General features: G+C 38.2%; 1 protein-coding gene across 2 annotated transcripts; it reads right to left on the reverse strand.

Annotated features, from left to right (window-relative positions):
- Positions 1-2,346: 2,346 nt before the first annotated feature.
- On the reverse strand, positions 2,347-27,895 carry LOC149840615 (eukaryotic translation initiation factor 3 subunit H-like). Of its 2 annotated transcripts, XM_090003229.1 has the most exons (13): positions 27,691-27,895; positions 27,429-27,508; positions 24,764-24,880; positions 24,543-24,646; positions 20,357-20,423; positions 9,329-9,462; positions 7,477-7,525; positions 7,224-7,295; positions 7,034-7,135; positions 6,882-6,949; positions 5,654-5,806; positions 2,845-2,913; positions 2,347-2,549 (listed from the first exon to the last, which is right to left on the reverse strand). In XM_090003229.1, exons 1-12 carry the CDS (start codon positions 27,698-27,700, stop codon positions 2,856-2,858), a joined length of 1,014 nt encoding a protein of 337 aa, XP_089859355.1. In that variant the 5' UTR covers positions 27,701-27,895; the 3' UTR covers positions 2,347-2,549; positions 2,845-2,855. The 2 variants fall into 2 exon arrangements, with proteins under 2 accessions (XP_089859355.1, XP_089859354.1); XM_090003228.1 differs by having other exon boundaries at positions 2,347-2,913.
- Between the last annotated feature and the right edge of the window lie 44,194 nt (positions 27,896-72,089).

A 72,089-nucleotide genomic window follows, 5' to 3' on the forward strand; every position in this document is an offset into this window, starting at 1 on the left:
AGTCAAATCTGGTATTGGCCGCATCCGAATTGAATCCAAACTGTTTACACTAGCTGTGTTTGAGATGGGTATGAACCAGGCCTCCACTGCTAGAACCCCTAAGGTCCACCATGCCCCTCAGCAATACTCCCAGCTTTGGCCTTGCAGCAAAAGGTCGCACATGCAGCAAAAAGATAGAATCGAACTTTTGATTGATCCAGGCACTTGGGATCCTATGGATGAAAACATGGTCTATAGACCCTATTGAATTTCATACTACTTTTTAACACTAGTTTCCTCGTTTCTGCTTCATGTATCCACTTTGTTTCTAGATAACTATGGCTCCACCACCTTCTCAAAAACCACCCTAACCACTTGGGCAACCCAGGACGGGCTGTACTCTGTGTAGTTGATAGCTCATTGAGTTCATTGACCCAACCCACGACTTGGTCTTATAAGTTTTACAGAATCCAACATAAGGTGCCTTATTTGGTTGGGTGAGGCAGGACATGTAGTCCACAAATGCTAGGACTTGATTGCCAAGTTTCACCTGGGTTTAGAGGGTAGACATGCGTACCCGGCCTGGGATGGACCAGGCTTGGCAGCCCCATCGTACTCAAGCTCGACCTAGCCCAACTAGTAAACATGCTGGGTCCAAGCAGGGAGGCCCAACCTGACCCACCGGAAACCCAATCTGATAAAATTGAGTCTAGCCAGAACCCAATAAGAGTCAGATCGGGCTTTTAGTGGGAAGTGCCTAATTGTACAATTAGGGGTGTCACCAAGCCCATTTCGGGTTGGGTCTTAACAGATCCTATTCTGAATCATGTCTAAAATTAAGTCCCAAACCCGACCCAATCTAATTGGAGTTCGGATTCGACTTTGGGTACAACTAAAAATTGTGGACCCATATGGGTTAATGAGTTCAGATACATATCAGGTCGGGTCTTTAATACTCTTTTTTATTTGGGTCAGGCTTGAGTCTGGGTATGGTTGAAAAAAAGTAGACCCATACAGATTAAAGGTATTGGGTATGATCGACTTGGGGCTTTACATATTCGGGTTTTAGCTCAGGTCTTGACATGATTGGTGTTCTAGACCTCAGACATATACATCCAGACCAGGATAGCCCAATATCTAACCCTAGTTCAGATATAGAGCGAATCTGAACCATCTGAATGTATATTATATAAAATAACATGCAGTTTAAACCAAGAACTAGATCCAGACCTCGGACATATAGCGTTCTATCAGATCTGGTTTAGATTAAAGAGCTGTGTGGATTATCAAAAAACACAAAAGATTAAAGAGCTGTATGGTTGACTCTGGACATGGATAAGAACAGATCCAACCCAATTATAGGCCATCAATTCATTAAATTGCCACAAACTAAGACATAAGCTAACACCCTGGTTGAAGCTGTTAAGGTTTGTCTTGTCTAGATTGAGACGGAGCTCCACTCAAGCTCATATTCATGGTAAGCCAAGTGAGAATAGGGTTGGTAAACGAACCGAGCAGCTTGTGATTTGATTCAGTTTAGCTCATCATAAAGTCATTCCTGATTCATATAGCTGGAGAGAAGCCATGAGCAGCTCATTTAGCTTAAACAAGTTGAACCCGAACACAGCATGTTTGGCTCAACTCAGCTTGACTAAAGCCAAACACAAGCTGAGTCACGAGCTTAATCCACTGATAAATGAGCTGACTGAACACACCCTGTTCGGTTTGTTCGGCTCGTTTACCAGCCCTAAGTAGGAATCAAACCCAAAACCTCACTTAGAATCACACGACCAACTGCCCAATATCACCATCGCTGATATAAAAGGGGCATACTTGTTCTCACGAGCCGAGCCAAGCCAAGTTGAGCACCTTTTGCACATGCTTAGCGAGCTCTTATTAGCTTGCTAACAGGTCTACTTTATGAGACCTAACAAGCTTCATGCAAGCCAAGCTGAACCAAGCCACGAGCAGCTCAGTTCCATTTCTCATGCCTGTGTCATAGAGGATGTTTTTGGCAACTCCATCCACAAACACCACATTTTTGGCAAAACCATATTTTGGCAATACATGGAAATGGTGTTCCCATCTCAATGCAAGGCTACCAAACAGAGAATAAATGAAAAAAAAACAAGGGACAGCATTCGTCCCAATAAGTATTCTTCCAAACATGATACACACTATTTTACCAATCAAACAGCAATTCGGATCAAATGTGAAGCAAGGTGAGAAAGTCCCAGTGCCTTTGGGGGATAACACAGCTTGCAAGAAGAAAATAAAATCTAGCAAAGAGATTTACTCTCATGCCTGAACATCCTACAAGCCTTTAACTAAGAGTACTACAAAGCATAGCATTATCGAGATCAACAATGGATTTCAACTGCCAGATGTTCAATTAATTTGGAAGAGAATCTAAAAAAACTACAATAAAACAGAATGTAATAGTATTATCATCAAAATTGTATGTCATATAGAGAAATCTTCCAGGCAATTAACTCTTGATTTCAACATAACCCAAGCACAAAAATGGTCATCTAAATCTGCCATTGTGCCATACAAAAAAGTGGTTGCACCTGCAAACCAAGCCAAGCTGCAGATTGAATTTCATGAAAGCTCGACCAATGAAAGTGAAAAAATCCACAATGTTGATTGCTTGCATCACATCATATGTGATTTGGGTTTTGGAGTTAAATATGGTAAAATTGATACCCCAAAACATTTTTTTTACAAATTAATGAAATTATATTATAACTGTGACCTACATCGTGAATTCAGTCTTATACTCTTATGGTTCTGTCCGGTCCCAAGAAGCCCAAGCACCAACAATTGAAAATGGTGTAAAATCATGGAGCAAAGACCAAGAGGTACCAGAATCCAGATCACTTCTCATGCAATGAGTCCATCAAATAGAGTCTGTTGAAACTTTGTCCAGCAACCCTGCAGATATAAATTGCACAGTTTATTATCAACTCCACATAAAAATAGACCAAACCACTAATGCAGATTGCGACCACAGTTTCAAGAAAAGTTCTGATGAAATTACAAACAGATGCAGCTCAGCCACTGCAACCTTCAGTGAAGCATCATTGTCAAATCGTCTTAACTTGAAATTTCAACGGAGTAAACTCCCCTAACATGCCAGAGCAACATAACTCAAATGGTCCTGTTTCTGATAGTATTGCACAGTGGTGCATGAATATCAGACAGAATCCAAGGGCTATTCAAGAGGAGATAAAGGAATTTTTTCTCCTTCAAGAGGAGATGAAGGTTTAGACCACGTTTTTATTTCATTTAGGTGTCAATAATAGATTTGTTAGTTTCTGTCAGTTTCGCCCATGGTTAGATAATACATCAATAACTTGTGGTAAAACTGCTAATTGTTATCATCTAATCAGGGCAATTGATAATGGCAGATGAACATATAAATACAAGAAATTCCTGCTAGCCACCAGAAGGTAGCAATATGACAAAAGTATTTCCACTAAATCATATAACTTCCAAGTAACAAATACATTTTTTAGGTTATCAATGTCCAGAGACCAAACAACAAAACTTCACCAACAGCAACATCTAAAGCAGATTTACCTTCATTTCACCAACTATTAGTGCCTGTTATTTCAATTCAGTAAACACAACCAAATTAGAACTAAAATTTTCAAATCACCATTCCTCACTGATAAAGCTGATATCTTAAGTCACATGAGCTTAAAATAAATTAGTAAGCAAAATTACAAATCCCAGCTTATCAGCTTTTTACAGAAAACCATCCAACGTTCTGGTTATTACATTTAACTGTCAACTTTTTAATTTTGTTTCAAAGACAGTCCTGAAATCATTTGACAATTTTTTATTCAAACAAAATATCTAAAAAGCCCTCAATGTTTTTTATTTAACAGAAAAAGGTGAGTTATGGACAAAAAAGAAATAGCATACCTCAGGCAGGTATTTCAAATGCATTAAAAGGCAGGTAATGGAATTTAATGACATAAAGGTAGGACAGTTTTTTGTAAATAGCTGATAACTTGGGAGGCATTTTGCAATTTTACTCTAAAACAATTATTTACCTGAACCATAAACAACTGTATGAACACTACAGAGAAGGAATGAAAAAAAGGATATGGTGAACAGTCTTATCATTCCCTGTAAACAATAAAACAATGCCCCTCACAACATAGGCGGAGCTGGGGGGGGGGGGGGGGGGGGGGAGGACGGGCAGAACTGGGCTGTAGCCCAGTCCTGCCTTCCGGCCCAGTTAAAAAATAAATAAATAAAATTTAAAAGCCCAGTCCTAGCCCAGCCCTGACTGCAGCAAATAGTTTGATTTGTCCATATGAAATAGATTTTTATTAATAATTGTAGCCATTTTTCATTTTATCTGAAAAAAAAAAATTTCGGAGGCGCTGCCCCCGAACCCCAGACTATCACGCCAAATTTTTTTTTTTTTGCTACACCCCTGTTTGCCCCCCCCCCCCCCCCCCTCACATGAATCCTAGCTACGCCCCTGCCTCACAATATGAGAGATACAAAAATGATATTTACCCAGTGAATGATCTTATAGAGTATAACCTATAGGGTAATGTGATTGCAAAATCCACATGTTTCCCAGGCTGATCTTAAAATTGGTCTTCATCTCCAATCTCTTTAAGGACTTAAAATTCCTTTTCTACTTAACATGCAGGCTCTGAAAAAAACTGCATTCAGGATATCTGAGACAAATTTTTCATCGTATCTATAGGTACCTGAAAAGGGAGAAGAGAAACAAGAAAAGAACTAACCTCCTGACATGCATCATGGCCTTCGATTGATCTCCATAACTTAGCTGAGTAGATTAACTTAAAAAGCACAAACTACAAAGACAGACATAACCAGTGTTGTAGGTGTCTGGAGTTCTGGAACCACTCAAGATCCATGACCTGATCCAAAAAACATTTTGGAGACTGTATAATGGGAATTTTCAATGAGATTTGTGGTGGTAGTGGAGGGGGTATGGACCTGCCCTACTTTCGTGATCTTCCCATATTTTAGAGATAGGGTTTCTTTCTTTTATGAAGAACCACCTCTCTTTGAGACAGTTTTTGGGTGTATTGGGGATTGGGCCTTTGAGATTTCTTCTATTCCGCTATGGTATTCCTCACATTGCTAGTAGTTTTTTCGCTCCTCCGCCCATGGACTTAGGCCTGAGTGCTGAACCATGTAAATCTCATATCTTCTTCTCTTTCTTCTCCTCTATTTTCTTTGTTGTTTGCTTCATTTTTGGTTCATGGTTTGCATAACATCCAAAAATGTCATTTATCTAGATAAATGACAAGCTTCAAATGATTTCAGGCTTCCGATATTCCTTTTTTTTCGACAAATAACCATGAGGAAACAAAATATGAGTGGCAAGTTAAAATTACCCATTCAGCAGAAAAGAGGCTTCAACTAGCCAAATGAAAATGACAATAAATTAAAAAAAAAAAACAGGAGTTTAACACCAAATTACCACCGTACTTATTTATACACACACACCATAGTCTGTTGCTTTATATCGTCCTTCTAATATTATAAATGTCACATTATATAATTAAAAAAAAGAATATAAATACCATAAAAGAAGCAAATCAAGAGATGAAGGAATGAAAACATTAAGGGAGCAAAACATAATCCAGAATAAACAGGCACATTGTCTTAAACATACCCATTAATTTGATTACAGTAGTTGGAAATTTGATTCGTTATGAGAAAACTGTCAAGCCGTGAAGGTTCAGGAAGGGGCTTAAAGATGGGGTTTGAGGGGTCTTCCTCTGGCAATGGTTCCTCTCCAGCTGCTTTGCGTGCCATGTTCTCAGCCCTGTATAAGTGAAGCACAACCGTACCAAAACAAAAATAGGATAAGAGATTATCCATAATAAGATCATGCTATTCAGATACAAAATGTGCTAATACTGACAAACAGGTTTTGCTACTCCACTCAATATATGTACATATTCTGTCGGACATCCACGTGGTGGTCCTGGTGGACATGTGGATACACCAAGTAGCATGCCTTTGAGTGTGTGATGCACATGTGCATAAAGTGGTGGTAGGGGGGCAGGTTTGTTGTTGTTGATTAACACTTGCGGAACACAGTTATTAAACTATGATATGTTTGTCCTTTTTGTTCATAGCACAATAAAAGCATAATAAAATGCACCTTTTATGCTTCTTACCCTTAAGGAGTGACACATTAACATGCCCTTTAAAAACCACAGTCTGTGATCTTTTGCATATAGGAAGCTAGGCAAGATGCCACCAAGTTGTGACTATGCTTGCATATCCTCAAGCAGGCTAGCACGTTGAAGGATCTTTTGCCTGAGTCCAGGCTCAATAGGTGAACACCATGCTTTTCACACACACACACACACACACACACACACACACACACACACACACACACACACACACACACACACACACACATGGATGTGTGCATGAACGCATACATGTACACATGCTTGCATACAGACACATGTATATATTCCAAACACTTACTTTCAGCCAATGTTCAAGACAAACATAATTACTCAACCAGATCATAAGCATGTGCAGATAACACATTCATTAAAAAAGAGCAGATGATGAACTACTTTCAACTTGAGGCAAGCCAACTCAACTTTAAGACCAAGATCTCCTTCAACCAAGAAAAGACAGCTCAGTCCCTGATTGGAAGAACAAGCATTATGGAAGCAACAGGAACATACAGACAGTGTATGCCATTAGTATTTCACCACTACCTTCCTAAATGATTGAGTTTTAAACTGTGCAGAGTTAACACATAAGAACAAAGTAGAGTATAGCACATTAGTAACAAAGAATGAAGAGCAAGCACACAGTCTTTATATTAACTGATACAATAAAACCACCTCATGAACAGACTCTGGGTTTACCTTCTTTTCTGTAGCCATGACTGCTGCTGGGTTTGCTGGCGTGAAAGGTTGCGATAATAAAATTGGAACTAAAGCAAAAGGAATGGAATTATGCACATTTCCATTTTTTCAGCCAACTGAAAAGAAAGTAAACAAAAATCCTAACTTCTTACTTTCTGCTGTTCCATGGACAGATCATCCATACATTCAATTAAAAATTCCAAGTTCCTCTCCATAAATGGCCTTGTAGACAAAGAAAGACGATCATAATCGCACTGCCAACAAACAGTAACGATCAAGTTCAATCAACACAGGAGCAGGAAAAGGAAAGAAGACATGCCAGAAACAGAACAAGTTTAAGACCTGAGTGACAGGTGCATCAGGTTCTAGCTCTGACATGAAAGCGCTTATGAGTGCCGAATTTGAAACTTTGATCTGTATAGCAGTACAAAATTGATATGTATGCGTAAGAAGGTAAAAGAGCTTCCAGGCTTACATCATGTTCTGAGAAACCAAATGACATTGTTTTCTAAGAATGACCATACGGGATGCACAGACATTACAGCCACTGTCAACAGTATTACAAAAGATAATCTGTGAAGGATTGCACACATACAGGTATTTCTTCAAATATATCCACCCAGGTCAAGTTCTTCACCCTTAGCCTATAAAATGGAAATGACACCCATGAGAAAGCAACAAACCAAATAGGCAAATAAACAAAGAATCAAATGGCAAAGTTTTAGGCTATGTCACCTGGGTACAGGTGCGGGTGTGGGTACGGGTACGGGTACGGGTACGGGTACGGAGGGCACAACACGGCAATTTTAAAAAATGAGGGTACGGGGACACGGTTATATATATATATATATATATATATATATATATATATATATATATATATATAAAGTCAGTTTTGAGTTTGACACATGTCTGACTCAGACCTAGATCAAAACAGATCCAGGTCTAGTCCAAATATGGGTTGCTTTGACCCAAGTCTGAATAAATCCTGGGTCTAAACAGATCCAGGTCATTTATACCTAGGCCTGATCTAGACCTGTGTTAGTCTCAGGTCGGAACCAGACCTGGATCAAACCCAGGCCTGATTCATACCTGGGTCAGATGATTTAGACCTGGATCAGAACCAGGTTTGGAACAGAGTCAGGTCTGAATCTGACTTGGATCAGACTCAGGTAACACCTGTCTGCTTCTTGAGCCCGGTATTTTAAAAGTTGGAAAGGAGAAAATGAGAGAGAGAGAGAGACCCAACCCGAGGAAAAGGAGAAAGAGGGGGTTAGGACAGGTTTTCTCATCCCCACCTCCTCCCTGCTCTCCTCCTTCCACCCTGCTCTCCTCCTCCTTCACTCACTGGGCAGCAACACCACAAGGCACACGACCCCTCCGGCAAGGTACCTCTCTCTCTCTCTCTCTCTCTCTCTCTCTCTCTCTCTCTCTCTCTCTCTCTCTCTCTCTCTCTCTCTCTCCACACTGCGTCCGGTACCCGGACCCATGTCGACGCATGTCGACACAGGTACGCCGACCATTTTGGCGTGTCCCGATTACATAGGTTTTAGGTGTTCCTAAACAGTCTTTTCTCATAAACTGTCCTAAATGGCTTCAAAGGGCAGAGTTTTGTGTTTGCTTGATCCAAACTTAAAGATGCATTCTCTATTAGCTTGCTTAACAGAAAACATGCATTTTTCATGTCTAGATATGCTTTTAGAGATGTGGATGGCACATATTTCACTAAAACTTGTTGAAATAAATTCAAATTTTCTTGCTAAATTGATTCAAACCAAAGCATGATCTAAACAATGTTTGGATTAGGTAAAAAAACATTAAATAAGCAATTGAGTGGTGATTCGAACAAAAGGAACATTAAATAAGCAATGAAAAAGACATCTAGAAGTTTGGATTAGGCAAAAAAAAACAACTGCAACTATGTTTTCTTCAGAAGTGTTTAGGAATTAGGACATAAAACTGCTTAAGTGCTTTATATATATATATATATATATATATATATATATATATATATATATATATATATATATATATATATAAAGGCACAGAATTATTGACATGGAAATCATAGGTTCAGGCTTTATCTATTCAATCTAACCACATAGATGTGCTCAGCATGGTCTGTTTGCTAAGGATCAAACCTTGGATCATGACTTTTCAATTTAAAAAATATGATTATTGAGTTGTGAAATTTTAGTGCATTGTGGGCCATTGATTTTTGAAGCCCATAAAAACCTGCTTATATGTCACAAGCACATGATTCAAACCTCATCAAGAATAGATCATGTTTGTTGGGCTTGTTCCACAGAAAAAAAAAGGGTTGATAACAAGTGGTTTCTACTAAAGGTATGCTAGCAACAAATGTAACCAATATTTGTTCATATGTACATGTGTCTATGTGTGTGCTCAGAGAAAAGAGAAGAAAAAAGAAAAAGAAATGAACATACTTCTCGCCAGTAAAATTATTATTGCGGTATAGATCCATGAAAGAGTCCTTAAGCTTCAAGGCCTTAAGGGCCAGCACACCTTGGCTAGATCTTGACGGGTCATAAATAATGCAGACACATCTTCTTATGTTCTCCTGTAAATAAAAAGATGAAAAACCATGCTATTCAGAGAATTGATAATAGCTTGAACATGAGTAGATTATCATTTGAACATGCCACCTACACGTTGATGTAATAATATATTTGTCTCGTAGGTTTCAAGGTATTCATGACGAAATGAGGCTTCTGTATATTGTATCAGGACAAGAAATTAAACACATTGTGTCTCATTGAAACAGCAGGTCGATTTGATCTGCTTGTCTTGCACCTAAACTCATAGCCTTAAAGTGTAATGAAATGAGGGATCACAAGTGGTATCCTAAACCACGCAATAGCAATAACAAGACACTAATGGGCAAGATACATAAAGTCACAAGGTGTTGAGGCATAACAGCACAAAAGAACATAAAAAATAATGTATTTTATTGATACAATGATCTAAAGAGCCATGCAAATAAGAGGGGACAAAGGTCCCTTATTTATACAACAAAGGGGAGCTCAATAGAGCTGTTGGGAGCTCCCCAACTATCACATTTGTGACCGTTGGAGAGAATCCCAACAGTCCTATAAAGTGGACAACTTAGTCCATGGTCAAAAAAGTAAAACATGAAAAAGTAAAAAATAAAAAAAGAGAAAAGTCCCTATGCTAATATAGATAAGAAAGACAAAAATACCCCCGAAGTTATGTTAATATCTATGTCACATGGATTCGGCTAGCAGGGTGCCGCACCCGCGTCGACGCGACTCGACGCGGGTGCGGGTGCGGCACCGGGTGCGGTCAACCCGATCCTGGGTGCCTTGACCGCACCCAGGATCATTTAGGTTCATTTTTTTTTGGATTTTTTTTTTAAAAAAAAAATTGCCCTATGAAATGGGCTGCGAAATTTATAAAAAAAAAAAACTGTTGACGGCTGCTGCTGCTGCTGCTGCTGCTCCTGCCTTTTCAATCCTGATCCTTCTTTTTCGTAAAGGATTTTTTCTCTCCATAATAAATGATAATGATGGTGGTAGCCTTGTTGATCCTTCTTTTTCGTAAAGGCCTTTCTCTCTCCATAATAAATGATGGTGGTAGCCTTGCTGATCCGTCTTTTTCGTAAAGGATTTTCTCTCTCCATAATAAATGATAATGATGGTGGTAGCCTTGTTGGCTATTAGTATTCACTGTTCTCCTGACGAGATGGGTGCGCTATCGTGCAGCTGTATATAAAATGAAATTTGAAAAAAACTGCGTCGGGGGAACCCCCGGACCCCCTTATATATGTATATATATGTATATATATATATATATATATATATATATATATATTTTTTTTTTTTTTACATTTTTTCCCCTGCCGCACCCCCGCACCCGGGTTTTTTGGAAGTGTCGAATCCCCGCACCCGCGCCCGCACCCATGTGACATAGGTTAATATACAACTATATATATAATAGCATACACGAATACGTAAATGCATACATTTTAACACCCCCCCCCATCAAACTAATAGTGAGATCACTGAAAATTTGTTAAGTAGAAAAATAAAACGAGTGAGAAGGGCTTTGGTGAAGAAATCCGCAAGTTAGTACTCCGATGTGACATAGCCAACTCAATAGTTCTTTTTAAATATTTATCACGAACATAGTGGCAGTCCATCTCAATGTGTTTGGTTCTTTCATGGAAGGTGTGATTGTTTTCTATATAGATTGCACTTTTGTTGTCACAACACATCTTCGAGGATTTGGAGATGGAAACTCCCATGTCTTGAAGAAGAAACCGAAGTCAAACAAGCTCCATTGTTGTTGTCATTGCGTGATATTCTGCATCAGTTGAAGATAACGAGACCTTTTGTTGTTTCTTACCTCTCAAAGAGATCAACGAATCCCTTAAAAAATACAAAAACCAGTAGTTGAGATTATATCATTTGGGTTACTATCCCAGTCAGCATCAGTATAAGCAATTAGATATAAAAATGCTGAAGAGGATAAGAAAAACCATTTTGAAATGGTGTTTTTAATGTATCGCACAATCCTCATAACTACCGCCATGTGCACTATAATAGGGGCATGCTAAAATCGACTTGTTGCATAAACGGTATGAGTGATATCAAGTCGGGTGATGGAGGTAAGTGAGAGATTTAATCAATTGATGATATGGAATAGGATTTTTAAGCAATACACCATCTTCGAGTCTTAATTTTGCATTTATGACTTCTGCAGACTCTACTTTATTTTCATCTGAAACTCCTGACTTAGCACATATGTCATAGCTAATTTCATTTGATAAAGAATATATCATTTATGAGAGGAGGCAACCTCAATTCCTAAAAAGTATCTCAAAAACCCCAAGTCAGACATATCAAAAGTTTTTTTTTAAATTAATTTAATTTCAATAACACCTTCTTTGTCATTTCCTGTGATGATCATATCATCTACATATAAAAGAAGAATCACAATTGTAGTACATGCTATGTCACATGGGTGCGGGTGCGGCAATATATATATATAATTTGTACAAGGGAGGGGTCGAGCCCCCTCCCTGCGCCCTCTTTGTGCAGGGGAGGGGTCGAGCTGATGAGTTGTGGAGCTTGATTCAAAGCTTCTACCCTTGCAGAAAGGGGGGTCCCCTCTGCGCAGGTCCCGCTGCGCGTTCAGTGGGCGGGGGTCCAAGGCGGGGTCTCTGGGGGGCAACGCCCCCAGAAGAATTTTTTTTAATATAAAAATTGGACACAAATGACCTTGGGTGCGGTCAACGCACCTAGGGTCGGGTTGGCCGCACCAGGTGCCGCACCCGCACGCACACCCGTGTCGCATCGCGTCAACGCGGGTGCGGCACCCGGTTTATCGAGTCTCTGTGACATAGAGTACATGTTTTCTTGACAAAAAGAGCAGTGTCAGTATAACAAGAGATAAATCTTAAATTAATGAAAACATTACTAAATTTATCATACCAAGTCTTAAGAGCTTCTTTAAGACCATATAAGACATTTTTAAGTTTTAAAAGTTTTTTATTTAAATTAACGTCAGGGGGTCTATGTAAACTTCCTCACCAAGTTCTCCATTTAAAAATATATTTTTAACATCTAGTTGAAAAATAGGTCATTTTTTAATAGAGGCAATGGCAATGAGCGTTCGAACACTAGTCTTTCTTGCAACGAGAGCAAAGGTTTCGTCATAATCTATTCCATGTTCTTGGGCATACCCTTTGATAACTAACCTTGCTTTATATCTTTCTTATGATCCGTCACTTTTGGTTTTAACTTTAAACACTCATCTACATTCTTTAGGTTTCTTACATAAAGGAGGATCAACTATTTCCCATGTGTTGGCTTTTCTAAGAGCATTAAGTTTTATTTTCATTGCTTTATTCTAACGAGGATATTGTTTGGCATCATTACAATGAGATGATTCATAATAAGATTGGAGAGTTATTAAACATGCTCTAAAGTTTGGCGAAAATGAGTCATATGATACAAATTTACTTGGAGCACTAGAGATTCAATTTGATCTTCTAAAGGTATGTTTTGAGAGAACTTATCAAAGGGCACACGGGTGATTACCTTCTCCCCGTCTAGTATACACATGCATATCATTTGATACATTTTCATTCAAACTTTCATGTTGATGACTAACTTCATCAACAATCGGATTATCAATACTAAAGTTATTGTCAAAAGAGTCAAACACCTTAATAGAGTTAGACTCATCCTGTCTTGGTAATATATCAAATAGAAATGAGTAATCAATTTCATTTTTAGGTCCTTTGCTATCAAACTCATTTTCATTTTCAAGAAATGTGACATCTTTTGAAACATAGAGTTTGTTATTTATTGGATCAAGACATTAATACCTTTTTGAATTTTCACCATAGCCCATGAAAACACATTCAATGGCTTTTGGAGATAGTTTATTATTTTTATGAGTAATTACATAACACTTACAACCAAAGATTCTTAATCTTTTAAAATCGAGTCATTTTAAAAAGTTTTTCAAACGGAGAAACATTTTGTAACGAAGACGGAGTTCTATTTATTAAGTTGAGGTTAAAACGGCTTCGGCCCAAAAAAAATTGGAATGTCCCTTGAAATTCAAAGAGTTCTAGTGGTTTCTATTATATGTTTATGATTTCTTTCCGCTAACCCATTTTGTTGCGGAGTTCTGGGACAAGATTTTTAATGACAAAGTCCATTTTGTTTCAAGTAGTTTTGAAAATTATTTGACATGTACACCCCTCCCGAATCCGATCTAAGAATAGATAAGTTGCTAAGAAATTGATTTTGAACCATTATATGAAATTCCTTAAATAAAGAGGACACATCAAATTTATGAATTAGAAAATAAATTCATGTGTATCTAGTAAAACCATCAACAAAAATAACATAATAAGAGTAACCTCCTTTGGATATGACCGGTGATGGACCCCATACATCCGAATGCACTAATTCAAAAAGCCAAGTAGAAATACAGGTTTCATGAGGAAAGGGAATAGCTTTCATTTTTCCAAAAATGAAATCTTTACAAGATATGTCTTTTTCATTACATAAATTTTCCAAAAAAAGAAAGAGATACATCTTCGAAAAACTAGGATACCCAAGTCTCTTATGCCTAGTATCAATACTTTTGTCTTGTACATAATTACAAAATAACTTGGGTGGAAGGGATAAAAAATTCATAAAGTAAAGATTGTCTCTCCTATGGCCTTGCCCAATCAGTTTCCCTGACTGGAGATCCTGCACGGTGCAATCTTTATATGAGAAAAAATGTTTGCAACCATGATCGAAAATTTGAGAGATGGAAAAAATATTTAAATTTAATTTTGGAACAACCCTTATTCTTTAAACAAAAAATTTTTGAGAATTTTTTGAGTCATAAGATGAAGTTTAAAGAAGTTTCATCGGCCATTGAAACATAAGATGAAGTAGAATTAATGCAAACTTCGGACAGAGCATTCTTATGAGGTGCCATATGAAAGGAAGCACCCGATCTCCACTATTTTGGATTGTTTTTTCTTTCTTAGGTGTGATTTTTTCAACGAAAGCGATTTTGCCTTTAAGCTTTAAGCATACCGGTCTAATGTGTCCTTATTCATTACAATAGTGGCAAATACCACCCTTTCTATATCTACTATTATAGTTTGAACCATTATTATAGCTATTTTGTTTTACAAAGTGGGGGCTTATAAGCCCTTACATTGGAACTCGACCTAGTAATGACCAAAACATCATCATTTCTATTGGTCATGCCAAGACAAGTTTCTTCTTAACATACCTCGGCAAGAGCATCTTCAAGATGCATAGCTTTGGTTCTATGAAGGAGAGAAGACCTCACTTGTTCAAATTCCGATCTTACACCATGAAGGAATTGAAAAAAGTATTTCTTCTCAATTGACTCTCTTTTAATCTCAACATCTTCGAGAGTTATCCATTTAGGCTCAAGAAGTGTTAATTTATCCTAAAAAAGAGACAAAATACTAAAATAATCTCGGACACACATGTCCCCTTAGTGAATTTAATCTTATCTTGACAAAAATATTCTCTAGCAAGATCATTTTAGGTATATATACCCTTAAAGAAAGAACCAAGCTTCATTGTCTCTTATAAATTTAGCAATGTTGTCATATATTTTTATGTAAACATTATTCATAAACTATGCCAAAGTTTTTGCATGATTGTTGCCCCAGTCCTCTACCTTTATTTGATGTTCATTAATGGCTTTAACACGATCATCTCCAACAAGAGCTTTCTCAACACCTTCTTCGACCTTGGTGAGCTTTAATGATGGTTCAAGAGAAGTTCTCATAAAAAAGCCTCAAAGTTTCTTTTCTCTAAAATGATTTTTCATAACCGAAGCTCCCATCAAATAGTTTGATCCATTGTGTTTGAAGGAGAGCTCCACTTGATTCATGTTCCACGATGAAAAAGAGATAGGTAAAAAGGAAGTGAGGGAAACACACCTTTGTCACGATCTATGTCACATGGTGCGGGTGCGGGTGCGGGTGCGGCGCAATTTCAAAAATTTTGGACACGGGGATTCGGCTATATATATATAACAATAAATTAATAATAAAATTATAAATTTTAAAGCAAAAATAAAAAAATAATTCTTAACAACACAAACTTACCAAAATATAACACATAAAGAAGCTTGTGACTTGTGAGTATGATAAACAACAAAACTTATCATAAATCTGCCTCATCGTCTGAATTAGAGGGAAGAACAAGATCGAGGTGGTCCATGTGAGAGTATGCAAATCAAGTTCTCCCTCCAAGTCAAAATCTTCTGAATTTACATCTCAATACTTGGATGGTCCACAATTGCATCAAAAAATGACTAACTTAGTATCTAACTTCAAACTTTGAATACAAATATTTAAATACGAACTTTGAATACAAAAGAAAAAAAAGTAATTAAATGTTGTGAATTTGAGCATATTTACTCCAATTTCTTTCACAACACGATGATGTAGCAAGTTGGGATAACAACTTCATTGCAAGACGTTGCAGATTTGGTGTCGCTGGTCCATATGTTGCCCACCAATTAAGGGGATCTTCCTCGTCCCTTGCCACGAGTGCTGCTAAAGAATCAAATCTCCCAGTAGAGAACTTTCCAAGCTCACTATTTACAACCTTAAACATGTGAGAATCATTAAAAAGTCTTCCCAAACATATCATTTTATTCCTTGATATCTCAGTATCTTCATTTGGAGAAACACGACCAACATCTACTGTCAACCATTCTTTTGCATAATATTTTGAATTGAGAGAGTGTGTCATGCAATGGAAAGGTGTATTGCTTTTATCTCATCTTCTCACTAAAACTGAATGTACATTATTGTAAAATTCTGAATTATCAAGTGCAGCATCTTTCTTCTCATGTTTAAAAATGATACTTTAAACTTTTTCAATCATATTATCCTATATTTCATAAATTCTATGAAGCATGGGTACATCTCTGTCAACTTCTCTCAACATTTCCTAAATAGGCTCTGTAAATTCAACAAAATATGTAATTTTATCTCACAAAAAATCATCACATATGCATTTTTTGATAGCTTGAGCCTTAACATCATCTTCAGTACGATAAAAATCTCAATCTTAATCAGCCACCATCATCATCAATGCATTCTTGAGTTGCTTAATTCTTTTTATCATAACAATGAGAGAAGCAAAACGAGTTTCAGCAACTTTCAGTAACTTGAGATCAGAATGCCTATTAAATATAGAAAGAGCATGATGATGGTTTACAACAAAATTTCTAATATTTCGAACATCATGCTCTATTTCCTCAATCCATAAACACATTTCACGTGCATGTGCATCATCATTTGATAGATTGCATATACTCTTAAGTGTCAAATTTAAACTGTGTATTGCACAAGGAGTCCAAAAAATATGTAAATATGTATCTTCATTTGTCAAATTCATTCATGCACGACTGCAAACTGGAGCATTGTCAGTAATGATTTGCACCACACTTTCTTCACTCACTTCTTTTATCACTTCGACAAATAATCTCTTTAAATATTCAGCATCTTTATACTCCCCAGATGCGTCAACTATCTTCAAAAAGATTGGCCCATTAAGTGAGTAAGCAATGAAGTTTATCAGTGGTAGCCTTTGTATATCACTCCACCCATCAGAAACAATAGACAATCCATGTCGTTTCCATGCAAATTTTTGAATCTCTAACAAGTCTTCAATTCTATTTTTTTCCTCTACAAGAATGATTGTTCTTAGTTTTTCTTAACTAAGAGGCACATAACCACTCAAATTACAATTAGCCAAAGATGTAATCATATCTTTCCAATATGGACTTCTAGCTACATTAAAATGAATTGAGTTTGAATAAAAGAATCAACCAATATTTTTATCAATTTCTGCTTTTGCCATGTTTTTGAATGACGCTTGTATAGTTTTATTGCTTTCTATCTTTCTTTTTTTCAAAAGCTCTTTTTGTACATCACTAGCAATAGGAAAAGATAGATTAATCGAATCGCTTCTCATCTCTGCAATTTTCTTCTTTTCAGCTTCCTCTTGTTCTTTCTTTAATTGCTTTAACAAGTCTTTGTCAACCCTATAACATGCCTAATTCCTTGACCACGAATATGCAAAAGATGTGCTTTCACACGCGTATAAGAACCCGTGAAAAGAGTCTTACATAGATTACAATGAAACTGCACATTCCCACCACCACTAGCTTTTATCCCTTGTCACAAGCCTTCAAAGTGGTTGAGAAACTTCTAATTCAGGGTTAGAACTTGAACCAACTGTATTGACACTGTCGCTAGAACTCGCCATTATATAAAGTGAAAACTGAAAAGAAAATACGTAAATAAAATAAAGTTAATAAACACTTCAAAAAAATAGTATCAGGAGCTCCACTCCTCTCACTCTCTGTCGTAGTTGTGCGCATCAAGAAGCGCATGCTGCAGCCTGCCAAACCGCATGTCCCTTTGGCAAGATGCACAAGGAACCTTGCAATTGAGTTGTTAACACCGAGTAGGGATACGATTCTGCTGCGAAAAAGGGAAAGCAAACATAGAGACCCCAAAAGGCACCAGCCTGGCAAGAACGAGGCAGGGGCGGAGCCCCCTACCTGAACACATATCCGAGGCATGGGGTCCCCTACCGAAAAATACATCTAAGGCAGGGGAGCCCCCTGCCAAAAAATAAAGTATGACAGGGGCCTCCGCCCCCTGCCAAAAAAAAAAAACGAGGCAGGGGGTAACCCCCTACCGAAAAATACATCTGAGGCAGGGGAGCCCCCTGCCGGAAAATAAAGTATGGCAGGCGCCTCCGCCCCCTGCCGGAAAATAAGAACGAGGCAGGAGGGAACCCCGTGCAGGAAAACAAGGAGGAAGGGGGAGCCCTCTGCCCGACGAAGAGGAAGAAGAACGGAAGAGGGAGGAGGCATACCTGAGACTGGTGGCTGGGGAAGAGGGTGGTTGGTGTCGCCTGCGGCTACGGTCGTCGGGGTCTGGGTCGTCGGCGTGATTGCAGGGGATAAAGATCGGACGGCTAGGGGGGGAGGCAAAGATCGACAGGGTAAGCCCCTCTCAAACTGCATGCCCCTTTGGCAATATGCACAAGAAACCTTGCAGTTGAGCTGTTAACACCGAGTAGGGACACGATTCTGCTGCGGCAAAGGGAAAGCAAACACAAAGACCCCAAAAGGCACCAGTCTGGCAAGAACAAGGCAGGGGGCGAAGCCCCCTACCTGAACACATATCCGAGACAGGGGCAGCCCCCTGCTGAAAAATACATCTGAGGCAGGGGAGCCCCCTGCCGAAAAATAAAGTATGGAAGGGGGCGAAGGCAGAGGGCTCTGCCCCTTGCTGGAAAATAAGAACGAGGCAGGGGGCAGCCTCCTGCCGGAAAATACATCTGAGGCAGGGGAGCCCCCTACCGAAAAATAAAGTATGGCAAGGGGTGGACCCCCTTGCCGAAAAATAAAGTATGGCAGGGGCCTCCGCCCCCTACAGGAAAAAAAGAATGAGGCAGTTGTCAGCCCCGTGCCGGAAAACAAGGAGGAAGGGAGAGGCCCCTGCCGGACGAAGAGGAAGAAGAACAGAAGAGGGAGGAGGCATACCTGAGACAGGTGGCTGGGGAAGAGGGTAGTTGGCGTCGCCTGCGGCTACAGTCGTCGGGGTCTGGGTCTCCGGCGTGATTGCAGAGGATGAAGACCAGACGATTGAGGGGGAGGCAAAGATCGACAGGGTAAGCCCCTCCCTCTGTCGTAAACCCCTCTTTAGGGTTCGACCCCAACGCAGGTAACATTTTGGATCTGGGTCAGGTCGGGTCCGGATCCAAAATGAGTTTGAAAATGGACCTTTATAGACTCGATCAAAGTTGACCGAGTCTATAAAGTGGACGGAGTCGACCCAAGTGTGTTGACCGAGTCCGACACCTGTTGACCGAGTTTGCCCCGTGTCCGAAGCCGCACCCGTGTTGGGGCGTGTCGACGCGTCTGTGTCGCCTCCCTAGCCGAGTCTGTGTGACATAGGTCACGATCTTCAATCACGACAAGCAAGACCTTCATCAAGAGAACCCAATGGGCTCTGATACCATGTAATGAAACGAAGGATCACAAGTGGTATCTCTAAACACGCAATAACAAGCCACTAATGGGCAAGATACATAAAGGCACAAGAGAGCACAAAAGAACATAAAAAATAATGTATTTTATTGATAAAATGATCTAAAGAGCCATGCAAATAAGAGGGGACAAGGTATCTTATTTATACAACAAAAGGGAGCTCAATAGAGTTGTTGGGAGCTCCCCAATGGTCACATTTGTGACCGTTGGGGAGAATCCCAACAGTCATTTAAAGTGGGCAACTTAGTCCATGGTCAAAAAGTCAAAAAAGTAAAACAAGAAAAAGTAAAAAATAAAAAAAAGAGAAAAGTACCTAATGGACTGTGCTAAGTACATATGATAAGAAAGACAAAAATACCCCGAGGGTTATGTTAATATACAACTATATACATATATATATCAAAATATATATGTATATAATAGCATACATGAATACATAAATGCATACATTTTAACATAAAGACCATAAAGATGCACTTGCACTTACATCATGGGGGATATCAAGAACTTGAAAGCACACAAAGTGTGAATTTCTGTGTTGGACCAGGACGATGACTCTAACATTCAAGTCAATGACCTATAGTAATTTGAATGGAGAGAACCCGCACTGTAAAATGCACTTTTGCAAAAACTTTCCTATGTGCTAGAGAACCAGCATAACTGGGTAAGGAAATAACACTCACTACCAGTTCATGCTTGCAATTGAAGAAAATAACACTCACTACCATTGGAAGAAACAATGCACACACTCGAGGATGAACAGCAATTCAAAAACATTAACAGAGAAAGAATAGAGACAAAAGAAAGACTTATGAAAAATAAATCAACCATAGATGTAATGAATGAATCAAATTTACCTGGTAATTCATGAATGTCTCAATCAATTCTACAGTCTGGTAAGAACCCATGTAGGTTGACTGGTACCTGTTGGATGTTCAGGAGGCAAAATCACCACTCAATATAAAACCAATGCCATTAAAAGAGAGGACCAGCTTTACTAATAAATATATTTAATAGATTGATGATTGTCAAGCAACTATATGAACATCAGTAGAAGCAAAATCTTCACAAATGGAAAGCAAACATACAGTTCCCACCAGCATTCAGAAATAATAATAGCAATAACAGCAGCAGCAGCAGTAGTAGTGATGCTGTCTCCAATCAAATTTAAATACTGGATGAATTAAAAGATCAAGCAACACCAACACCTTTTAAGAAAGGAACACCTCAGCAGCACCTGTGAAGGACATATCTGTCAGCAGCTATGATACCTGAAGACACCAATTTTTTCCTCCGTACCCGTGTCGACAGGCGTATCCCGGTGCCGACACATGTATCCCACACGCGTTGACACCCGAACAAGCCATTTTACCCTTCGTACATACAAGTTTTATTCAATTTATAATTTATAATTTAGCATATATATTTAGATTATATTCAGTTTATTTTGAATTTATTTTGTATTTATGTGATTTTTAATAAATATAAAGCCATGTCCCCGTACATAGGGATGGCATTGGACCGGGGGACAACGGGGCCCCACCTCGCCCCGTTTGGACTGGGGATGAAGGGCACGAAACGGGGATGAAGGTTAAAATCTATCCCCGTGCGGAGATGGAGGCGGGGATGGACTTACGCTTTCCCCCACCCCGCCCCGCCCCGCCCCCAATCCTTTAAGGAATGACTATAGACCGAGGAGAAACGGGGCCCCGCCTCACCCCCGTTTGGACCGGGGATGGAGGACATGAAACGGGGATGGAGGTAGGGGTGGAGGTTAAAATCCATCCCCGTGCGGGGATGGAGGCAGGGATGAAGGTTCAGATTTTGAAACGGGGCAGAGGTGGAGACCTTGTCCCCCGCCCCCGCCCCGATCCACTACCATCCCTACCTGTACACACATTTTTTGGAATTGTCGTGTCGTACCCATACCTAGGTGACATTAGGGATGCACACGAACCGAGCTTGGGCTGTTCGAACTTGGCTCAGTTCAAAATATGTATGTCCAAGCCCAGCTCGAGCTCAGAGCTGAGCTTGTAAGGCATTGTCCGGACTCGACTCGATTCCGAGCTCGAGCTGAGCTGAGCTTCAATGGTATTTCATAAAATATTCAATGGTATTCCGTAAAATAATCATAAAAAAAAAAATCAGAGGTGGGATTCGATCCCCTGACCTCTTTGACATTAACCAAAATGATCCACCATTAAGCCAGAGAACGTCTTTTGACTATTGTAACTGAAATAAATGTATACATACTAAAAATTCTCTAGATCAGCGAAAAAAACAGAAAATGGGATTCGAACCCAACACGTTATGAAGAAAAGTCTAGCGCCCCTACCCATTATGGCAACAACGAACTTATGAATTTATTTGCAAACACATTATATATATTATATTATCAATGAATCGAGCCTGCCGAGCTCGACAGGCCATTCAAGCTCGGCTCGATGGCTCGGCTGAGCTTCATACACCGGTTCAAGCTCGGCTCATTTACAAAGCAGGCAAGCCCGAGTCGAGCCTGAGCCGGCTCGGTTTCGATATGCATCCCTAGGTGACATAGGTCAGCAGCCTTCAGAGCATTGCAGTATTGCAAGACATTCAAGCTCTGTCACATGGGTACGGGTTCCGAGTGTACAATATGAAAATTTCAAAAAAATGTGGGTATAGGACACAGCTATATATATATATATATATATAGTAATGAGTTTGTGCTAAACCACATTGGTGCTAAAGCGCACTGACCATCCATCGCGCGTGTTGATGGACAGTCAGCGCACAAAAATCACGTTGAAAACGCAATTTTTGGGCAAAAAACACTTTAGCGGCACACTCAAAGCGCTGCTAAAAATCTTTTTCAAAAATGTTGTGTGTGTCCAACTCGGCTTTTAGTGGCACACTCAATGCGCCGTAAAGGTCCCGAGACCTTTAGCGGTACTTTGAGTGTACCGCTAAAGGGTTTTTAACATAATTTTTTTGTGTGCGTTGATCATCCATCAACGTGCGCGATGGACGATCACCGCGCTTTAGCACGAACCCATTTCTCTATATAAAGAGAGAGAGAGAGAGAGAGAGAGTTTGGGTCTGGGTCTAGATTATATATGGATCCATATATAACATATTTTATAAAAGAGGGAGGAAGAGGAAGAAGAATAAAAAGAAGTGAAAGTAGGATCCCTTTGCCTATATTTGTGTTACTGGTTCTCTATTTTTTTCCATAAAGTTTTGATCTATTAAAACCATTGGGAAAATAGAAATCAAAAGTATGTCATCACATTGATATCAGTATTTGGATATTTTTGGGAAATTAGAGATCAAACCTAAACCTAGGCCACTAGATTGAAGTTTATGGGTTGAATAATTTGCACCATACAAATTTTGCATGTCTGATGTCAGCTTATCGTAGCTACATTACCTAGACATTCCTAGAGGGCCAATGCGTTCATATCCAACTGTGTCCAACACCAACACTTTTTGGCATGGCTTGACCATAGCTATTTTCAAACTTCAAAATGTCCAACACCATTGGAAAAGTTGGGTATGGCAGGTCAAACATTGAACACTCCATCTGTTGCGTATAGACACTTCAAAAAGAAAAACATGTTCATGATCTTTATAAACTACGATTTGTTTTTCATCTATTAACCATATGGTGAATGGTGATGACCTCTAGCACCAAACAGCCATTTGAATATATATATATATATATATATATATATATATATATAAGAGCCTAGCAACTTTCCATGTGAACTTAAGGATTTTGCAGATTACCTATGTTTCATTTTTTATTATTATTTGCTTGGGTTTCAGCACTGTTATATCAATTCATGTCATGACACTAATAGTTGAGTCACCTACCTTATTTTTTCTCTCTTGTCTCAACCTTTTCCCCTTGCTCTTCTCACACCTTATATCCCTTTTGACTATAAAATGAGAGTTTGTGATCCTTTTGCTTATATTATATTCATAGCCACAGATATCAGTTATATATATATATATATATATATATATATATATATATATATATATATATTCTTTTCAAATGGTACACGTATTAAAAGTAAAATATCATGAGATTTCACAAAAAAAAGTTACAGCGATTATCGCAATAATATCATGAGAATATCATGATATTTTCAGTTACTTTTATTTTTATGTCTTTTATAAATCTTTTTTTCTTTCTTTTATATTTTTACATATTTCTTTATTATATTTAATACATGTACTATTTTATTATCTAAACAATAAACATGTTATTTTATTACTTATTTATGCAATTTTTATTTTTATTTTATTTTTAAAGCACCGAGATTTTCCTGAGATTTATCTACCTGACCTATATTATTGCAAGAAATAGCCTGGTTGAGATATAGCCAAGACCGATAATTGTGACTGATTATATTAATATTACAAATATAATCATATCCGTGTATCTAATTTTTTAAGGATCGATGTTCTAACACCTGACACTCATATCAATGTCTAGGTAACACAGGTGTAGTCAAAGGCAACCAATACACAAACTTGCCAGTCAACAAGATTGGATCAAATCATTCTAGATGTTCTCAATTTAAGATTTGCAATGACCTATTTTTACACTGAAGTGCATCTATGTACTTTTCAGCTGCTCTCTGCGTAAAAGTGACACCCTCAACATTCTGATGCTACTCCCAACCACGCTCCTAGCCACTAGAGTTCACAAATGCATATAAGACTAGAATTTCCTAGTCATAAGCTGAGCAAATGGCCCAAAAGAAAACAATTCTTCATTGGATCAAAGCTGTTAATAGCTCTAAAAAACTATAAAACATCCAGCAGTGTTGTTGTAAGACTATAAAACTCCTAGTCATAAGCTGAGATGGCCCAAAAAAAAAAAACAATTCTTCATTGGATCAAAGCTGTTAATAGCACTAAAAAAATGTATACCATCCAATAGTGTTGTTTGTAAGACTAGAAAATTCCTAGTCATAAGCTGAGCAGATGGCCCAAAAAACAAAAAAATCTTCATTGGATCAAAGCTGTTAATAGCAATAAAAATATATATACCATCCAACAGTGTTGTTGTCAACATTGACCTCTCTCAAGCACCTCATCATCTCAAGCTGATAGTTAGCCCCATCAGCTTCAATTTCTTCATCTTCTTCCCGAACCTATGCAACACAGCGTTCCAAAAAGGAGCACAAATGTAAAGCTGAATGCCTAACTAAAATGACAACCTACTACTCTGGTATGTTAAGACTTAAGACCGACATAGCAGTACTGCATACCGGGAAGGGGAAACAGTTGGTAACTTCCAGAACACTTCCAACATCCAAACCAAGAAGTTGCCCTGTAACCAGAGCTGGCATGAACTCCTTGCAGTGCTTAATTATCTTCAAAATAGCCTGTATCACATGAATAAAAGAAATTCTAAGTAGAGGCATACAATCTATTGCAATCAGCTTATTAGACAAGCAACTTAGCGATAGCACACGCAACACACACACACAAAACATGGGAAATGAAAACCTACCCAATAAGAAACATTTATCGGATTTTCAGTGTTTTTTTGAAATTCTGACCTTACAGATGTGTTCAGCATGATTGATTTACCAGAAATCAACACTGAGATCATGCATTTTGGATGGAAAAAATGGTATTTGGAGCCTCAAAAATTTATGAAATTGTAGGCCGTTGATTTTTGAAACCTTATAAAAACATATCCATGCATCGGAATTAAATGCTCTAAGAACTGATTCCTATAAAAACAAGCGCATAGATCACATCTGTAAGGTCAAAATTTCAAAAAAACACCGAAAATATGATAAATGTTTCTTATTGGGTAGGTTTGGGAGGTTTTCTATTAGGTAGATTTTCATTCCCCGACAAAACATTTTGCATGCATACACAGACGAGCATGTAATCATGTACACAACTGCTCTAATCTAATCAAGCAGAAATCTCAATCAGTTGCCTTGTTACATCCAAACAGATAGTAAGTGCAGACACATAAAGAATAATTGGAGGCCTTAAATTCTGAAGACACACTCAGTTTGAACCTACCTATGCTTGAACCTATTGAACCACATTTAAGGATTAACTGGTTGCTTTGCAATCTGCATTTATCAAGATCCACCATCCTCTTGTTTCATGATTTTTCCTTTCCAGTCAATTTCTAAATTCTGATAAAATTATAAATCTCCTAGATCTCACCGTGAAAGTTAAAGCAAATGTCACAACATTGAATTCCAATAACAGGACTCAAAAATGTGGCCTTGTAGTCGAAACGTTAACCCAGCCGGGGACTTGAGATTTTGAGTCCTGAGCTTCATCCAGTCACAAGCATCAATTGTACATTAATTACCAAGACGACGATGATTTTTTTAGGTGTTCAAGAACTTCTTAAAATTACCATGGAAATAGCATCCTAATACCATCTGCTACACAGGAGCAACATCAATATTTCTCTACAGGATTGTACCAATAAAACCTACACAAAAAAACCCATAATCTAGGAAATTTCAACAACAATATAAATCATAGTTAGCAAACCTGGCGATCCAACTCGGGAATCGCCCGAGTCGGATCGGATAGGTAGTTTACTGGATCACCGGTCTGGAATCGCCCGACTCGGCGACCCAGCGAGTCAGTCATGAATCGTTCGACTCAGGACTGAGACTGTGTGTATCGGTTTGGCACAGAGCCACTGAGTCGGGTCGAGCATTGAACCGGTTCTCCCGACACGAACCAGATATTAACATTATAAAAGGTTGTTTTTCTAACAAGAAATCTCTCACTTCCTGCCTTCCTCTCCTCAAACCCTAGCACCAGGCCACCGGGCGACCACCAGCGACCGCCGGCAGCCATGTCTCTCTCACTGAAGCGAGACCCTTTGTCGTCTTTGTGTGTGTGTGCGCATGTGTGTGCAGTGTGGGTACTGTGGGGCTGAGTGTGGACAACAAAATAAACCCCAACATTTAGGGTTTGTTTATCTTTTGCATTTGCATTGTATTTTGATTATTTGCATTTGCATTTGCATTGTAGAAAACATAGTGTTATATTCAATAATTAAAGTACTATGTAAAAAAAACACTTAAAAATTTTAGGTCATAAAGTTACCCGAGTGGACCCACTGACCCGCGAGTTAAGAGTCAAGTGATTAGAGCCAGAGTCACAGGTTGGACAACCATGATATAAATAACTAACAAATACTCATATTAGGTTAACCCAAGGTTGCCAAACTAGGAAACGGTAGAGGAAGTGGAAGCGAGAAACGAGGCATTTTAGAATTCATAAGAAGCCAAAAGCAAGTCGTTTTAAATTTTATAAGAAGCTGAAAGTGAGGAATCTATTTGAAAGCGACATGAGAATAAAAAAGGAAGTGACATAAAAATCAAATTGGAAGGGAGATATGAACAGAATGTAAGATGAATAAAAACTAAAACAATGATCACTATCATTTCATGATTATTAGTGTAAGAATTAAATTTTTGTCAAAATTTAAAAATGATGGTTACCGATTTAGAGAAAGCACATGGGAAGAAAGTGGAAAGCATGAGAGGAAGCACATAGCAAACATGAAAATAAGTGTGAGAGGATGTATAGGAAGTGTGCAGAAAGCATGGACGAAGCCTCTACGAAGCATAATAGAAGCATGGGACTTGGAAGTATCGATATTCCCTGAAGCGAGGAGTACCGCACTTTCAAAGTTTGTTTACGAGAAGCACACTTCCCACCTATCGAAGAATTTTCGGGTAATTCTGGGTTAACCTAATTCTGCTCCAAAATAGTCATGAGAACCCAAACCCTAATACCATGTTCCCAATAAGGAACGGATTCGAACCATTCAACACTACAACTACTGAGACAAAAATTGAATCACAGGAAAGGAAAAAAATGAAGATGAACAAAAAAAGATTAAGATGGGGAATCGAGAATAAGGAAGGGAATTACCAAACCCTCAATCTGAACCACTCTCAGCGGCGAAGAAACCTCCTCCGAAGCAGCTACTTGGACGAAAGACCGCATCATAGCTGTGACCAACAACACCCAACATAAAAATTTTGCACAAAATCGAAAGAACAACATCCTTTAACGAACTAACAACCATTAACAAGCAAAGATGAGGCCCAAAATAAGGGACCAAGTATCGCTTATTTCCCTGGAACTCAACACCCATATGAACGAAATCCTTAGAGAGAGAGAGAGCACCCACTGTTCGCCATGATCTGAACGTAAAAAGGAGGAAGGATCCAAACGGGGGGACGGAGAAATTCGACAAGGCGAAGCGGAGAAATTCTTCCTCGTTTGGACTGGGGCAGCTCTCTGATCTTCTACCAATGAATAAATGATGTTTTGCGAGTTAGGACTCTGACCTTTCCCTTTCCCCCTCCACCTAGGATACGCCACTTAGGGTATCCTGTCATGAAAACACGACACCATACGTATACATCTCACAAAACTCTTCGAATTCGCGTTTTGCAATGGCTCACTGTCCATGTCCTTGGGCCTAGTAGCCACAGGCAGTGTCGCCAGTATCGGTGCGTAGGCCAATACGTATCGTATCGACAGAAAATCGATAAGATACAGACCTGAATCGGTTATTTTTTAATAAATATAAAATAGCTTAAAACTAAATTTTAATAATAGTTTTATATTATTTAAATGCTTTAACACGTGTCACGTTCTAATTGACAATATTTTTAATTTTTTTTGGTCGATTGAGAATGGTTCACTTGAGAATCGGTATCAGCCCATTCACCTGAATCGTTGGCCAAACGATACAGGTCCGATTCCGATACTGACAACATTGAGGGGGTGTCGATGGGTCGGATCTTTAGATCGAGTGCAGGGTTGGATGATACCCGATTTGCCGGATTCTCCTTCAGGATCCAATCTCGTAACCAGTATCTTATTTGGGCTTTTAGAATAATGGGTCCTAGATTCCTAAAAGGTTTGCAAGTACAATTAGGTTATACAGGTGGGGCTAGGGATGCAAACGGTTTGGATCCAAAACAGCTAAATACATGAGGGAGTTATCCAGAAAAGTCAAAAAATACAAAACCTCTACCCTAAATCCGACCCATTTGCATCCCTAGGTGGGGCGGGTAAAGGAGGCGAATAGAGTGTACTTTTGTCGTGAGTTGAAGCCAAGCTCGATTTAGCTCATTTACAATATATATATATATATATTAGAGAGAGAGCGAAAGTAGTACGTATGTGCGTGACCAAAATGAACTTGTGCTGAGCATCCATCGTGCAAAAGACTTTGGTGACAAAAGTCGCCGCTAAAGGTTTGGGACCTTTAGTAGCAACTTTTGTCACCACTAAAAGTCTCAGCGGGACCTTTAGCGGCCACAAAAGTCTTAACTAAAGGTGTATTTTGATGCAAACTTTTCATTTTGGGTCATGCATCTAGGCATTTTCTTATATATATATATATATATATATATATATATATATATATATATATATATATATATATATATATATATATATATATATATATATATATATATATATATATATATATATATAGTGGTAGTTGTACAAATGTGCAGCTACCTGTGGGATCGCGTTGGTCGTCCATCATAAGGCTTGATGGACGGGCAATGCAAAAAGGTTAAAAACAATTGCTAAAACACAGTTTTTGTGCATTTTAGAGTCTCTCTCTCTCTCTCTCTCTCTCTCTATATATATATATATATATATATATATATATGCTGATTCTACCCACTTTCTTCGTCTACCCTTTTAAAATCATAGTCTTTTAGCATTTTTTCTCACGTCTAGCACCATAAATGCTATCTATAGGTTTTTTTTAGTGGGAACTGGTTTTTGGCTCACTGAAATTTGACTTGTATAAAGGTTTTTCTGGTGATCCAAAATCAATGGCTTCAATTTTTCTCGACTCATAAAAATATTTTTTTTTATCATAAAAATATATTTTTTTATCAAAAAAATATGATCCAAAGCCGAATCCCACTAAATCAAGCATGTTAAACACATCAAACGATTCAGATATATAATAAAACACTTCAAACTATGGGGCAGAAAGAGAAAATGGAGCCTAATATGTTCAGTTATATGTATATATGAGAACTGAACATACTAGGCCTTATGTCTCATTTTACCCCGTTCAGACCCATAGGTTTTAAGTGTTTTATGATAGATCTGAACCGTTAGATGTGTTTAGCGTACTCTGTTTAGTGTGAATCAATTCTCGTATCATGTTTTTTTATAAAAAAAAAAACATATTTTTCAGAACCGGGAAAAACTAATACCTTCATAGTCATTGATTTTAGATCACCAAAAAAACTTGTATACAAGTCAGCGATCCAAAAGCCGGTTGCCACTAAACAAAACCTATAGATCACACATGAGAAAAAATAATTAAAACTATAATTTGTGAAGAGACCTAAGGAGACCTAATGAAAAAGAAGGCCTAAGGAACGCATTACTCTCTCTCTCTCTCTCTCTCTCTCTCTCTCTCTCTCTCTCTATATATATATATATATATATATATATATATATATATATATATATATATATATATACTACAAGAATTCTGCAGATTAGCGACGGATGATATCTGACACTAATTCATCCCAAATTCATCGTTGAACTGTTTAGCGACGGATTGGTGATGACTTAGCGATGGATAACGTCCGTCGTAATTTCTTGATCGCTAATTAGCGACAGAACTGATCTGTCACTACTTTTGTCGCTAATTCACGATGGATTGGCGAATGTCATGATTCGTCGCTAATCCATCACTAAATAAGCACTTATTGGGTTGACAGATACATATTTGTCGCTAATCCATCACTAAAATTTAAGGATGAATATGTATTCATCTCTAATATCTGTCGCCAATTTAGCGACGGATTAGCGATGGATTACATTTCATCGTAAAACATCAGTTGATTTAATTTTTGAGACAGATAAATATTTGTCCCTAATCTATCACTAAATTAGCGACAGATATTATTCATCGCCAAATACCGTCGTCATTTTGTGACTGAATTTCTTCAGAAAATCCATCCCTGAATATTAGCGACAGATAATATTTGTCGCTAATCTATCACAAAATTTAAAAAAATAAAACATTTTTGTTTGAAATATAAATATCGAGAAAAAATTTCTCGTTATACAATTTATATAACCTGTGTATAAAAAACAAAGTACACATAAAAATACATATACAAAGTAGGTGAAACAAATTTAACAACCCAGTATAATCTTTGCCATGTTCTAATTAGTTACAAGTGAACATTTACCAAGAGTTTCTTTTGAAACAACAAGTACGTGAAACAAATTCAACACATGAAGCTAATCTTCGCTAAGATTCAGAGCATCATCCTCTTCATTGTCTTGATCTGCCTCTCCACCCATGCATCCATCAGCTCCTCTATGCTGATCATCACCAGCATTCTACAAGAGAACCGAAATGTTAGTATTGATAAACAAAATATAATGAAATAAATTATATGCAATGCACCTAATCTAAGCCAATCAAAGTAACATGCCTGAATGACACATAGACTAGCAATAAAGTGAAGGACATTAACAGAATTCAGAGGTTGTAAAAAAAAACATAGTGATGAAATCATGCATATATGTGTTCTAAGGTTGTCAAAAAACTTTCATAGTGATTCTATCATGCATATATGTGTTATAAGCCAGTAAAAAAAAAATCATAGTGATTCAATCATGCATATATATGTTCTAAGGTTGTCAAAAAAAATTTATAGTGATTCAATCATGCATATATGTGTTCTAAGGTTGTTAAAAAAAAATCATACAGATTCAATCATTTATATATTTGTTCTAAGGCTAACAAAAAAAAATCATAGTGATTCAATCATGCAGCTATGTGTTCTAAGGCTGTCATAAAAATTGTATAGTGATTCAATCATGCATATATGTGTTCTAAGGTTGTCAAATAAGATTTATAGTGATTCAATCATACATATATGTGGTCTAAGGTTGTCAAAAAAAAATCATAGTGATTCAATCATGCATATATGTGTTCTAAGGTTATCAAAAAAAAAATAGTGATTCAATCATGCATATATATGTTCTAATGCTGTAAAAAAAATTTGTAGTGATTCAATCATGCATATGTGTTCTAAGGTTGTCAAAAAAAATCATAGTGATTCAATCATGCTTATATATGTTCTAAGGTTGTCAAAAAACTTTCATAGTGATTCAATCATGCATATATGTGTTATAAGGCCGTCAAAAAAAATCATAGTGATTCAATCATGCATATATGTGTTCTAAGGTTGTCAACAAAATTTCATAATGATTCAATCATTTATATATGTGTTCTAAGGCTGTCAAAAAAGTCATAGTGATTCAATCATGCATATATGTGTTCTAAGGCTATCATAAAATTTTTATAGTGATTCAATCATGCATACATGTGTTCTAATGTTATCAATAAAATTTTATGGTGATTCAATCATGCATATACGTATTGAAATCTAATGACATGAAACTTTAGATGTATATTGAAATAAACGTTATACGTACCTGACGGGCACTGAATCTCATGTTGAAGGCAGATGAAGTTCCGCTTTCCCCAAAAAAGTTGCACAACTCATTATGGATAAGGTTGGGAATGGCTTCATGTAAAAAGTCATGCATTGTATTCTGAAGAAGCTGGCGGACACCATCCCAAGAAATAGCAGGGTCAATCGAACGTTGGGAGTTGATGCTGGCGGGAGAACTCTGAGAGCCCTGACTGCAAGAGGCAACGACTAGTGTGGTGCTTATATTACTCTCAAACCCGAACACACGACCTTTTTTGGGTTCACTGGTTGCAATCACCCATGCTGCAGGATCAAAAGACGGATGTTGAGTAGAGTCATTGTCATATCGTTCTACCAGCTATTGTTTGTATGACTCCTACAATATGAATTAATAATTAAGAATTATAATATTTATGATAATGTAATTCATGGTAACTTGTATATTACAGTATTTATTAATACAATAAATACATATCGTTGTCGCTCTCGCCTTCTCTGATATAAATTCTCCCGTGCTCTTACGTTTATATGTTTCAACAAATATATCCTTGTAAGGCACATGACCTCCTTTTTCGGCTTCCTGCAAGGTTAAATGATAAAAAAAATAATTAGAAAGTATGCATAAATACTTATATATATATATTGATGAGTTACCATTTTCTTCTAGTGGCTCCCAAAAGTCCTAGAACCACCTGTGTATAGATAAGCATCTTCGCTCAGTTTTGTACAGCCTTTGCTGAGCGATTTCAAAATTCATGGCTCGTTCACTTGTCACACATTGCACTCCAATAATCTGACCTGATAATAGAAGGGTTATGACAATTTCACTGCAATGGATCATCTACCCCACTAGCTGCTTTTATTGCTACAGTCTTCATATTGTAAAGCATGTCAGAGCCACCTTCTGCCACACTAGCCTCGCGTTCTGCTCCTCATTCGCAGTCGCAAAGCGATTCGAAGCGTATAAATAATTTTAGAAAGTTAGTACACATGACTATAACAAAAAATTAAATATAAAACACATTAGCTATGATAAATGATTGTATACCATGAATGAGAATCATAATCCGTCCAACACCTCTTTTAGGTACTATTTTCATTGAGTGTTCGATCATGAAAGATGTTGAACTAGTGACTTTCTAATTTCTCGAATCACTTCTTATAGTTTGAACCCCGCGTTGTATATGAATTAATACACATTAACAATCAACTATCGATATACACTATTTATAAGATAAGTATTGGACAAGTGATAATGGAAAAAATTATAGTCGACTATCGATATACACTATTTGAATGAGTCATCGTGTATTAGACTAAGAAGACCCAGTATTTGGCGTTGTCTCGTGATGTGTATAAGTAACTGGTGTAGGTGGGTCATGTATAGGCGAAACATCATCTATAAAACAATAAGTTAGAAATTCACACAATGCACATTTAAACTAATCAAGTATAAAATTATTTAAATAATATACCTATCGAAGCATTCCGTGAAGACGAAGGCTGAGATTGGCTATCACTGAGCTGAGATCCTATAAAGATGATTAACAAGTAACAATTTTTATATCAACATATAAGCAAAAATATAATTAATGTCTATATTTAAATATAACACAAAGACGTCTACCTAATGTTGTCCCATTGCCTCCACTTGGTCCTCGACCACTGTGACCTCCACGAACCATATTCTAACAAATAAAAATGTTATTTGGATCAGTTACATAACTCTTGATCTTAGCATGAATATGACATATGCATGGAATGTAAAGATTTAAAGGTCCTACATGAATCAGTTTTATAATTATGCATGAACTGTGCATGTACATGCTAAGTATGCATGGAATGTAACATGATATGCAAGATATACTGTGCATGTAAATGGTGCATATGAGAAAGTGATGTGGTATACATTATAAGATATATTTCACTAGCTCGAGTATGTTTCTCATCACTTGTTTGACTTTCATATTATTCTTCTTCCTCCTTTTTATCTTCGTCATCTTCGTCTTTTCATCATTGGTCGACTATCCACTTGATATATCATTTGGATCACATTCTTTCATACGTGTGCCATCGGACAATGAAGATGTGACATGCAGACCATGTGTGACAATGTGACCATAAGAGAAGTCATACATATCATCTGATTGATAGTAATCACTATCTTCAACAATCTTATCTTCATGTAACTGATCATACTCGAGCTATAGTTTAGACTTCACCTTGCAAACCGCCTACCATTCATTTTTATCTGACTTTCTTGTATTCGGATATGAAGTATAGTAAACTTGTTGAGCTTGCGATGCTAATATGAATGGTTCATATGTTCCAAATCTTGATTTATGATTCACCTCCACAATGTTTGAGGCTTTGTCAACTCTTATTGTTGTGGGATCAAACCAATGACACTTGAATAAAGTTACGGTGTTATCTATGCCTAAGTAAGTCAACTTCATTATTTCTTCAATAACACCGTAGTAGTCAAGTTCATTTTCACCGTAACTACTACCCTTGATACACATGCTACTATTCATCATTGACTTATTTACACCATAGTCTTTTGTATAGAATTGATAACCATTTACGGTGTACCCGTTGTAACATTGCACAATTTTGGTCGAACTATTTTGTAAATCATATATTCTTAGTCATTAACATCACTATGACGAACCTACAAGCATAAACAATGACTATAAACACGACCAATTAAGTAGCATATTTTGTTTACACGAAAAGAATGCATGCCATTGTTCTTACCAACTCTTTCAACCATGCCCCAAACATAGTTTCACGTTCTTTCTGTACTTTTGAAATAGTGAGATGTGGAAGTTCTCTTCGTAACTCCAGATCAAATTGTTTGTACTTAACAAATAATTATATTATCGAACCATGTACGTAGAGAACTTAGTGTAACATATTATATATTTACTTGATGTAGGGTTCGATCTATGAGCAATTAAAAAGGATATAGATTTATGCTGTGTCTTGCTCTCGATCTTCCAAGAGTCTTGACCGAAAACTGCCAAAGGCATTCCTAAGTGGTTTAAATATCGATAGTTTGTCAGCCATAATAACTTGTTCTCTATCATCATTACGAGGTGGGCAAGTGTAACGTGTTGGAATGTGAGGCTCAAAGTACATAGATAAGAAAATTGAAATCTCTTCTAAAGTGTACGCCTCACAAATTGAACCTTTCACTTTTTTTTTATTCTGAACCTTTTTTTTGAGGTCAATGCATCTGTCAACAACATACATCTCATAATATAATAAATTTTCAATAGCATTAGAGAGAAAAATATAAATAAAAATATACCTTTCAAATGGGTACATCCATCGATATTGCACAAGACCACCAACCCTAAGTTCATATGGCAAGTGTATGATCACATGTTCCATAACATCGAAAAATACTGGCGAAAATATCTTCTCTAGCTGACAAATAGTAGTGACAATAGAATCCTCAAAATTCTTTACCTCGGTTACTACAACTTTTGATGCACATAATGTTCTAAAAAATTGACTCAACTCGGATAATACCCCCATATAGGTTTGTCTAATATATCATGGAATGCTAGGGGAATCAACCATTGCATGATGACATGACAATCATAGCTCTTCAACCCATATAATTATCCATCATCTATCTTCACAGTTCGAGCAATGTTAGAGACATATTCATCTAAAAATCTCAACTGTCTCAACCACTGACATACCTGCTTTACTTGATTTGATCCAAGCACGTACATTGCCTTTGGTTTCAGTACTTTGCCATTGTACTCTTGGAGTTCCAATTCTGGTCTTTTACATATTACTTTTAAATTCATACAAGCCTTCAGATTATCCTTTATTTTCTCTTTGACATTCATTACCGTATTGAACACATTATCAAATACATTTTTCTGCACATGCATCACATCCAAATTATATCGTATCAATAAGGTCGACCAATATGGTAGTTCCCAAAATATAGATTTCTTTGTCCAATTGTGATCATTCCCAAATTCAAGGTTCGCACTACGGGCATCTGTCAGTTCATATAAAAAGTATCACAATTGTCTTAAAATCTCTATACTAGACAACCGTGTAGGTGAACATTCTATTTTAGTTGTGCCTGCTCGGAACGCATTTCTTTATCATCGAAATAGATGGTCGCTGGGTAGAAATCGACGATGACAATTAAACTAAGACAACTTTCTTTCATGCGTCAATCTAAAAGATTTTGTATCCTCCATGCAGTACAGACATGTCAACCTCCCATGTGTGATCCAACCAGATAACATATCATATGCAGGAAAGCCACTAATTGTCCATAGAACAGTAGCCTTCATTATGAAGTTTTGTTTTTTGTGGGTATCATAATTGAGAACACCGTCATCCCACAGTATTTTTAGTTCATCAATCAATGATCTTAAATATACATCAAGATTTTGGCCCAGAGACGTTGGACCAGGGATCAATAGAGACAAAAAAAGATTTTGGCGCTTCATGCATAAGCTTAGAGGAAGGTTGTATGGGGTGACAAATACTGGCCAACACGAGTATGTGGTTGATCTACCCCCAAATAGATTAAATCCATCTGTACATAAACCGAGTCTAACATTTCTCACTTTCATTGCGAAGGTCTGATGAGTACGATCAAAGTGCTTTCAAGCTTCTGCGTCAACATGATACGTGATCTTGTCTTCATCATGTCAAACTTTATTTGCATGTCATCTCATGTGTTTAGCTGTCCTCGAAGACATATGCAGTCGTTGCAATCTAGGGGTGAGAGGAAAGTAGCAGAGTGACTTGTATGACACTTCTTTTGACCTTGTACTAGCGTTGCCCCTTGTCTTTGGCTTGAACCGAGAATGCCCACATCATGGACATGATATGCTATTTTCTTGATCTTTGAAATACAACATGTAGTAATTTGGACAAGCATATATTGTTTGATACCCCATACATAGAATGTTGACTATAACCTTCGTACGGTAGAAATTTTGTGACAATTTTTCATATTTGGGCAACATACTCTTCACAATAGAGCACAGATGGTCAAAACATGATTAGCTTAAATTATACTCTGACTTCAAATTCAGTAGTTGAAGAAATGCAGACAAGATAGTGTGACTCTCGCAACAATTCCATAGTGGCTTATCAACATCTCTAAGTAAGTTATAAAATCTACTAGCTGTATCGTTTGTTGCTTCTTCCTCTACCCCAATTGGTACATCAATAGGACCTATAGTAGAACCCAGTTTTGGTCCTGCGACATCAAATATCAAATCCATATATGGATTATCATGCACCACATTCATCCGTGCGTCAAAATTATTCCAAATTCTTTACCATGAAGCGTTAAATTCTGATAACCACTAACAAAACCATTCTTGTATAGGTGATGTCTAACGTCATGAGGTTCTACAAATTGATTATTCTTACACATCGTGCAGGGGCACCTGATCCGACCAGTGGGATCCACTGTACTGACACTTGCCGTTGTAAATTCAATAAAACTGTTAACACCATTCATATATTCAAGCAACACCTCATTATCAACTGTCCTACGGTATATTCATTCATGGTTTACAACCATTTTATTCTATGATGTTACAGATATTATCTTAACCGGTTAAAAGAGAATCATAATAATGCTATGATGAAGAAAATATCTAATTTATCATACATTAATGGTAGATGTAATGATTTGATATATATATATATATATATATATATATATATATATATATATATATATATATATATATATATATATATATCACACGATACATTCATTTTAAGTATGTTTTCATGATACAATTTCATATAGAATGCATAATCAAATAAAAAATAACTTCATGCAAGTATGGATAATCATGTCAAACATTGCAATACATATAATCATTCATATCACAACAATGTCAAACATATACCTGCAACAAACACACTCTAATATCCCGCTAACTACAACCATGACTAGCATGGTTTCTGAACTACAAAAATAAGAGCACTTCTATTCCCATACATTCAAATCATGCTTAGCATGATCTCTAAACTCCAGCAAAACAGTCCTAGATATTCACAACTAAGTGAGTGTGTGAGCAGAAAAGTGTTGCATCCAAGAAAGTAAATAACATATGATGCGCTTACATCAGTTACCACGGGTATTTACCCGATTTGCATGCTCTTGCATTTACATTTTTCTTGTTTATTTTTGCATGGCATTTAAGCCGCATGCAATGCTTAGCATTAAGCATCGCACATTTTACTCTGCTACGCACCTGCAATGCATATTTCTCTTGCCGACCAAAGACAAAGACACAGAAAAAAGCAGAAGAAAACAGGTTGCTGGCCAAAGATAAAGACACATGCAGAAAGCTTCGCCCTTCCCTGCCTGACAAAAGGGGAACACGACAGGGGTTAAAGCCCCCTCCCTCTGTCGGCAAAAGAACCACTCAAGTAGGGGCTTCAACCTCCCTGCTCGACGAGAAAAGACAACAGCAGGGAAGTAGAGCCCCTGTCGTCCGGAGAAACAAAGTGGACAGGGGGCTCCGCCCCCTCCCCTCTGCCCCCTGTCGACTGAAAGAACTAGGGATAGGGAGCTCTGCCCCCTGTCGACCGAATGAAAACAAAGACGAGGGCTCAACCCTGCACCGAGAAGCAACAGCGGCAGGGGGCGGAGTCCCCTTGCTAGCCAAAAGAGAACAAAGGCAGGGTGCTGAACCCCTGACTGGTCAAACGAAAACAAAGGTAGGGGGCGGAGCCCCCTGTTGGCCGAGCAAACACAAAGACAGGGGGGGTGGATCCCTCTGCTGGAAAGGACCAGTGAAAGGGGGCAGAGTCCCTCTGCCAGCCAAAAGAGAACAAAGGCAAGGGGTTGAACCCCCTGTCAGCCGAATGAAAACAAAGGCAGGGGGCGGAGCCCTCTGTCGGTCGAGCAAACACAAAGCCAGGGGGAGGATCCCCCTGTCGCTGTTGCTTAAACAAGGGCAGGGGAGTGGAGCCCCCTGCCAGAAAGGACCAGCGGCAGGGGGGCGGGGCCCCCTACCGACAGATTGGAAAGAGGGATAGGGGGGAGGCGCTCACCAACGTGGTCGCTGGTGGACTTCGGCCGAGTTGCCAGAGCGGGAGGAACAGACGGTGGGGTCGTTGAGGAAGCAAGGGGAGATGACGGTGATCGAAGAGGGGGTAGCCGACGGTCTGTGGTTGTCAGTGGTAGCAGAGAAGAAGGAGACGATGGTGGTGTTCGAAGGGGTGGCCGATGGCTTCGGTCACCGACGTTTGCTCAAAGGATGGGAGGCGACAGAGAGGGATTGAGCAAGGGAGGAGAAAATGAGGTGGATCAGCGGAAGAGGGGAAAGAGAGAGAGCAGAAAGAGAATTTTGTGCCCTAGATGAGCCATTTTACATCGAAAAGTAACAACAACTTAGCGATGGACAAATTCTGTCTCAAAATCCATCGCTAATTAGCGACAAAAAAATTCTGTCGCTCATCCATCGCGAAATTGTGATGAAGTTTGAGACAAATTTTTTCTGTCATTAATTAGCGACGGAGTTTGAGACAGAATTATTTCGTCGTTAATTAACAATGATTTTTGAGACAGAATTTTTTTGCCGCTAATTTTGCAACTAATTCCGATTTTAGGGATGACTAGTTTTCTCTAGCTAATCCGTTGCAAATTTACGATGAATTATTTTCGTCACAAATTTCCGTCGCTAATTACCGTTTTTCTTATAATGATATTAAGCTCATTCAAAGATCGTAGTTTTTATACTTTTTCTCACATTTAACACCATAGATGTGATCTATAGGTTTTGTTTAGTGAGAGTCGGTTTTAGGATCACCAAAATTTGACATGTATACAGGTTTTACCGGTGATCCAAAATCAATGGCTATGAAGGCATTAATTTTTCTCATCTCATAAAAATACATTTTTTTTGTTAAAAAAAGACATGATCCAAAAGTTTATTCTCACTAAACGGAGCATGCTAAATACATCTATCTGTTCAGAACTAGGGGGCTAATGGGGGCAGATCGAGAAAAGATGAACTAATATGTTCAGCTCTCTCTCTCTCTCAATATATATATATATATATACACACACGTTCTTTAAAATTGAAAATAATAAAGTTTGATCTCTAAGCCTACTGAGTCAAGCTCAAATACGCTCATTTATAAAATAAATACATCGATTTCAACGCTTTAAGTAATAAAAATGTAACTATAAACTTATTACTTGCAAGCCAAACAGTTGAGATGAGACCTGCTGTTTGTATTTGGTTATTTCACGAGTTGGAACAAACTCTTTATCAGTCGAATTTAAGCCGAGCCTTTTCCCAGCCAGTCTATATCACAGGCCACCTTATTTAAACCAAAATATATACATGCTTTAAACTTATTTTCCACCAAAGAATTATATTTATAAGTTGAGATTTATAAAAAAAATGTCAAAAAATATGAAAAAAAATACTAGATTGAAAGTTACAAACGAAAAGATATGATCCCTCATGACCGTTACCGAGGTAGGAAGTTAGGTATAGGGATGTCAATGAATCAGATTTTATCTGATATTCGACCAGATTTGATTCAGTTTAATTGCATTTGGTAAGCCAAACCCTGTCATGCGGATAAGGTTTTGATTTTTTGCAACAGAATCCCACAATTATCTGAATTTGATGAATATTCGAATCCATTTACATATAAAACAGTGGATGTACTATGAGCTTCTCACTATCCTAATCTGAATTCAAATCCGTTTAGCCAACATCCTATTAGTTAAATATGGTATTATCCACATCCGGATCCTAACCCAAACAGTTTACATCCTAGTTGGATACTTTGCTGCACTTGTACAAAATGTCATTGCACCTCACAAGTCCCCTTTTCCTCATTGAATCCAAATTTCCATTGCTAGAGAGCAAAATCTCACTCCCACAGTCACAAAACTTTAAAATGGGAAAGTTATGGCAACAAAAATCTCGTGAAATTTTGGAAGTTTTTTTTATCAGCATAAATAAATTAGCTAACAAATTAGAAACAAAGACAGGCAAAAAATACAATAAAAACAAAAAAGTATATAAAATTAAGACAGCCCATTTGTTTTTCCCACTACATAACCAATAAAAACACAAATACTGCGATAATATCATGATATATTCATTGAACAAATATTATCATGACATCTTGAAATTATCATGATATTGTAGTCATTTAAAGCAACAACAAAATATTGTGTTTTGGCAATATCTTCAAAATATCGCCAATATTTGTCAGTATGTTGCATTACTGCTCGCGACACCCAATGGTTCTAACAACCAAACGTGAAATACACAATTGAAACAGCAGCTAAACAATAAAAACCCTAAAAATCTATCTAAATAACAACAAAAGAAGGTTGCATATTTATTATTAAAGCTTATTATAACAAAATAAAAAACATATATATATATATATATTTATATATTTAAAGGCAAGCTGGGGTTAGGCCGTCCCACACCAATTATTAAAATGTACAACTGGGTTTTAAACCTGCAACGTCTCACCACAAGGAGAAGTGCACTGACAGCTGGCAGAGCCCCCCCCCATTGGTAAAAACAAATAAAGATATATAAAAACAAGGAAATGCACAAGAGAGTTTTATCGTGTAACACCATTAGATGTGCGTTACCTGCTAAGAATGCCAAAAAGAAAGCTTAAGTGAACCAATGAAAATAAAACGATGAAACAAAAGGCAACTCCACCGTAACACAACATGACGAGAGATGTACAAATACAGAAACCGGATCCATGCAATGATAACCTTTATGGTAAGGACTATACCAAGAAAAACACACTTGCAAGTTTCCCAAATTAAGCTTGTTTTGATGATAGAGCTCAAAAAAAGAAAAACATAAGCAGGAAAAGACTACAGTTTGGATGTTATACAAAACTTGTACGGACTTTTAGAGAACAAGAAGGTGGGTTAACGAGGAAGACTATTGTCAAAAAAGCTCCTACTCACAAAAACTGAGGAGCAAAGGCCTCAATCATTAAGGACAAACTAGTTTCAACAACATGCCTATGTTTTACTTCAATGAGATCATTTTTCTCTTGAACGAGAGCACAAAAAAGATGATGATGGATGCCCTATTGGCAAAGGTAACTCTCAAATTGAATGGCTAAGAAGTATATTGAAGGATATGAGTGTTATCATCTCTATTTCGTCGAAGCGACAACAATAGTGTTATCTATATCACTAGCAATCACACCTTTCATGAGCAAACAAAGCACAAAGGATAAATTGTCATTATGTTTGAGAGGAGTTTTTACGAGACACTATTGACCTCTCTTATATCACATCTGAATATCAAATTGCAAACTTCTTCACCAAGACTTTCTCGATGCCTCACTTTTTGTTTCTCTTTAACAAACTTTCAGTGATTGTACTGTCGATTTGAGAGGGGTATTACGTACATATGTGTATATCATCGCATATATATATATATATATATATGTGTGTGTGTGTGTTTTATTCTTTTGTAATAAGTAATGCCTTCTAAGGGCATTTTTATAATTTTGCATGTGTAACAGGTCCTGCCTATTAGGAGCATATTTGTTATTTTTATTTTCTCCTTTTTGTCTTTTATTTTTGTCATAAGGGCATTATGGTTATAAGACCATATAGCCATTGGAGCCTCCTCAACTACTACTATGGGCCCTCTTTAGCCCTATATCTCTTGTCTATATAAGGAGCATCTCGTCCCTTTTGTTGTATGCTACTCTTGAGCATTTGATAATATAATAAATTAGCATTTTTTATGTTTTGTGTTATGCCCATTAGTGGTTTGTGAGCTCTTGAGTATTTGTTCTAGCCCTTAGTGGCTTATGTGCACTATCTCATAGTAGATTTGTGTGTGCACCTCTCTCTTTCTATTTCATTACAATTCTTGTGTATATGCTGATTGATGTGACTCATGTGGTATACTTAAGGCAAGTCTTAGAAACTTTACGTACCAAAAAGTTATATGTGAATGCAAAAAAGTGTCTTCTTGACACCTAGTTTCATTTTTTTTTTCAGAGCATGTTGTGTCCTTTAAGGGTGTGAAGGTTTACCCTTCAAAAATGCACGAGATAGTGAATCCACCAACACCTAAATCCATTGGCACCTATTACAGAGTGCCTTAAGGGCACTGTGTTTTGATGGACACCCACAACAAAGAAAGCTTTTCAATCTATTAGAGACAAGATGACCCATGCTCCCATCTTGGCTCTTCTTGTCCTTTCTAAGGTATTTGAGGTTGTGTGATGCTTCTTATATGGGGATTGGTGTTGTTCTTAGTCAAAATCATCATTATATTGCTTTCTTTAGTGAAAAGCTAGCAACCGCTAAGCGCCAATATTTCATCGCTAAGCACCAATATTTTACATACTATTTAGAGTTTTATGACGTTGTGGAGACATTATCTCATTTATAAAGAATTTGTTCAAGCATTGACCATGATGATTTGAAATACATTAATAGTCAATGAAAGCTAAGTGCTAGACATGCTAAGCAGGTTAGCTACTTGCAAGTGTTTACTTTCATGATTAAACATCAAGCTGAAACTCTTAATCGATTAGCTGATGCACTTAGTCTAAAAACTACCATCCTTACTACCATGTATGTTAAGGTTATTGGTTTTGAGAATTGTAAGGAGTTGTACCATGGTGATTCAAATTTTAGGGATATTTGGGAGAGTTGTGTCTCAAATAAATACATGTGATTCATAGTTTCTATACATGATGGGTATTTAGTATGAGGGAATAAGCTCCTTATTCCTAACTCATCTCTTTTATTGTACCTAATTTTTGAATTGCATGGTGGAGGCTAATTGGACATCTTGGTTAGGATAAAACTTTTGCCCTTTTAGACGAGTGATATTTTTTATTGAAGATGAGACTAGATGTCAGTAGGTATGTTTAGTCTTGTGGTGTTTGTCAAATAGCAAAAGGGCATAAGAAAAACAGTGGCTTGTACACTTCTCTTATTACCCTTGATAGGTCGTGGGAACATGTGTCCATGTATTTCATTCTTGAGTTACCTAGGACTCCGAAGAGTTTTGATTTGATTCTTGTTGTTGTTGACCATTTTTTTCAAAATGGCGATTTTCATGCCATGTAAACGGACCACCAATGCTTCTTTGGTTTAGTGGTGCATATCATTCTCTGACTAATGGACATACTAAAGTTGTTAATCACACTAGGTAATTTGCTTCAAAGTTTAGTAGATCATAATAAAATCTAAGATCTTATTTTACCACAGGCATAATTTGCATATAATAATGTTGTGAATTGGTCCACTAGAAGGTCACCCTTCCAAATTGTTTATGGGTGTCCTCCCACCCATATTGTGGATCTAGCTCCTTTGCCTATGTTGGGCAATCTTGACCCTGTGGCTTCAAACATTGTAGATTACATGAAGGAGATTCATTCCCAAGTAGGGGTGGGCATTGAGCCAGGCTGGCTTGGGCCATATACATTTAGAGCTCATCCTATTGGGCTTTAAGTGTCGCCCAGCTCGGAGATGGCCCAACCCGTTTACTAACAGATCGGGTTTTGATCCGGTTTTTAAAGGGCATGGGTTTGAAGAGCAGCCCATGACCCGACACACTGGCCCAATGGGTGAATTTGAAGCAGGTCAAGCCTGACCCAACCTGATCCAAACCCATTTATAGGTTATTTTTTAATAAAATTATTAAATAATTAACAAGTTCCCACGTATTCAACTAATTATCTTTCTAGTTTTCATAAAATTAATGCCACTAATTAGGTAAATTTTAATAGTTACAAAGTTACTTTAAGATTAATTAATTTTTTTAATTTTTATATTATTAAAAAACTATTAAATAGGTCAAGCCCGTCAAGTTGATCTGATAGCCCGTGGGCTGCCCCAAACTCAGCCCATGTATATAAGAGGCTGGGTTTTGACCTGGTAGCTAACGAATCCGGGCCTAAAACTTTGACCCAAACCTGACGCCATGGTGGGCCGAGTCAGCTTAGCCCATTGAACTACCTGACCCGTTGCCCACCCCTACTCCCAGGTCAAAGCGAAGCTCAAGGAGAGTTATGCCAAGTACAAATCACGTATGGATAAGTCTCAGTGACATGTTAGCTTTGAGGTTGGTGATTTAGTCATGGTTTACTTATGACTTATTACATAGGAACATACAGGAAATTGAGTCCATGTAAGTATGCTCTTTTTAGAATCCTTAAAAAATTAAGAAACAATTCATATCTACTTGAGTTGTCCGATGATTGGCATATCTCACCAATTTTTAATGTAGCCAAGGGAGAATGAAATAGAGCAGACCCATGATATTGGTAAACTTGATTTTACAAATTTGGGTTCAAACCATAAGCCTCCTGATTTAGTACCCAAAATGAGTCCTATGAATGCATACACTACAACAAAGCAGTAGATTAGCGACGACCACATTCCGTCGCTAATCCATCGCTACACATGTTAGCGACGGATTAGCGACAACGAGGCGACGATATGCTTACGTCGCGAATATTTCGACGCTAACTGGCGACAGAATTATTCCGTCGCCAGGTCCGTCGCCAGGTCCGTCGCTAATTGCGACGGACTAACAAGCGCTATATTCCGTCGCCAATCCGTCGGTACTAAACGGCAACCACGGCTTGGCGACAGATTTACTTCCGTCGCTATGCCGTCACTAGATTAATATGAATAGCGACGGATGGTTCCGTCGCTAATCCGTCGCAAACACGAAAAAAAATTTAAAAAAATTTATTTGAAAATTAAATACCGAGAACTGTACAATTTATATTTCCTGTACAATTTATATTTCCTGTAAATAAAAAATAAACCACACAAAAAATTTCATATAACAAGAATCTACAACAATTAATCGTTCCACCTTAAAATTAACAAGTTTAATTATTTACAATTCAACAATTACAATTAGGAAACATAAAAAAATAGAACTTCTTCAACACAGTTCTCTAATCATCGCCAAGATTTTGTGCGTCTTCTTGTTCATTGTCTTTATCTGTCCCTTCAGCTCCACTACGCTGATTATCGCTAGCACCCTACACAAGAAAAGAACAGTCAGTATTGATAAACAAAATATAATGAAATAAATTACACACTATATGTGATTCTATCATATGCTCATGTGTGATCTAAGGCAATAAAAAAACTCTATATGTGATTCTATCATGCTCATATGTGCTCTAAGGCAGACAAAAAGTTATATATATATATGTGATTCTATCATGCTCATATGTGTGCTAAGGCAGTCAAAAAATTGAATATGTGATTATAGCATATTCATATGTGTTCTAAGGCAGCTAGAAAAACTCTATATGTGATTCTACCATGCTCAGATGTGCTTTAAGGCAGGCAAAAAACTATATATGTGATTCGATCATGCTCGTATGTGTGCTAAGGCAGTAAAAAAATTGAATATGTGATTATAGCATGCTCATATGTTCTCTAAGGCAGGCAAAGCAAAAAAAATTATATGTGATTCTATCATAAATGATATATGTTCTAAGGCAGTAAAAAACTCTATATGTGATTTGTGCATGCTCATATGTGTTTTAAGGTAGAAAAAAACTGAATATGTGATTATAACATGCTCATATGTGTTCTTAGGCAGTCAAAAAACTGAATATGTGATTATAGCATGCTCATATGTGCTCTAAGGCAGGCAAAAAAACTTTATATGTGATTATAGCGTGCTCATATATGCTCTAAGGCAATAAAAAAACTCTATATGTTATTATAGCATGCTCATATGTGCTCTAAGGCAATAAAAAAACTCTATATGTGATTCTATCATGCTCATATGTGTGCTAAGGCAGTCAAGAAACTGAATATGTGATTATAACATGCTCATATGTGTTCTTAGGCAGTCAAAAAACTGAATATGTGATTATAGCATGCTTATATGTGTTCTAATGCAGTCAAAAAAACTTTATATGTGATTCTATCATGCTCATATGTGTTCTTAGGCTGACAAAAAAACTTTATATGTGATTATAGCATGCTCATATGTGCTCTAAGGCAATAAAAAAAGTCTATATGTTATTATAGCATGCTCATATGTGCTCTAAGGCAATAAAAAAAGTCTATATGTTATTATAGCATGCTCATATGTGCTCTAAGGCAATAAAAAAACTCTATATGTGATTCTATCATGCTCATATGTGTGCTAAGGCAGTCAAAAAACTGAATATGTGATTATAACATGCTCATATGTGTTCTTAGGCAGTCAAAAAACTGAATATGTGATTATAGCATGCTCATATGTGTTCTAATGCAGTCAAAAAAACTTTATATGTGATTCTATCATGCTCATATGTGTTCTTAGACAGGCAAAAAAACTTTATATGTGATTATAGCATGATCATATGTGCTCTAAGGCAATAAAAAAAGTCTATATGTTATTATAGCATGCTCATATGTGCTCTAAGGCAATCAAAAAACTCTATATGTTATTATAGCATGCTCATATGTGCTCTTAGGCAGGCAAAAAGTTATATATGTGATTCGATTATGCTCATATGTGTTCTAAGGCAGACAAAAAATTGAATATGTGATTATACCTGAGAGGGACCTGGAATCGAAGATCCCCTTTCCAGAACAGCGGCCTTGATCTCATTTCGGAGAAAGAGGGCGACAATGTATTGGAAGTAGTTATTCAGTGATTCATTAACGATCTGGCGTACATCATCACCGGAAAGAATAGTCGGCTGCTTGGAGCTTATGTCGGCGCAAGAAGTCGGTGAGCCGTAACTGGAAGAACCAATAACTGGTGAAGTGTTCATATTACTCCCAAACCCGAACACGCGACCTTTTTTGGGTTCACCTACTGCAGTCACCCATGCTGTAGGATCAAATAATGGATGCTGAGTAGCGTCATCACCATATCGCTCTATCATCTGTTGCTCATATGCCTCCTACAAAATAATGTTTAAAGTATTCATTAATAATTAATGATAACATTATGATAACTTGCATATATATTGCAATGATTATTAATATACCGTTGTCGTTCTCGCCTTCTCTGATACGAAGACTCCCGTGGTCTTCCGTTTATGTGTTTCAACAAACACATCCTTGTATGGTACACTGTCTCCTTTTTCTGCTTCCTGCGAAGTTAAATAACAAAAGATTTAGTACACAAGTTTGCAACAATACTTATAAAATTAATATTATATATTAATGAGTTACCATTTTCTTCAGGTGGCTCCCAAATGTCTTAGATCCACCTGTGTGTAGATGGGCTTCGGGCATCTTCGATCGATTTTGTGCAGCCTTCGCAGAGCGATTTCTAAATGCATCTCCCACCCACTTATCGCACATTTCATCCCAGTAATCTCTCCTGATAGTAATAGGACCATGGCCCTTCCACAGTAATGGATCATCTACTACGCCAGATGCTTTTTTTGCTGCAGTCTTCATAGTGTGCATCATGTCTACAAATCGATTGGCAGCCACCTTCTGCCACACCTTCCTTGCATCATTTTCTTCCACCGTAGTTGCGAAGCGATTCGAAGCCTACAAATATTTTTAGAAAGTTAGTAGACATTGCTTAAATAAATTAAATATGAAACACATTAACTATGAGAAACAACTGTATACCATGAATGAGGACCACAATCTGTCTAACACCTCCTTTGGGTACTCTTTCCATTGAGCAACTGGTCCTGGTAGATGTTGAAGAAGTGAATTCCTAATCTCCCGTACTACTTCTTGTGGCTCAAACCTCGTGCTGCACATGAATTGTTACACAGTAAATATCAATATAAAATATTTAAAAGATATGCAATAATTGAAAACAAAATACTTACGGTCGATTATCGATATACACTATTCGAATGAGTCTTCTTGTGCCAGCCTGAGAAGACCCTGTTTCCTGTGTTGGCTGTTGACTTGTGTGATCAACTGATGTAGGTGGGTCATGTACATGCACAACATCATCTGTAAAAAAATACATTAGAAATTCTCAAAATGCGCATTTGAACTAATCAAGCATCCAATTAGTTATATGATATACCTATCACAGGAGCCCATGAAGATGAAAGTTGAGCCTGACTACTACTGGATGAGCGACCACTATAACCTCCATGAACCATATTCTAACAAATAACATATGTCATACAATACATTCAAATAATTCAATCAAGTATTACAATGCATTCAAGTCATTCACATCAAGCATTGCAATGCATTCAAATCATTCGCATCAAGTATTACAATGCATTCAAATAATTCAAATCATTCACATCAAGTATTGCAATAATTCAAATTATTCGTTGCATAAATTATAATACATTCAAATAATTGAAATCATTCACATCAAGTATTACACTGCATTCGAATCATTCGTATCAAGTATTACAATATATTCAAATAAAATTTTTAGTCATTCACACCAAGTATTGCAATACAACTCACATCAAGTACTGCAATGCATTTAAATAGAGGTTTGTAGTATAAGATTTTGCTCACTAGCTTGAGAATTCTTTCTCGTCACTAGTTTGACTTTCTTCTTCTTCTTCTTCTTCTTCTTCTTCTTCTTCTTCTTCATTGTTTGCCCATCCACTTGGTACATCATTTGGATCACATTCCTCTATGAATGTTTCATCGGCCAATGGAGATATGACATGCATATCATGCGCAACATCGTGACCATAAGCGAAGTCATAGACATCATCTGATTGATAGTAATCGTTGTCTTCAACTACCTCATCTTCCTGTAACTGATCATACTCGGGGTATAGTTTGGACTTCACCTTGCAAACTGCCCACCATTCATTTCTATCTGACTTTTTTATACTCAGATATGAAGTATAATAAACTTGTTGAGCTTGTGAGGCTAATATGAATGGTTCATATGTTCCAAACCTGGATTTATGATTCACCTCCACAATGCTTGAAGCTTTGTCGAGTCTTGTTGCAGTTGGATCAAACCAATGACACTTGAATATCGTAACCCTGTTATTCATGCCTAAGTAAGTCAACTCCATTATTTCCTCTATAACACCGTAGTAATCATGTTCATTTTCACCGTAGCTGCTACCCTTGACACACACGCCACTATTTATTGTTGATTTGTTTATACCATAGTCTTTTGTTTGAAATCGATAACCATTTACAATATACCCGTTGTAACATTGCACAACTTTGGCCGTTGCAAATTCAATGAAACTGTCAACACCATCCATATATTCATGCGATAACTCATTGTCCACTATCCTATGGTACATCCATTCACGGATTGCAGTCATTTTGTCGTATGATGTTACGAATAGTATCCTAACCAGTTAAAAGAGAACCATCAGAATGCTATGATGAAGAAAATATCAAATTTATCATGCAATATATGATGTCATACAATCACAAGAATTCTGATGCATGCATTGATAACTTAATATTTTCATGTGCAAACTATTCATGACACGATACATTCATTTGAAGCATGCTTTCAGTATACAATTTCACATGAAAGACATAATCAAATTGAAAGTAACTACATGTAAGCATTGATACCATCACATCAAACATTGCAATACATCGAAATAATTCATATCAAACATGTACCTGCAGCAAACACACTTCAATATCCCACTAACTATTACCATGCCTAGCATGGACTCCGTACTCCAAAAATAAGAACACTTCCATATTCATACATTAAAATCATGCTCAGCATGATCTCCTAACTCCAACAAAGCAATCCTAGATATCAACAACTAAGTGAGTGTGTGAACAATAAAGTGTTATATTCAATAAATTAAATAACATGTGATGCACTTACATCACTTACTCACCACGGGTGGCGGGGCACAAGTGAGTTCCGTTGAGAAATCTGCAAAAAACACTGTGTTAAAATGAATATTGAAGCTAATTAGGAAAACACAAACACTTATGCAATGCAAAAAACAACTAAACTGATGATGATATATCTAATGATGAAATGCGATGAAATAAAGTGTGCAAGTAATGTACTGCAATGAATATTGAAGCTAATTAGGGAAACACAAACACTTATGCAAAGGAAGCAAAAAGACTAAACAGAACTTTTACAAGAATGAAAAACTAAAAGATTAACATTATAATAGTCATGTTTTTGTGTGTTTTGTTTAGCTCATAAGTGACATTATAATTATACTCTTGTTCTAGTAGCTTATTCACTTATTTTGAGTATCATTGTAGGTAGACAAGAGATATTTTCAATGTGGTGAGTATTGATGGGTATTTTTAGGTTCTTTTGTGTGTGTTTTAGTGTATTGTGGTTTGTTTATTTATCCTGTAATTAAATCATTTATTCAATGTGGTGACTATTGTGTTTAAAAAATTATTGATTTTTTAAAAATGTTAAATTGTCTTATTAAATATTTTTTATATATCATATTTGTGATGTGTTTGGCCATCTTCTCTCCATAATATATAACTGATATAGTTTATTTTTGAAATATTTAATGTTTCATGATATATATATATATGTATATAGTTGAGATGTTTTGTTAGCTTTATTTACATGTTTTCAACAATTAAATGATATTAAAGACCATTTCTGGAAGAGAACAGTCAGTGGCCTGGTGTGGAAACATAAGTTTTTTGTTGCTTTTGCTTTGATATAGAAATCATGTAGTAAATGGATCCATCTTGTAAGGTCTGACTGATTGAATACTGTATAGTAACCATGTTTGAATGAAAGAATTGGAAGCGTAACGTGAAGTCACCCGAGTGTTGGACATAAAAAGAAGTCCTCAAAAAAGGAGGGAAACGGGGAAAAAGATTAGAAGGCTTCCTGTGCTACAAGTTCTTATGCAGGTTTGCCTGGCATGCCTAGGGCACAAGGGTGCATGGGCCTAGTTGTTAACGAGGCCCTCTTTATGATACCGCCAGGATCCCCCTCAGCTGTCATTCCTTAATGCAATGAATGTCATCCAACCACCATGGATGGGTTGTTTGGTTCTCAGCCAGAGCTCAACAAAATTCTTTGAAGCTCAAGAAAGGCAGTTCAGCGATGGATGCCATCATTGTATGAATCAACGACCAATGACCCTAGCGATTAGCGGAGTTGGAACGGAACCAGCTGCTAGACAGGCAGTTTGGATTCAATTTCTGTGGCCATTATCTTTTTTGCATAAGCCGAACCCAGCATAGGCCATGGGGTCAAGGGTACTAGCCATGGCGTTTTATGGCCCTGAGAAAGCGACCATCTCCAGACCCAAGACTGCAGTTTCCTCGTGTAAAATATGGAAAAAAACAACAACCATGGATCAGTTCTGAATGAATGGCATCTGACCACCATGGATGGGTTGTTCTGCTTTCAGAGAATATCTATTCGATATGAAATCCAATCGTTCTTAATGATGTTTGGCAAAGTAGGAATTCAAGATAATTTTAGCACACCTTAATCACTCTAAAAAATCAACAAAGGATCAAAGTCACCGGTGTAAAAGGTAAATGTCAGTACAATGATCATGTTTTTCGATTCAACACCATCCAGTAGGAACAGGCTCATCTGAAAATTCAAATTCCTAATTGTGGAAACAAAAGGGAATGTTGGCACCAGGCTCTGTGGAACTAACGAGGCAGAGGGGCCGACCCCCTGCCGGAAAAACTAAAAGGGGCGGGAGAAGAATAAGAAGAAGAATGAAGATGACTTACCGTACTGGAAATGATTACCTGCACGTCGCCGGGCGGTGGCGGGAGGCTGACGGGGAGCGGCGGCTGGCGAGCGGTGGACGGCTGGCGAGCGGTGGACAACTGGCGAGCGGTGGACGACTGGCGAGCGGTGGCTGGAAAGCGGTGGACGGGGAGCGGTGGCCGGGCGGTGGCGAGAGCCGATGGGCGGCGGGAGGGAGAGGGCGGCGGGCGGGCGCAAGACAGCGAAACAGGAAAAAGAGAAAGAGGGATGGGATTAGGGATTTATGCGACATTTAGCGACGGCTTAGCGACTGAATAATTCCGTCGCTAAGCCGTCGTAAATCAAAATACCAAAAAAGCGACAGAATATATTCTGTCGCTAAGCCGTCGCTAATTAGCGACGGATTAGCGACGACAGAGTTCCCTCTCTAAATCCATCGCTAAAATGGTGTTCTTGTAATAAGAATTAGCGACAAAAAATTGCAGTCGCTAATCCATCGCTAAGTAGCGACGGATTAGCGATAAAAGTTGTTTCCTCGCTAATCTGTCGCGAATTAGCGACAGATTGTTTCTCTAGCTAATCTATCGCTAATTAGCGACGGAAAAAATCCGTCGCAAATTTCTGTCGCTAATTAACAATTTTCTTGTAGTGATAGCCTAGTCGTGGTGAGTGTCATATGCATAGATCTAGTAGGTGGACGAAGGGACAAAGGAAACAAGCATTTAGTCATTCAGTCATTCACATCGCTAGTTGGATATGAACCTAGCATGATTAAACGGGCTCATGCTCACGTGATCCAGATCTCCATACATTCTCCCGAGAGAGACTACTTATTTGTTCTTTTGAGAGGAGCAATTCAGAGATTAAAAAAAAAACTATTTGTTGCTTTGTTTATTGTTCCACGTGATTTCATTCAATAGAGTGTAGTTTTCTCTAGTTTTGGTATCTATTTGTTGAGTTCAAGAGCCATCCTCCTGATATGCATCAAATACCCAGTTCATACATGCACAAAAATAAAATAAAGGGAAACTTTTAAAATAGCACCTAAAAAATTAGGCAATAACCAAAAGCACATCTAAGTTTTCATATAGTTAAAACACAACTAAGCATTTGTTTGTTAATAAAAAAGCAAACCATCTAGTAGTTTATCTTGGATTTCTATTGACCCATCAAAAGTTAGGTTCATAGATTTACTTTTTTACCCTTGACATATTCAACTCTCTCTCCCTCTCTCCACATGCACAACTCAACACCTCTGCTTTAACATGCAACTACTTCCCCCCTTATGAAGTTTCTTTTCACCATTCACCTCTTATTGGAATCTCTTTGTTTTAGATTAGACTTCTGTTCAAATGAAAAAGAAAAAAGCGGAAGAGCAAAGGCAGGTGGTGTATATGAAGTTTCTTTTGACCATTCACCTGCTATTGGAATCTCTTTTCCTATTAGATTTATGTTTACACGAAAAAAAAGGGAAAGAGCAGACAGGTGGTATAGAAGGTGAAAAAGACGGAAGGTAGTAGTGGTAATGGCAGTAGAAGAATGAAAAAAGAGTTGCGCAAGCGTGCACACACACACACACACACACACACAGAGAGAGTAAAACTGTCAATACAGTATAGATTTGACTGTGGTTTGGATATTTTTAAGATGAAATGATCACACATGAAATGCAGAAATATTATGACACAATAGAAGTACCTTGTTGTGTAAAGCGAGAATCCCTCACCCATCATAATTAACACACTAATTACCTTTACCACCATCTGTAGGACATTTTGGGTTTTACGGGTCCAACCCGCAGTTTGACCCGGTTTGACACCCCTTTAGTGGGTCACGTAAGTGGCTTGTTAATGGAGATAGTGGGTGGGAGTTACGTGAATGTGGAGAGACCACATTCACGTAACTGCCCAATTTCCTCCATTATATATGTGGTTTTGGGGTTACGAAAATGATGAGATTTCGTAACTTTTCCATACCAAAATATAGTTCTGCATTCAGGCTCAGTGGAACGGGTCCTGCTCACCGTCGACATTAGGCCTGGGCTCATTGTGGGCGTCGACCGGCTGAGGAGAACGCCGAACTGCCTACACTGACAATGGTGAATCCAAGTACGCTCCCTGTCTATTTGTTTTTACACAGGGCGTTCGCCCAACAATGGGTTATGGGCCCACAGCCACGCATTTTCCGCTGCGCGTGTGGCCGTGTAGGTTGTTTCAGTGTTTTTGGCGTCGGTGGAATCGCCGTGGAGCGACAACCACCGATTAGCTGAAGACTGTCGCTGTGGGGCGACAGTCATCACCGACAAATGTTACCGTAAAGGGTGACATCTATTCCCGGTTCAGGCAAAACCTGTGGCCGTTGGGCTGCAGGGAAGTTTTTGCCATCGCCGGGAACAACGCTGGAGCCGTCGTCTGATTTTGTAACCGGCAGATGTAGAAAAGGGGTTTAAAAACCCCCTTTTCTCTCTGTTTTCCTTTTTCGTCATAGGACGAGAGGCTTTTGCCGGAAAACAGCAGAGCTGTCATCGACGGTCTTGCCGGCGCCCTGGATACCCCACCTCATCGCCGGAGCATCCTGCGAAACCGGCGACAATAAAAAAATATATATATATATATAAAATTTTATTTAAACCCTTACCTGTCGCCAGGAAGGGGGTGGGTTTTCGCCGGGGCTGTCGCCGGATTGGACCATCGTCGTGGGGCGATATGTCGGCTGAATCATTCGCCGGTCGCCGGCGATCTTACCGGCACTGCTGTTCCGGTCGTGCCCTTCTTCCATCGGACGGAAACGCCGTGGATCATCGCCGTGGGGTGACGTTGTCTGACAGGGAGGTTAACGCCGGACCGGCGTCACCGTGGGGTGACGCAGGTCGCCGGCCATCAGGCGCCGGTCGCCGTGACGGCGACGTGGGTCACCGTGAAATCGGTAAAGGGGGAAACCGAAAACCTTTTTTCGGTTTTTTCCCTAAAACCGAAACATAAACCATCGGGTTTCTGTTTTAGGTTTTTAAAAATAAGACCGGATCGGGTCCGGCGAGCTGACCCGTGGACAGACCCGATCCAAACCCTTTTGGGTGGATCGGGTCTGCTCTTTTCTTTTGAATCTGACCCGGACCCATAAAGGTACCGGGTCTGGGTTTGATCCGGAAAGGATTGGGTCCGATCCGGACCCATTTTGGATCGGGTCCGATCCAGAACCATTAAGGACCGGGTCGGACCCGGATCCGGTTTTATCCGGGTCATACCCGGGGTCCTTTCCGGACCGGGTTGAACCTGGTATCCAGTCTGGACCGGGTCATACCCGGGTCCATGTTGGACCGGGTCATACCCGGGTCCATGAAGGATCGGGTCATACCCGGGTCCATTTTTGACCGGGTCGAACCCGGTATCTGTTATGGACCGGGTCTGTTTCAAACCGAGTCTAACCCGGGTTCTGTTCGGGCCGGGTCTGTTCCATATTAAGTATGGATCGGGTCAGATCCAGATCCCATTTAAACCGGATCGGATCCATGCAATGCAGGATCCAAACACTATTGAGACTGAATCGGATCAGGAACCTGATCCGACCCCTTCCGAAACCGGTTCGGAGCCATTTTTGACCGGTTCTTTCCAGTTTTTCACTGGTTCCGGGATGTTGAGACCCTGTTTTCATAGATTTAAAGAAATACAGGGATTTTGGTATACGGTTATAGGGTTTTATGGAACTTTTGTTTATATTAAGTACCGGTTTATAAGGTTCGGAACCGGTTCGGACCCTTAGATGACCGGTTCGGGGCGGTTTCAGACCGGTTCAGAGTGTTTTTTAGACCGGTTCCTACATGTGGACCCTGGGTTTTACCCATATGAGCATGCTTTTGTTATTTTTCATGCTTTATAAAGTATTTATTTTGAATAATGCATGACTTATGCATGTTAATTCATGTATTTAGCGTTGGTTAAGTTATGCATGATGATTTTAAGCATGAATTATGACTAAATTTATGATAATTAGTTTATGCATTTTTGTTGTAGTATAAACTAATATTATGTCATGAATATACATGCATTAAAATGTGTGCTTGGGTATGCTCCATAATACGAATAAGTTTTTCGGTAAAAGATTTTGATTAACCGATTCATCAATCACCAAAGTGATCTGAGTCGTGTTAATTGAAGATTCTTTGAACCGTATTAAGATTCGTTATTGTGATTGTGTGTGAATTTATGAAACATCGATTCTACCCAAAGGTAGGTCGTTGTGTTCCAAATTTACACAGGGTGTGATAGTAGATATGAATTTCAGCCCATGAAGCATGTTCGTACCCAAAGGTACAGTGCTGAATTGCCTCTGGATTCATGATCTACTAGTTTCACCAACTGAAGTCAATTCCTTGGGAATTGAAAAGACGGAGCAATCATGAGTATTATCGTTTTCACCAAAGTGAAACGATAATGGCTCAACTATGCTTGTCTCAGAAAATGTGAAAATAAAGGGTCTCACTTTTACCTTTTCAACACAAGTCTCGTTTGAGCAATAATAGTAACATCTTTCCATTTTTCGTTCCTTTTATCAGGTTCCTTCCATATCGACGGTTCTAGTAGTATCCCTATCTTAGACGGATCGAATTTTTTTGATTGGAAAGAAATTATGTTGTTCACTTTGGGCTATATGGATTTAGATCTGGCCCTTAGAATTGACGAACCTCCCACTCTTACAGAGCAGAGTACAGCTGATTAGAAGGCTGCCTCTGAGAAGTGGGAGCGCTCGAACAGACTTAGCCTGTTGCTTTTGCAATCTCGGGTGGCTAAGAACATTCGAGGCGCAATTCCTCACTGTAGGACTGTGAAGGAATTTCTGGGAGCCATTGAGGCTCAGTTTGTCACTTTTAATAAGGCAAGGGCCAGTACCCTCATGTCCAAATTAGTGTCGATGAAATATGCTGGTGATAGTCACATCCGACAGCACATTTTGGAAATGAGGAATACAACGACTCAACTGAATGACATGAAGTTCGCCATCTCTGACTCATTTTTAGTCCATTTGATCTTAACCTCGTTACCTACTGAGTATGGACCCTTTAAAATCTCCTACAACACACATAATGATGAGTGGTCTTTTAATGACCTCTTGAGTAAGTGTGTTGAGGAAGAGGAGAGGTTGAAGGGTGAGAGGGTGCCAAGTGCACATATGGCCTCTCATAAGGATAAACAAAGGTCGAGACCAAAGAAAAACTCCTTCAAAAAGAAGAATCAGAAGAAAGCCACTGGGGAGAGTTCAAACTCTCAGGCGAAAGCCAAATCCCAGTTTGGTGGCCCTTACATAAAGTGTTTCTTCTGCAAAAAGAAAGGGCATAAGAAGGTGGACTGTTTGAAGTTCAAGAAGTGGCTCGAAAATAAAGGTAATAAGTCATTCGTTTCTCATGAGTGCAATTTAATTCATGTTCCATTGCATAGTTGGTGGATTGATTCTGGTGCCACGGTGCACATTGCCAACTCTTTGCAGGCATTTCTGAACAAAAGGGAACCAACGGAGCATGAAAGAAGCATCTTCTCAAGAAATAAGATGCGTTCACATGTCAAGAGCGTTGGGACTTGCAGAATTGTGTTGGAGTCGGGATTCATGTTGGATTTGGTCGATACATTTTATGTTCCATCTTATAGTCGAAGCCTAATTTCAATTTCAAAACTTGATAAGTTTGATTTTGTGTTTAAATTTGAAAAATCTGAACTTATTATTATGAAAAATTCAATGAATATAGGTTCTGGATATTTGTGTGATGGTTTGTATTGATTAAGAACCAAACTCCAAATTCAGGAATCTCACTCCATTGAGAACACAATGATTGGAAATAAACGTGGTCTAAAGGATGATCAATCCTATTTGCTTTGGCATCGGAGGTTAGGACATATCTCGAAAGAGAGAGTCCAAAGACTCGTGAAAGAGGGAATCCTTGGATCCCTTGATTTTACGAATATAGAGCCATGTGTTGACTGCATAAAGGCTAAGCAGTCTAACACATATAAGAAAGATGCCAAACGCAGCAATGGAAAGTTAGAAATAGTGCATACGGATGTCTGCGGCCCTTTTTCACCGTGTTATACGGGTGAAAAGTATTTTGTCACCTTTATAGACGATTACTCACGGTATATGTATCTCTACTTATTATCTGAAAAATCAGAAGTCTTTCAGGTTTTTAAGGACTTCAAGAAAGAAGTAGAGAAACAAACCGGTGAAGTTATTAAGGTTGTCAGGTCAAATAGAGGTGGCGAATATTATGGTCGTTTCACTGACATGGGACAAAAGGAAGGTCCATTAGCGCGGTTTCTAAAAGAGGAAGGCATTGTACCTCAGTATACCATGCCTGGTAGTGCTTATCAGAATGGTGTAGCTGAAAGGAGAAACCGTACACTTAAAGAAATGGTTCGAGCGATGTTGAATCACTCAAATCTTCCTTTAACCTTGTGGGCTGAAGCTCTTAGGACTGCAGTGCATATTCTGAATAAGGTTCCAACGAAGGCTGTTCAAAAGACTCCTTACGAGTTATGGACATGTAGAAAACCTTCTTTGTCATATATGCACATATGGGGATGTCCAGCAGAAGCTAAATTGTATAACCCACATATAAAAGCTTTTGATCCTAGGACAACTAGTGGTTTCTTCATTGGTTATTCAGAAAGATCGAAAGGCTTTAGGTTTTATTGTTCATCTCATACACCACAGATAGTGGAAACAGATAAAGCAAGATTTCTTGAGAATGGTTCTGTTGGGATAGATGCATCTCAAAATATTGATTTTGAGGAAATGCAGGATTCAGGTTCTACACCTGCTGAGGATAATGACCCGACTTTCTCTATCATTGTTCCTTTGAGTAATGTAAGAGAAAGTCCAGTCAATGAACATCAATCTCAACTAGATCCGGTTGTTGATGAGGATATACAACAACAACAGGATACAGAGGCTCATTTTGAACCACCTGTAGCACCTGTATGGAGGTCCACCAGAATTAGGAAATCTGCTATCCATCCGAACTATGTGGTGTATTTACAAGAGTCAAATGATTTCATAGACATTGATGAAGATCCCTTCACATTTGCAGAAGCCATTGAAAGCAAAAGATCAACACATTGGATTAATGCCATGAAAGAAGAGCTTGACTCTATGGCAAAGAACCAAGTGTGGGATCTTGTACCTCGACCTGATGGAGTTAGACCTGTTGGTTGTAAATGGGTTTACAAAACCAAAACAAACTCTAAAGGTCATGTGGAGAGGTACAAGGCTAGGCTTGTTGCAAAAGGTTTCACACAAATAGAGGGCATTGATTATAATGAGACTTTTTCTCCTGTCTCAACTAAAGATTCATTAAGAATAATCATGGCCCTCGTAGTTCATTTTGATTTAGAGTTGCATCAGATGGATGTGAAAACTGCCTTCCTGAATGGGGATCTGGATGAGGAGGTATACATGCAACAACCTCCTGGTTTCAGAATAGATGACTCAAATAACTTAGTTTGCAAATTGAATAAGTCAATTTATGGACTTAAACAGGCCTCCCGCCAATGGTATAAGAAGTTCAATCAGGTAATAATGAACTTTGGATTCACTGAAAACATTGTTGATCAGTGTATTTACATTAAGACTAGTGGGAGTAAATTCATAATTTTGGTTTTATATGTTGACGATATTCTTCTTGCAACTGATGATTTGAGTCTTTTACATGAAACAAAAGACTTTCTTTCCTCTCATTTCGATATGAAAGACATGGGTGAGGCCACTTATGTCCTTGGAATCGAGATCCGTCGTAACAGAACTAAGGGTGTTCTTGGCCTATCTCAGAAATCCTATATCCTTAAGGTTCTTAAAAGATATGGGATGGAGAATTGTTCTCCTAGTTCGGCACCTATAGTGAAAGGGGATAAATTGAGCTTGAAGGACTGTCCTCAGGATGATATTGCGAAGGCTCAGATGGATGCTGTCCCATATGCTTCAGCAGTTGGGAGTTTACAGTACGCGCAGACCTGCACTCGACCTGATATAGCATTTGCTGTGGGAATGCTTGGTAGATATTAGTCAAATCCAGGCATTGCGCACTGGAAGGCAGCGAAGAAGGTCATGCGTTATTTACAAGAAACGAAAGACTATATGTTGACCTACAGGAAAGCTGACCACCTAGAGGTTGTTGGATACTCTGATGCGGACTTAGGAGGGTGTATTGACAGTAGAAAATCCACTACTGGATACATTTTCCTTCTAGCGGGTGGTGCTGTCTCATGGAGAAGCGGAAAGCAGTCTACCACTGCTGCTCATACCATGGAGGCGGAATTTATTGCTCTATACGAGACTTCGTCACAGGCCATTTGGATAAGGAACTTCATTATGGGTCTTGGTATAGTGGACTCTATTGAGAGACCACTAAAGATCTTTTGTGATAATGAAGCAGCTGTGTCCTTTTCAAATAACAACAAGAGCTCAACATCGTGTCGACACATGGAGTTAAAATATTTTATTGTTAAAGAAAGGACTGAGAATCATCTGGTATGTATTGATACAATTGGGACGAAGGAAATGACTGCGGATCCCCTTACTAAAGGGCTAGCACCGGGATTGTATTCCCAACATGTAAAGGGATGGGTCTTTTTTTATTCCTTCTGATGTATGACAATACATTAAGTAATCACATTTGTGTTTATGTTTTGATTCTCTAAAGTTTTGTGTTATTGTTGATTTTGCATAAAGAATCCCTCATATGGGTCAGAGAGAATAGTAGAATAACAATATTAAAGGACCAATAGAATAGGTGTGAGACTAACCTATTCATAAAGGTAATTTCTTTACATGCCTAAACACTGAAGGTGAATTGTAGTGTAGTACAAGGAAATATGACATTTCATAAAGGGGTGTTCATATCCTTGACTCATACGATTCATCCTTGTGATAAAGGGTGGCATGTGAACTCACATGAAGAATTAAATCGAGATAACGGTATACACCTCGATTTAGTACACTTTTGGTGTCAATGGGTCAAGTGGGAGAATGTTGGACATTTTGGGTTTTACGGGTCCAACCCGCAGTCTGACCCGGTTTGACACCCCTTTAGTGGGTCACGTAAGTGGCTTGTTAATGGAGATTGTGGGTGGGAGTTACGTGAATGTGGAGAGACCACATTCACGTAACTGCCCAATTTCCTCCATTATATATGTGGTTTTGGGGTTACGAAAATGATGAGATTTCGTAACTTTTCCATACCAAAATATAGTTCTGCATTCAGGCTCAGTGGAACGGGTCCTGCTCACCGTCGACATTAGGCCTGGGCTCATTGTGGGCGTCGACCGGCTGAGGAGAACGCCGAACTGCCTACACTGACAATGGCGAATCCAAGTACGCTCCCTGTCTATTTGTTTTTACACAGGGCGTTCGCCCAACACCATCCACTATGTGGAATCTAAAGTTAACAGCATGAGAGAAGGTGTGGAAGTGGCAGTAAAGAAGCTGAGAACACAGTAAAAGAAACGTAGAAAACAGCGATTCCTCGAGCATGATTTGTGCCAAGAGTCATCTATTAAGATGTTCACTGTATCGAGTAAAGGCTGGAAACTTCTAAACAACGTAAAATTATTGAACAGACTGAAATGATAAGTTGATAACGACCTTTCATCATTTCTTTGTGTCGCCACAGTTTCAGGAACCTGGTCTCATTTAATACAACAGTTCAAACCATATTGAACGACAAACAAAAAAACTTCTTATTCACAAATGGCACCTAATATGTGACAAGTGGAATACAACAAACAAGGTGGGCCTTTACACCTAACCATGAACCGATCAATTCAAATAAACAATGCAGCACATAGTCTTTAGGCTCTTATCAGACAGATTTAATGTTTGAGTAGTACTAGCGCTAGCCCTTGACTTCGGGACTCCAAGACTCGCATACACCCTAACAAACACAAGTCCAACAGTCACCACCCACATATTTTCAAATATAGGCTTTCTTGTTCAACTAGGACAACTGGCCTGTTAACCTACGTAATAAACACCCTTGAACACCTATTTTTGAGAGGATGTCTCATTGAAGGCTTCATGGATTTGACAACTTCTAATAGCTTTTCTGCAAAATCTGGGGTTTTATCGATACATCCTTTCAAGGCATAAACTTAACACTTGCTGTTTTGATTGTCAGTTCATGAGTTGGCTCTTGCTAAATTACATTCTTATTCAATATCTAGTTATACGAAATGGTTTTGTGAATTTATGGAACCTTTGTGAGTATCTCATTTTTGCTGTAGGATTTCAGCAAATCACAATGAATTTTGTAATGCAATCCGAAGTTTGATCCGCGCAAGTTACAGCTTGTCTCATTTTCTTCAAATCCTGAAAAATGTGTACTCAAAAGAATGGCAAGCTGAGTCCATGGCTACACTTGGGAATGCCACATGCTCATTGCTTCCTATTGCCCTCCTTTCACCATGATTGAATGCTTGGGCCATCGAACCAGTCTCAATTTTCAGAAACATACCACTCCGTTCACCAGCCAGAATTTCATCTAACACAGCTTCAACAGTCTACAACATTAAGTACATCAATCTATTGAAAGTTGATTGGAAAATGAAGAACAAAATCTCCACCATAACTAATCATGCATAATTTTATGCATTATATATACATGCTATATGCACGATTATATGTGAAATGAGTATTAATAACCCTTGTTTAATCGATATTTGGCTTAAACCTTATAAATATTAGAGAATGAGAGGAGGGGGCATCTCTCTCCTCTTGGGAATTCACGCCCTCTCTCTCTCTCTCGTCCAGCCAGTTCTCCTTCTCCCTCTCCTCTCCTCTCCTCTCTTCTTCCTCTTCTTCTCTCGTCGGAGGGCGACATGACGCGCATTCAACGTGGAAGACTGCTTCGTTCTCCCCACTCCGATGGAGGCGACATCAGGTACGTCTCTTCCTCTCCTTCTCTTTACTTTTATGCATATAGAATAGATTTCTGAATCTTTGAATTCATATAATTATTTTTCAGACATTGCATATAGAATATTATGATTTCTGTATTTTTTTTTGAGTTTAGGTTAAAGTTATATTTAATCTATTGTATCAGATAGTTAGCTGTTAGTTTTGTTTTTGTTAAAATAAAAGAAATATATATATATATTGAGTATTGTTATTTTTGAATTATTTTTTTATCGATATGATCCGCTAATCTGATTGGACCAAAGCCATTCAGATCAGCGTGTGTTTTTCGATCCAGCCAGTCCGATCATCAGGCACGTACGCTCATCAGGCACGTACGCTCATCAGGCTGCATTATCTGACCCGATTTGACCTGTTGTTAACCGATCCAGGTCTGACTAGCTGCAGGCCGAGTAACCCAGTGCTGGACGTGATTCCACGACAGTCGAGCTAGTCGGTCAGATCTGATCGAAATTCAGCATTGTCAGCCAAGCCTAATTGATCATGCATAAGTTTTGCATTTTATTCATTCATTTTTATGTATGATCCATCGAAAAATCACATTAAAAACTCATTCTTATCTTTATTTTTGAGAAATCGCATTGAAACTAAAAATATAAGAAAATCACATATTTCAAGCTCTTCCCTACATTTTTCAGTGTTTAGATTAGTTTAGGACTATTTAAGTTATAGTCTAATTAGATTAGGAGTTAATTAATTAATTTTAAACGGTTTAGAAGTAGTCGCTTTTTTTGAAAACACATTTTTAGAGGAAAACCCTTTTTGGAATTTTTAAAAATTATCCAGACTTCCACAAAAATCATGTAACCTAGAATTTCTAGTATAAATACTATTTTCTTAGCTGCAACCCACATTTTTCTTTCTGAGAAAACACATGCCTCTTCTCCTTCTTCTCTTCTCTTCCTCCTCATCGTTTCTAATCGGTTCTCCCCCGTTCTCTTCCTTTCTCCCCCATTTTCGTCTTGCTTCTAACCTTTTTTTGGCATCGGTTCTTCTAATCTCCTCTCAACGGAGGCACATGCAGCTCAAAGATAAGACCACGTTCTTCTTCTCAACCCCTCTGTCGAAAATGGATCGCGAGGTAGGTTTCTTCTCCCCCATCTCTTTGTTAGAGTCGTTGGTAGTTTAGACTTCTCTTTAGTTCATTGCATACGTAAAAACATATTTTAGCATTGTATATAATAGAATTTATTTTCAGCAATATTGTGTCATCTAAAATAGGAGATTTATGATGATTGTTTTCTGCATTTTCGAGTAGGAATACGTTGCATCGTAGGATAGTTTCTTTTAGATTTCTTTTCTCGTTCTAACAATATTTTATTTTCTTAGAAAACGCAGTTTATATGCATATTTGTAGGCCAGCATACGAATCTGCCTAATTTCTCATTCACGTAGGTAAGTTTGCCTTGTGAAACGTTAAAAGATAGGCATAGATTTTTTATTGCACACAGTTCTTGATCGAACGATATTTTTTTATAAAGAAAACCTCATCTGCAAATCGTGCTGATGTGCGCAACTTGCAGACCGTGCTTCTTCGATCTGCAGTTTTGCGTGCATAGGAAATCCAGTCTTGATTAAAGCAGACTTAGCGTTGGAGATTTCCTTTTCGATCAGACCCAGACCATGTTGTTCATATTGCACCAATTTACAGTGATTTTTGGATTCGTGAATTTTTTTATCAGGCGCAAGGCTTGCATATTTTTCCTATTGAAACACTGATATATCATCACGTGAAGCAATCAGACCATGCATTGTATGGTTTTGCATGCTTGACGTTGGTGAAAGCTCACAGAGTTGCTGCATGTTATAGTTAGATTAATACATAAGTTTTTTTGTTTGTTTTAGATTTGTGTTTTGTGTTATGGTTAATTAGTTCTAGTTGAATTCACGTTTTCTGTGTGTTTATTAGTTCATTCAATAGATTAGCTTTAGTTATTTTATATCAGACTGCTCTTGTCTAATTAGTTGTTTTAGACTCTTGTTTAAGTTTTATGGATGATTAATCATAATTCAATTCATGTTCCTTTTTTTGTATGTTTTTAAATCTCTAGTGTAGCTGAATTAAGTTGTGTGAATCTTTGCTTTTGTTAAATACTTTGTTTTAGAAGTTTTTTTTTTGTTATACTTAATTCATCATATCTTAATTCATGTTTTTTTTTGTCATTCATGAATTAGCCATTTAGTTAATTTGGCACTAGGCTAATCAGATTTATTAAAATCAGTTGTTTTTATTTTAGTTAATTAGATTAGACTTACTTATTTCACAGTGTTAATGAGTCATTTGTTTAGTTCACATTTTCTTCAAGTAGAATGAGTAATTTGTTTTAGTTACTTCATACTTAGATTTCATCAAGTGGTTAAATTAGTTAGTTTGTTTTAATTTTTTTCAAGGTTAAGTAGTTATTAGTTGGTTACATGTCAATTTATTTGTTTTGAATTAGTTAGTTTTATGTTTGTTTTAAAGTAGTTTGTTTGTTTCATATTTAGTTCATAGTTTGTTATTGAGTTTGTTATTCAGTTAGCTATTTGTTACAGGTTTCTTTCAAGTTTGTTAGAGTAGTTAGTTAACTTCTTGTTTTCTTGTTTTTAAGTGACTAACCTTTATTTTCCGGTATAGTTGTTTTTTGTTTGTTATTTTTTTTGTCTTTTTGTTTTGCAGGGAAGTGGTTAAACGTGCAGTGAGTCCTCAAAAATACCCCTGAAGAGCCCTTTGGGATCCCCCAAAGGCCATTCTAAAGACCCTTAAGAGACTCTCAGAGAAGCATTAAAGACCCTTTTCTTTTCTTTTTTTACCTTAGGAATTATTTATTTATTCATTTTGGGTTTGTAAGAAGGCCACTTAATTATTTTCATTTGTTTAAGCCATCCGCAAGGAGCCACACTCTTAGTTAATTAATTAATTAATTCTTTTATTTACACATTTTTTAAGACAATAAATAGTAGATTAGTTTTATGTAGAATACAAAGTGTTTCTCTCGTTCCCTGAGATCAACCCAGACTCTACCACTCGTGCGAGCCAATTTTTAGTATTTGGTGTCTGGCTTTTACACTATTTTTATTGAAAATATTGTTTTAAAAATCTATTTCATAAAATTTACACTACTAATAGACCAAACCAAACTGATCCGAGCTGAAGCCAAATCAGATCTGCTAGATTTGGTTGGGTTAAGCCAGATCTGCGCATTCGTTCGTCTGATTGGACGTCATCAGCACAGATCCATGACGGGTCAGGTTCAGCTAGCGTCACTGAACTGCAATTAATTGTTGATCGAACTAGGGCATATCTGGTTGGTCTCGGTCTGCATGCCAGGTTTCACATAATCACCATGTTCTTTAAATTCAGTTTAAAAAGAGGGACGTGGCTAACGTTTTTGTTAGTTAGTTTGTTTTAGAGTAGCACTTCATTGCAGTTTAGGTTAGAATTTGATTCCCTATAAAAAAAACTAGATTAATTGTGATTCTTGTTTCTTTCATAATTAATTTTTATTTTTGGCATACTAACATGAACTGGAGTAGAGTCTAGTATTTTGTTTGTTTTCGTGTTGTAGGTGGGTTCATACGTGTTGATGAAAGTGCGATAGCAAGGGTCCTGCCCGTGCAACAAGGGAAGCTAGACCGCGAAAAAAAAGAGCCATTTGATTTTTCTTTTTCTTTATTTTAAATTTTTTAGAGCCGCTGACCATTTTAATTTATTTGGGGTTATAATAATTTTTAATTTTTTCTCAAACTTTTGTAATTGGGTAGCTCGTTTAATTACATTTAATTTAAGAGAATAAAGCATGTTCTTGTGTAGAGCACGAAAGTTTTAAACATGTTCCCTATGTTCGATCGAGACTTCACCACTAGTGTGAACCGGTAATTTAAGATTTGATGCACGGTTTGCATAAGCAATTTTTATCAAAAAATCTCTTTTAAAAATACTTTTAAGAAAAGTTGTATCAAATTTTTGACATCGTTACCAAGGAACGGCGATTTAAAACTAAGTACTCGTTTTATTGCCTTTCTTTCACATATATTTAGGAATGTTAGTTTACTTTTGTATTTTTTATTAGGATTCCTAAGTTTAATTTTCTGTTGATATCTAAGATTACTTAGTTTGCTTTTGTTTATTATTTAGGGTTGCTAGAACCATGATGAGTGCAAACCATAAAGTCAGTTTACTTTTTCTACACAACCCATCTACTAGGGTACCATTTGATGTGATTGTGCATGTAGTTTATTTTTAAGCTCTATATCTGCACTTGAGTGCTCGTTGTTTATTTTCAGTATTATTGTTCTGTTTTCCTTGCTTCGTGGTGTGGTTTGATCGTGATTGCATGCTAGTTAGATAGAAAACTAACTTTTAAGACGTTTGTTGCATCGGATCTCAACTCAACAGTGTATGCAAGAGCGACGTTCTTCAGGCCCTAACCTTACAGATTTTGTAGAGAACACTGAATTAATCCTTAGGGATCTTGTAGAACCAGACCCATGGCAGAAAAAATTGCCCCAGTTCATCCCTTGAGTGAGTACTTCGTTCCTACGGAGTACAATTTGGTGTCTTGCATAGTGAGACCTAATGTAGGAGCACCCTAGTATGAGATTAAGGCCAGTGTTATCCAAATGCTACCATCGTTCTATGGCATTAGCAATAAGGACCCTTACCGTCATCTCGATGAATTCTTAGAGATCTGCTCAACTGTGCGAATCAACAACTTTGGAGATGACACACTTAGGTCAACCCTCTTCCCATTCTCCCTTAAGGATAGAGTCAAGCACTGGTTAAAGTCCTTAGATACGATAAGGATTGCCACATGAGATCAATTACAAAAAAAAAATGGAAAATACTTTTTCATTGGCAAAATGAACCAATATCGAAAGGTCATTACCAATTCCAGTCAGACCGAGGGAGAATAAGTCCATGAAACCTGGGATAGGCTCAAAGACCTACTTAGGAAGTGTCCCCACCAGCAGGTGCCCAAATGACAATTGGTACAATATTTTTACGATGACCTGACTGAGAAAGATAGGCAAATGGTTGATTCTTCATGTGGGGGTACATTCATGCTCAAGAGCGAGAACGAGACGTGAGTCCGGTTTGAGACATTGAGTGGAAATTCAGTGCACCATGCCACAGGCTCAAGAGCAGATCAGGCACCATCTGCGACTGTGGGACCCAAAAAAAGGGGACATATGAGGTAGGGGGTGTTCCTAGAGTTGTATCACAAGGTTGATATGCTAACCCAAAAATTGGATTAGATTCTTTCTAGCTCTTCCCAATCCCAGCAGGTGTATGGGTTATGTGCTAGCCCAACACACCAAATCATAATTGTGACGCGGTGCTACAGTACCCTGAATTTGTTCAAGAACAAGTTCAAGCGATACAAGGTTTTGCTAGGCCTGCTAATAACCCCTTCTCGCAGACCTATAACCTAGGATGGTGAAACCATCTTAATTTTTCGTGAAGAAATCCATAAGGCCCACCCTCTGTTCCTGCTCAGACACAGGCTAGACTGGGTAACTACCAACAAAGTTACCCAAGACCCATGTTCTCACAAGCTCCACCCCAATTTAGCCAGGAAGCTCCTCAAGGCCTTTTCTGATATCATGGCGAACCTCAACTCTCACACACAGTCGATAGCAAAACTAGACTCAGATGAGGCAGTTGGTCGAGACTTTGAGCAGGCGCAACAAGAGAAGTCATCCTAGTCAGCCAATTGTCAACCTGAGGGGTAAGGACCCCATGCACTCTGGCATGCATGTGACTGATTCACACCAAAAGCAAGCTATAGCGATCACTACCCTTAGGTGTGAAAGGAATTTCATGGAACAGGGAAACTATGAAAGAATTTGAGAGACAAATTAGTAAGCAGTCAGTCCCTTTAGATACACCACAGGAAAGCAGCCAGGGCCCACAACCTAAGCCATCTACTTCCTATATACCCAAGGCACCCTTTCCTCAGGCCTTAGAGAAGCCCAAACCCTTTGGCAAGCAAAGAGTGAAGATGAACGAGATGCTTGAGTTATTCAAGCAGGTCCATATAAACCTCTCACTGCTAGATGTCATATAGCAGGTTCTCGCGTATGCGAAGTTCCTCAAGGAGCTTTGCACTCAGAAGCATAAGTTGAGGTCCAGTGTATCCAAGCGAGCACTACAAGAAAAACATTAATTAGCGACGGAAATTAGCGACGGATTATTTCAGTCACAAAGCTGCGACGGCTTAGTGAGAGAAAAGTAGTTGTTGCTAAAAATGAAATTTGCTACAGATTTAGAGACAGAAACATTTTGTCTCATACTCCATCGCTAATTAGCAACGGATTAGCGATGAAAAAGTTATGTGTCAAACTCCGTCGCAACTTAGTGACAGATTAGCGACATAAGTTTTTTGTCGCTACAGAAGTCGCTATATAGCGATGGAAATTGTGAAGGAATGTTTCTGTCACAAATTTTGTCACTATTTTTCGATATAAGCCCGTCTAAGCCGTGGCATTCTCTTTCCTCTCTCTCTCTGATTTCCCTCAAATCGAACCCTAACCCCCCTATCTTTGTTGATCCTCCTGTTCGACCATGGCCGCTCCTTTTCCAGCAGCTCCATCGGTGCCTCCTCACCGGACGGTCGACCCCGTCCGGTCACCTCACCCCCCTCCCTCCCTCTTGGTTTCTCTCCCTCTCGAGCCTCCTTAATCGTCGGAGCCCCATGCCCGTGCTCCCTCTCATCGTTGTCCGCGCTCCATCTTCCTCAAGTGATCCCTCTCTCCTCCTGCGTTGTCTCCTTATTTTTTTTTGTCTTGGTTCAACAAGGGCCATTGGTCCCTGCCTTTTCCTTTTCAAGAGACACAGGGGCCTTTGGCCCCTGCACCCCCACCCCTTTTTTTTCATCTTGGTCCGACAGGGGCCTTTGGCCCCTACGCCCCCACCCCTTTTTTTCGTCTTGGTTCAGCAGGGGCCATCGGCCCCTGCCCCGCCCTCCCCTTTTTTCGTCTTTGTCTAGCAGGGGCCATCGACCCCTGCCTCCTCCTTTTCAAGAGCCGCAGGGGCCTTTCGCCCCTGCGCCCCCCTCCTCTTTTTTTTGTCTTGGTCCGACAGGGGCCGATGACCCCTACCTCCTCCTTTTCAAGAGCCGCAGGGGCCTTTTAGCCCCTCCCCCCCTCCCCCCCCCTCCTTTTTTTCTTGGTCGTATATAATTGTGCTTTGCAGGTGTGTAGTTGAGCTAATTGCGTGATGTTTAGTGCTAAGCATCGCATGCGGCTAAAAATAAAATGCAAAAAGAAATAAAAAAAATGCAAAGGCAATAGCATGCAAATCGGGTAAATACCCGTGGTGAGTAAGTGATGAAAGCGCATCACAAGTTATTTAATTTCTTTGATGCAACATTTTTTTGTTTACCCACTCACTTAGTTGTGGATATGTAGGACTTCTTTGATAAAGTTCGGAGATCATGCTAAACATGATTTTAATGTATGAAAATATAAGTGCTCTTATTTTTGGAGTTTGGATTTCATGCTATTCATGGTAGTAGTTAACATGATATTGGAGTGTGTTTGGTGCATGTACATGTTTGACATTGTTTTGATATGATTGGTTTGAATGTATTGCAATGTTTGATGTAACTGTATTCATGTTTGCATACATTTATTTTTAATTTGATTATGCCTTCCATGTGAAATTATATCCTGAAAACATGCTTCAAATGAATGTATCATGTTATGAATGAGTTTGCACATGAAAATGAATGATAAGTTATCAATGCTTCAAATGAATGGTTTTGCACATAAAAATATTAAGTTATCAATGCATGCATCATTGTTCTTGTGATTGAATGACATCATATATATATATATATATATATATATATATATATATCAAATCATTACATCTACCATGAATGCATGATAAATTTGATATTTTCTTCATCATAGCATTCTTATGATTCTATTTTAATTGGTTAGGATAATATCCGTAATATTATAAGACAAAATGACTGCAAACCGTGAATGGATGTACCGTAGGATAGTTGACAATGAGGTATCCCTTGAATATATGAATGGTGTTGACAGTTTTACTGAATTTGCAATGACAAGTGTCAGTACAGTGGATCCCACAGGTCGGATTAGGTGCCCCTGCACGATGTGTAAGAACAATCGATTTGCAGAACCTCATGGCGTTAGACATCACCTATACAGGAATGGTTTTATGAGTGATTATCAAAATTGGACGCTTCATGGTAAATAATTTTGGAACAATTTTAACGCATGGATGGATGTGGTGCATGATAATCCATATGTGGATTTGATATTTGATGTCGCAGAACCAGAACTGGGTTTTGCTATGGGTCCTAGTGATGTACCCACTGGGATAGAGAAAGAAGCACCAAACGATGCAGCTAGTAGATTTTATGATTTACTTAAAGATGCTGATGATCCACTTTGGAATGGTTGAGAGAGACACTATCTTGTCTGCATTTCTTCAACTAATGAATTTGAAGTCCGAGTATAATTTGAATCAATCATGT

This window comes from Nuphar pumila, chromosome 4 (genome assembly GCF_984573655.1).
Source record: "Nuphar pumila chromosome 4, dmNupPumi1.hap1.1, whole genome shotgun sequence".
Lineage (NCBI taxonomy): Eukaryota > Viridiplantae > Streptophyta > Magnoliopsida > Nymphaeales > Nymphaeaceae > Nuphar > Nuphar pumila.

What these genes read in the sequence shown, in the direction of transcription:
- LOC149840615 (XM_090003229.1), bottom strand. An exon ending in TGGTTCAGATTGAGGGTTTG is followed by an intron (nt 24,881 to 27,428) that starts GTAATTCCCTTC and finishes CATGTGATACAG; the next exon opens with GCTATTTTGAAGATAATTAA. An exon ending in AATAATTTTACTGGCGAGAA is followed by an intron (nt 7,526 to 9,328) that starts GTATGTTCATTT and finishes TCCATTTTATAG; the next exon opens with GCTAAGGGTGAAGAACTTGA.